Raw genomic sequence first — 72,089 nt, forward strand, 5'->3', positions numbered from 1 at the left:
TTTTCTCAATCCTCTCCATTCACTCACAAAATATGTGTGAGTTTAAAAATTTTAGGCACTCTTATCAGGTATATCTTGGGCCATATACTTTAATAACTGATTTTATCACAATATTAATCATTCAAAAAGATTTCATAAATCATATTTTTATAGTGATCAGAATATTAAAATTAAATTTTTTTTTTCAAATAAAAATTTAAACATCCTTAGATAAATTAATATATTTTCTAATTTAAACCTTTCAAACATGTAATGTAATGATATTTTTGCAAAAATTATTAAGATACAAATAATAAATATAGTTTTATTTTAAAATAATATTTTTAATTTTTTTAAAGTTTTTTTATAAAAAATTTGTTCTCCCACCAATCAGAATATGACATTGTCCCTAATGTCAAAATAACTATTAATAAAGAGTACATAATGAAAGAGATATCACCTGGAATTTTATTGAAGATAACAAACTGAAACAAACGCAAACCAATCCACGACTTTTGAATCAATGATCCAACTTTCTTTTCTTACTGCTTGATTGCGACCAATTGATTTTCGTTATCATCGAATCAGGCTTATAAAAAAATCTTCCAAATCATCAATTAATTGGTTAGCAGTCGAAGCAGAGATGAGCATCCTTCGTGAATTTTCTGAAATGAAATTCTGTTCCACAGCTTTATCAAGAAATGTCAACAAACTATCATAATAATTATTGATATTCAACAAACCCACAGGTTTATTATGGATATTAAGTTGTGCCCAAGAAACAGTGTGAAATATTTCTTCTAATGTACCAAAACCACCTGGTAGATCGATAAAAGCATCAGAATTTTCAATCATTTTGGTGATTCTTTCATACATAAAAGAAACTTTTAATTCTTCCCCAATCGTAACACCTTTAATATTTCCTTCAGCTAAAGCTGTATAAATAATACCCAAAACCTGACTACCTCCAAGATGAGCAGATGTTGAAACAGATCTCATTAACCCTATATTACCTCCCCCATATACCAAGTGAATTTTTCTCTCAGCCAATATCTTTCCAAGATTATTCGCTGCTTCTACAAACACTTCATTTTTTCCAGAACTCGACCCACAAAATACAAAAATATTTTTCAATGTTTGTGCAGAGGATCCATCCATATTTTTACTTTCTTTTTGGTCTGCGAAAATAGAGAGATTTTATAGGGGTAATATGTTATCATGACAAAACTATGAGTCACAGCTGTAAGCAGAATAAACAGTAAAAACAATAATGGCACACATGCATATAAACAGTAGCGTGATTGTGGCTCACAATTTTCCTCTGGTTTAACGTCTAGAAACGGCTTCAACGCCTTCTATGAGTCGAGGATATGCTTCCCATCCAATTTTCTTATAAATTGACAAATATGGTCTTTTTTAGTCGGATTTCCAAGACTCACGCTCATCTTGGAATTGTTTCCATAAACGGAGAAGTTCAATATGCACATGTCCACTAGAATGCGTCTCAAGAGTCAATAAGATGTTAACTAAAGACTCCTTACTCAGCCCATTCTTAATGAAATCAATTTTATCTTCTCTGTTATTGAAAACATATCCCAAAGATATGCATCGTTTGTCACAAGTCCATCTTGCACACTTATGACAAACCCCAAACCTTTTGGCCCTTCGTTTTCTCGCATAAGTGCTTTTTCCTAATCCAGGAAAATACCGAATGAGCAGTGATTGTGGAACTTCTCCTCCTAATCGGACCTTAGCTTCTATTACAAGACGAATATCTTCTGGAATTTCTTTTTGCATTAGCAATCTCAATCTTTCGCACCTACCTACATAAATTTTTCTTAGAACATTTTCAGAAACAGAAGGAAAATATTTACAAATTTTCGAGAGAATTTCATCCATTTTGAAAAGAAAAGAAACGATTTTTTTTTAAAATTTTTGTGTCAGCAATTGTGGGAAACTGATTTAACCGACTATGAGAGTTACGGAGTACCGTTATTCGCCATTTAACCGGGAAAATAAAAAGATTAAGGAAACCTGAAATAAAAACAAACATAATTAAATGAAACATAAAAATTTAAGGATCGGAAAGGGAAATAAACTATTCTTGAAAGATTTCATTTTCTAAAAATGATTTAAGCATTTGTCTATTTACTTTAAAAACATCACCATTTTAGGATTTTCAATATCCACAGCTCCATAAGGATACACATGCTTTACAACATATGGGACTGTCCATCTTGATCGTAATTTTCCTGGGAATATGTGAAGTCGAGAATTATAAAGCAAAACTTTTTTACCAATCTCAAAAGATTTTCTAAGAATTTTTTTATCGTGAAATGATTTGATTTTTGCTTTATAAATCCTTGAATTCTCATATGCATCATTTCTAAGTTAATCAAGTTCATTAAATTGCAATTTACGCAATTTGTTGCAATTAGGGGTGTTCATCGGTCGGTTCGGTTTTAATTTATCTAATTTCGGTTCCGGTTTTCCGGTTTTCGGTTTTTGAATTATGTAATCCGAAACCGAACCGACCGATCAATTGTAATTCGGTTCGGTTTCGGTTTGGTAATATAATGGACCGATTTATACGGTTCGGTTTAATTAATAATATATCATAAAGTGAAAAAAACATAAATTTTTTCAAACATTTAATTTAGATGCTTATAATAAAGTTCGAGCAATGGTTTTTCTCTCTTTTCGACTCTCTTCCTTGCAGCTTTCCTAGCCTTCATGGCAGCTGCTTCCTCTTCAGATACAGCTTGAGGCTTTTCAGCTGCCCTTTTTCTCTTAATAATAGCCTGATGAACTCTCGTACTCCCAATCTGTTATTCACACATAATTAAAAAAAGGTTAGTACAGAGACATTGTTTGTTCAAGTAAAATGGCAATACATCCAAGGGAAAATATACACAAACTCAGTTATGAACTAACACCGACATATATTCAAAATTCAAATCATAGCAATAAAGTAAAAAAATATGAAGGAAAAAAGCTACTGAAGATAATGCTTGATGATGGTGTCGCAATTTTGAAGGAAGAAAGGGAGGTGATCCAAGTAGTTGATGCCAGATTGCTTGCTGAATATTAAATCAATGCAACATCTTAAAAAAAAAACGCCCAAATGTTAATCATCCCACTAATTATTAAATCAACAATCAAATATGAAAGTGTATAAATCATAAATTCCTAATCTTAATACAAAAATTTAATATAAATTAATTTATCATACCTGATTGATAGATTCAATTATATGTCAGTCATACAAGGAACACCTCTTCCCAAGTTGGCCAAATCTGGAAAAACAATTATTTTTATCATCTAAAAAATACAATATTTGTCACATTAATATTAAAAAATTTGTAACTTTTACCATCTTCAAATTTCTCGAGCTTATCCAAGTCTTCTTCTACTGTAATATGTAAAGATTCATTACGAATCCAGTCTTGTGCACAAACAAGAGCTTGCACTAATTTAGGAGTTAACGAACTCCTAAATGGATCAAGCACACGACCTCCAGTACTAAATGCACTTTCTGACGCCACAGTAGAAATAGGAATTGCTAACACATCACGAGCCATTTCAGCAAGAAAAGGAAATCTAGGCTTGTTAACTTTCCACCAAAGCAAGATATCAAAATTTTCATTTCCAGGCTCTTCTTCTTCACCAAGATATTTGTCCAACTCTGACTTAGCACCCATAATTCCACACATGGCTCTGTGCCTCAAGTATTCTTGTTGAATTAAGGTTTTTTTATGTGCGCTTCCAGAACTTGACATGTCATTGTCAATTGTTTTACTAGCTGAAGCCGATGATTTAGATTGAGATTCTTTTGAAGTTCTTATTCGATACTCATCATATAAAGATATCACATAGAGCTTTAGATCATCTCTCATTTTTCTTCCTTTCTCTTCTCCATACATACTCAAAAGAACAAAAGCAACATACTCAAATTTGAAACGAGGATCTAACACACAAGCAACAAAAATCATCTTATTCATCTTTTCTGGAGCGCCCCAATACTTTTCAAATTTAGCTTTCATCTTCTCCACCATACAACTCAAATCAGTATCATCACTATCCACTAACATTTTCAAAATGCAAGCAACTTCACCAATTTCATGAAAGTGAACATTTGAAGTAACATATGATGACCCCGATACTCTTAAGGTAAGTTCGTAAAAAGTTTCAAGAAACTTTACCATGTGTCTTATTTTCTTCCAGTCATCATTAACAAAATCACCCACAATATTCACATCTTCACAAGTGTGATTAAGAAGATTATCCAACAATCCAGGATCAAGAAAACCATATCTCACAAAGGCATTCTCAAATTCTTGTGCTGTATTCAACATCAAATAGGTCGAATTCCACCTAGTAGGGACATCCAAATACAATGATTTTTTACTCTCTATTTTTTCAATTTCTAAACAATCTTTGAATCGTTTCATCCTTGCAGGAGATTGCCTAATGTATCTCAAAGCTTGCCTCACACGTTTCACAGAATCACCAACTTTTTTCAATCCATCTTGAACAATAAGATTGATTATGTGAGCAACACATCTAACATGAAGGTGACTACCATCCATGAAATTAGTTCCCCATTTGCTTAATTGTTTTGAAAGTTCTTTCACTGCCGTATCATTTGAACTAGCATTATCAACTGTAACAGTGAACACTTTGTCCAAACCCCAATCAATCAAACACTTAGTGATTGCAATTGCCATATCATCACCTTTATGACTACTAATTGGACAAAAATTCAAGATCTTCTTGTGCAGTTTCCAATTTTTATCAATAAAATGAGCTGTGAGACACATATAATTGATTCGCTGTATTGAAGTCCATGTATCTGTTGTGAGACAAACTCTTTGATGTGTGTCTTTGAACAACAACTTAAGTTTTTTCTTTTCTTCCAAGAAAAGTTCAAAGCAATCTCTCTTTATTGTAGCACGGGAAGGAATTCGAAATAGAGGTTGTATTAAATTAATAAAATGCTTGAACCCTTCTCTTTCAACAAGACTAAAAGGTTGTTCGTCCATAATTATCATCTGAGCTAATGATTTTCTACATGCTTCTTGATCAAATCTCCAAATATTAACTGAATTTTCACCATCTTTTGAATTTTCTTGAAATCTTAATTTGGCTTGTTTAGTCCCAGCATTATGAGGATTTTGCGTACACGTTCTCAGATGATTATTTAAAGAAGATGTTCCATTGGCATTTGAATCAGCAGCATAGTTTGAACTACAATAAAGACACCTTGCTCTTTTATTCCCATCACAATCAACATACCTTTCAAAATGTTCCCACACTATTGATCTAGGCTTTACGGTTTTTCTCTTCTTTGAATCTTCAGTGGTTTTTGCAGAAGAATCAATAGGTTGCTCGTTATTTGAATTTCTACTTTCACCGAGTGTACCATCAATTTCAGCCATCTAATAATACAATAAACATAATATGAAGATTAAAATAAGAACAAATGAAAAAAATCCAACAAAGGTAAAATTTTAGAAAATAAGGATAAACAACAGCATACATGCTAAATTTATACAGAAAGTAACCTTATTTAATTAACAAGCTGTCCATTATTCAAATTCAAAACTACACCCAAAAAATTACAAAATCACATATACGCAAAAAAAGAAGTTATATAGATGAACAAGAATTATCATTCACATATGCAAACCGCATACAACACTGCATATTAGCCAAATTCATACACCAGATCCAATTAAAATCCCAACGAAACTCCGGAAAAAGTTGGAAACAATTTTCCCGAAAACCAATTCATCAAATGCAAAACAAATGTTCATCTGGTGTTAAATCCCTCTTAGATAAATGAACATTTAACATCAAGAGGATTAAAAACTATGGAAGATACAATGATTTTCAATATAGCACAATTTTTGAGCCCCACAAGCTTCTGGAAATTAACACCTGGCTGTGACGCCTTCAATTTGTGCACCCACACATACAAATCGGTTGAAACTCAAATTCCATTAAGTAAATAGACAAATTACAAAAATAGTAACTGATAATTGAATTTGTTTTCCCATCGGCCCTCACTCTCTCGTTCCTGAGCTATTAATAAAAATGGGTTAAGAAACTTCATCCCAAGTTCGAAACTACATGCCCACCGAAAAAAAACAGCTAAACTACAAATCTTGACATACACACAGGAGGGCTCAAACCCAGAACGTACAACCAACACACACAAGGAAGATCATCCACTTCACCATCCCAAAAAAAAAAGAAACATAAAAATTCGAGAAATCGTAAAAAGTACCTGAAAACTGAAAATCAACGAACAACGAACAACACAGTCAAGACTCAAGAGAAGAGGAAGAAAGCGCTGATTTTCTGTGAGGGAGAAACCGCTCCTTTTGTGCTAGGGCCGGCTAAGTTTTTTAAATGTTAGATATGGAAATAAATTATATTATAAATAATAAAAGTTTTGGACTAAAATCTATAAAAGCTGGAAACACTAGGGACTAAATAATAATATAACATAAAATGCGGCCGGTTCGGTTATTTCGATTTTCAATACATAAAAACCGAAACCGAACCGGAAAACCGAATATTTCAAAAAATAAATCCAAAACCGAACCAAAAAATCGAAAAACCGATCCAAAAAAACCGAATTACAAAATTCGGTCGGTTTTTTCGGTTATATCCGAATAATGAACACCCCTATTTGCAATCATCCATGCTTGAATTAAAAGTTTTGATCGCACAGTAAGCTTTATGTTCCAATTCCACAGGCAAACTACAATGTTTTCCGTAAACCAACCTATCGGGAGACATATTCAATGATGTTTTAAAAGCTGTTCGATATGCCCAAAGTGTATCATTAAGTGGCAGAGACCAATCTTTTATATTTGAGTTAACAGTTTTTTCCAAAATTTTCTTTATCTCCCTATTAGCTATTTCAACTTGTCCATTTGTTTGAGGATGATAAGGAATAGTACTTTGTGAGTAATATCATATTTTTTCATTAATGAAGCAAATGATTTATTAACAAAGTGAGTTCCCCCATCACTTATCATGGCTCGAGGAATTCCAAATCTACTAAAATTATTTTCTTTCAAAAATTTGATGACTGATTTTACGATCATTTGTTCGACATGGAATTGCATCTATTCATTTGGAAACATAATCAACTGCAACTAAAATATACAAGTATCCAAACGACGGTGGAAAAGGTCCCATAAAATCAATTCCCCAACAGTCAAAGATTTCAATTTCAATGATAGGATTCAAAGGCATCATGTTTCGTTTTTAAATCGCACACAATTTTTGACAATTTTCACAGATCTTGCAGATTTCGTGGGTGTCTTTAAACAAAGTGGGCCAATAAAATCCACACCGCAAGATTTTTGAAGCCGTTTTCTTTGAAGAAAAATGTCCTCCGCATGCTTCTGAATGAAAAAATTTAATGACACTACTTACCTCATTGTCGGGTATGCAACGTCGAAAAATTTGATCTGGACAATACTTGTACAGATACGGATCATCCCAATAAAAGTTTTTTACCTCATACAAAAATTTTCTTTTATCTTGGGAACTCCATTGCGGTGGCATTTTTCCTGCCACAAGAAAATTTACTATGTTAGCAAACCAAGATATAGTAGTAACTGAAAATAGATGTTCATCAGGAAAAATATCGTTAATTGGTCTCATTTCACAAGATGATCCTGTTACTAGTCTCGATAAATGATCGGCTAAGAAATTCTCGGTTCCTTTTTTATCTTTGATCACAATGTCAAATTCTTGGAGCAACAAAATCCATCGTATCAGTCGTGGCTTTGCATCTTGTTTGGTCAACAAATATCTAATAGCAGAATGATCAGTAAACACAATAGTCGTTGATCCAATCAAATAAGAACGAAATTTATCTAATGCAAATATTACAACAAGTATTTCTTTTTCAGTTGTGGAGTAATTCATTTGAGTATTGTTTAAAGTTCTACTTGCATAATATATCACGTAAGGCTTATCATTTCTTCTTTGACCCAGTACTGCACCGACTGCATAATCACTCGCGTCGCACATGATTTCAAATGGTAAAGACCAATCAGGATGTTGCATGATAGGAGGTGATGTTAAATGTCGAACGATTTTATCTAACCTCTTAACAAAAGACACTGCATTTGAGTGGACTCAAGAATGTCAAAATCATTTTGACATTCTTGAGTCCACTCAAATGCAGTGTCTTTTGTTAAGAGGTTACAAATGGGTTTAGAGATTGAACTAAAGTCCTTTATAAACCTCCTATAAAATCCAGCATGTCCCAAAAATGAGCGAATTTCTTTCATGGTTTTTGGAGGGGGTAAATTGGCAATGACATCAACTTTGGCTTTATCAACTTCAATTCCATGAGATGAAACGACATGTCCCAAAACAATACCAGAAGTAATCATGTAATGACATTTTTTCCAATTTAAAATAAGACCTTTTTCCTCGCATCTTTTTAAAACTTTTTCCAAATTTTCAAGACAATTATCAAATGTATTCCCAAAAACAGTTAAATCATCCATGAAAATCTCCAAACAATTTTCAACCATGTCGTTAAAAATGCTTAGCATACATCTTTGAAATGTTGCTGGGGCATTGCATAATCTAAATGGCATCCTTCTAAATGCAAATATTCCAAAAGAATATGTGAATGTAGTTTTATCTTGATCTTCGAGTGAAATGAGAATTTTATAATAGCCTGAATATCCATCAAGAAAACAGTAGTATGGATGACCTGCTACTCTTTCTAAAATTTTATCCGAAAATGGTAATGGAAAATGATCTTTTCTAGTGACGTAATTTAATTTTCTATAATCAACACACATCCGCCAACTACATGGGACTCGACTTGTTAACAATTCACCTTTTTCATTTTTTATCACCGTGATGACAGATTTTTTTGGAACTACTTGTGTTGGGCTTACCCACTTACTATCAGAAATAGGGTAGATAATCCCAACATCAAGTAGTTTGAGAACTTCAGTTTTCACAACATCTTTCATGTGTGGATTTAATCTCCTTTGTGGTTGTTGAGATGTTTTTGCATTTTTTTCTAAGTGAATTTTGTGAGTGCAAATTAGTGGATTAATGCCCTTGAGATCTTTTAGTGTTCAACCAATGCATTTTTATGTCTTTTAAGCATATAAACTAATTTACCTTCTTGATCACTTGCTAGTTTGGAAGAAATTACCACCGGATATGTTTCATCTTCTCCAAGAAATTCATACTTCAATTCTTCTGGCAAGGGTTTTAACTCCAATATGGGTGGTTCATCTTTGCTCTTTATATTTTGCCTCAAATTCTTTCTCTGATCCTGGTAACGAGTGATACCTGATAAAATCATCAAGATCAATTTCAATATTTTCTTTAATAGTTTCAATTGAACAAATATCTAATTGATCACGAGTACTCCCTTCTTGAATGTTTTTTTCCACAAGAGTTTCAATAAGATTTTCATCTTCACTTTCATCTCCTTTGTCATGTGATTGCTTACAAAGATTAAAAACATTAAGCTCCAAGGTCATGTTACCAAATGACAACTTCATTATTCCATTCCTGCAATTTATAAGAGCATTAAAAGTTGTTAAAAATGGACGACCCAGAATTACAGGAATTGCATTACAAGCTTCGATAGGTTGTGTATCTAAAACTATGAAATCGACAGGATATACAAAGTTATCAACTTGGACCAACATGTCTTCTACCATACCTCTTGGCACTTTTACAGATCTATCGGCAAGTAAAAATGTTACCGAAGTAGATTTTAACTCGCCTAGATTGAGTTCTTGATAAACTGAATATGGAAGTAAATTCACACTAGCTCCAAGATCAAGCAAGGCTTTCTTAATCTTTCGTTCTCCAATAATACATGAAATAGTAGGACAACCAGGGTATTTGTATTTCAAAGTATTATTATTTTGAATGATTGCACTTACTTATTCGGATAAAAATGCTTTCTTTTTCACATTCAATTTCTTTTCACAGTGCACAAGTCTTTCAAAAATTTGGCATATGATGGTACCTGTTTTATTGCATCTAATAAAGGAATATTAACTTTTACTTGTTTAAAAATATCATATATATCAGAATTAAAATTTGATTTTTTTGTATTTTTCAATGCATGAGGGAATGGTGGTGACATTGTCTGCTGAACCTCCTCTTCGCAAGTTATGGGTTCCACTTCCTTACCCTTTGGAGTTGATTTATCATCATCTTCACAAGGTTCAAGAATGGATTTTTCCACAACCTTACCACTTCGAAGGGTAATATTAGATTTTACCTGATCCATCGGTTGAGTTCCAGAAGTTCCAGTTTGTGAATGATGATCCTTGGGATTAGGCTGTGGTTGTGAAGGAAATTTACCTTTTTCATGAACATTATGTACAGATGCAAATTTAGCAAGAGTATCTTTCAAATCTGTCATGGTTTGAGCAGTTTGAGTATTGATAGACTCTTGCTTTTTAATGAAAGAATTCAATATATCTTCCAAGTTTCTTTTAGGTGGAGGAACATAAGGTGCATAATTTTGAAAATTTTGTTGATTTTGGAAATGTGGTTGTGAAAATTGTGTAGCATTATCATTCCTCCAAGACTTCCTAAGAATTTTTCTACCTGTCCTGCAAAGAATCCTTGATATCTCTGAAGACTAGGATTTTCTCTTATGATCCTTTGGACCATGTTATGAGATATTGTTGTCTGGCTAAAGAAACCAGAAAAATCTGCATGTGTTTCTTGTCGAAACACCTCGTCTTCAGTCAGATTCCGATTCAGTTCCATTAGATTCTTCCCGACTCAAGACTTCTTCTTCCTCATATATACTTTCTTCTGAGACGATATCCTCAAATCGGTATACTTGAATAAGATCTTGGTAATAAACTGTTTCTTCAATATCCGGAGTTGGATCGAAGCGTTTAATACCTCCTATCTCATTTTCTAGGACAATTGGTTGAGATATGACCTCTTGCTCCACATGTTCAACAATTACAATCTTTAAAACTTTCATTAGCTCGAGTATGAGCTCTCCTAAAAATTTTTTTTGTAGGTGTTTTTCCTGTGCTTCGAGATGTACTCGATGCTTGGGATGATATCCTACTTCTTGATGATCCACTTCTTTGCCCAAATTTATAAGATCTAGCCTTCTGTCTAGACCATACTGTTCTTGGTTTCCAAGAACTTCTTCCACTTTTAGCATAAGGATGAGTTCTAAAACTTTTCCTCTTATGCTTTTGTGGTTTACTTCCAATAATTGTTGGAAGATCGTTTTCCTTACAACACAAAGGAGTTCTTTTGTTGATATCCCTTAGGCGTTTGTAATTCTTTTGTAAGGCTGTCATATGACACCATTCTGCCAATTTTCTTTGAGAAAAGAGGCTCTTCTTGCCAGCGTATCTGGATTGCCAGAGACATATTCTTTTATAAGCATTTCTCTCCAAGGACTCGGCATTTTAGCGAAGAAAAGCTGCATCGCTATGTTTTCTTCAACCCCTGAATTCTATCTATATTTAGTGAATAACATAATATATTCATCTACTAAACATATGTCATGTAATTCAAGGCTATACATAGCTTGAGTATATTTCTTCATCTTCTCTGTATCTTGATTGTTAAAATAGTCTACCCTTATAAATTGTGCTTTAAATAGGGTAGCCATTTTTCCAGCTATTTCACTAAGAGATTCTCCAGCTAAGACTGATTCTTTGGTTTCCAATGAATTCATGTCCCAAGCAATTTTAACTTATCCCATTAGACTCATTTCTAAAAGTTTAATGAATCCTTCTCTGTTGAGATCAAGTGTTCCTGCAGCGATTCTCATAGCAGATGTCCAGTCATCTATGAGATCTTCTCTGTTTTTGAAATCTAATACATCAAGGTTAAGCATAACCCCATAAAGATGTATAGTTTCTAAAACAGTTTTCCCATAGGGTGTTTGGTGCAAGGAAATTTGATTCCTCCTTGTCTTTGTTCCCGCTGGGTGTGATTCTCCACCAGTATGGAAATCGGGTTTAGATTCTCTCATATTTATATTCTGAGATCCTATACTTTCCCTTGGTGGTTCCTGAGAAGATGACCAGGTTATAGAAGGTAGTTCACCTCCCGTTGTGTTCATCTTTAGATCTACGACTTTGAGATTTGCAAAAAATTCTGCAAGCTCTTGTAGATCCTTTAGACCAATCTTTGCTAAAGTTGTCATCAGATTAATTTCTTTTCTGAGACATATTTAATTAGATTGATCATTTTTTATTCTTCAGTCAAACGTTTTGACACTACTTTGGCCTTGTCTTGTTGATGTAACAATGGTTCAGTTCCAAAAGATGGTGGTAACCTTCCTTCTGAAGTTCTCTTACTAGAACTTGAATGTTGTTCTAGGATTTGAATTCTTATTCGAATATCCTTCAATATTCCAAGAATTTCTTCCTGATTTTCAAGGATTTTCTCCACATTTTGTGGTACATAATACAACATATTGACATAATTTTGTACCGTCTTTTGAATTTCTCTAAGATCTCCCGAGAGTTTAGAAGAATCCGGTACTATTTCTAAGAACCTGTTATTTTGAATCATAAGTTTACCGTAAGATTCTGATAAGTTCCTTCTTGATATCTAACCTTGGTTAGATCTTCATGTTTCAAATATTTCAGAGTTCTGGAATAACTCCTGTAAATACTTAATCTCGAACCTAAGTTCGGATTAATGTTAATTGAGAAAATTCTACTCCTCAAACATTTAACTACATCATAATAATAAAATTTTATGTTTGAAATAATTTAACTTGGCTCTGATAACATTTTAGGCCCAGAAAATCAATCACTTAATATGTAAGGGTATTTTTATCAACTTTAAACTTTTTAGGGAGTTTGAACAAAGTTTTTGAGGTGTAGGGAGTTAGGATAAAGTTGAGTTTGGGTTTGAGGATTTAAAACCAATTTTCCCATAAACGGGGGAAAAGGAGACATTATATCAAAATCTATTAGTATGTCTATATTTAAAAAAGTAACATTTTGGCGCATAATATTATTTTTTGTAAGTGACTCAAATAAGAAATTTAACTCACAAAATTGACTCGTAAAATCGTCTTACCAATTTTTTTTTGTATTTTATTATATTTTTTTTTGGGGAGCATTTCTTTATTATATTGTTAATTACGTGCTGAAGGTAAAGAATCAATGCCATAAATATGAAATGACGTGTCATATGTACATGAATTATTCTTGCTATTTTTTATGTACGTGCATTATTCATGCTATATTTTTACTTTCCCATTTTTTTAAAGCCAAGAAAATTAATTTAAACTTGTATATGGATTATCGTTGTGGTGTAATAATTGCTCTTATAGAGATAATGATTGACACATTGACACGTACTATTTGAGCTGTTATATGATTTAAAAAACTTAAATTATACCATTGCCATCAACTACAACTTTTAGTAATGAGACAAACACTCGATCTTATAATTGATATCATAGTCATTGTCTTGATTCTCATATATTGTAATGAGTGCAATTGTTGAGAAAATATTGTTAGAGTACAATAATTACTCTTGCCGGGAGACCGAATGACATATGAAACTTGAACTGCTAAGCAATTTTAAAAAAAAAGAGTTACACTTTGATGATTGAACAAAATTGCTGGTCCAACAGATAATTATAGAGCCTAACTGAACTGAATTCTAAGAGAAAAATTGAATTTCAATAAGAATAAGTTTTCTAAGAAACCTAACTGATTACAAAATCAGACTGATGAAGCATAAGAAGGATACTGTTAGTTAAACCGATTCAAGGTTGACTAATGAAGCCCAATCGACAGTCTATCTAGTTGAACAGTCAGTCCAAATCCATACATTCCCTAAATAATCAGTATAATTAGTGATTAAGAATCAAAGGCTAACTGAAATACCAGATAAAGCTTTCCATAAAAATAGTAATTGAATCTTAATAGAATGTCAGGTTTCAGCGCACTACCAGAACATTTCAGAAAGGACGATGACATGACAACGACACCTGTATTTGGAAACATAGATATTATTTTGAAAACATCACAGTTGCAGATTAAGCTATAAATAGATAGATTGAATATGCATCATCTATATCTGAATTATTGAAAACCAATTGATCTTCTATGAAGAAGCTTTCTATGAGCCAAACTAAAATCGTCAGCACACGTTGATAAATCATTATCTGATCATTTTGAAGATCAAATTTGTGCTTAGAATTTCTATGTAAAATATATGTAATTAGAGTAAGAAGTCTTACTGCTCAAAGTTTTTAGATTGGAATTTACTAAGAGTTTCAGTTAGGCAATGTTAAGTCACACTGAAGTGGATAATTTCAAATTGCTTGAAATTACCAAAATCTTTTAACAAACCATTCACGAGGAAGAAAAGGTGACGTAGAAGTATTGAAATCTCTGAACATCCAGAAACAACTTTGTGATCATTTATTTTTCATTCCACCTACATTACTACTATTCAGCGAACCCCAATTGATTTTATTGATAAGCCATTTGTTCAACCAATTTCAGTAAGACTACTTTCCCACAATTCATATATGATTGACTTACTAAGAACCTAACTGACAAGAACAAAATTTCAGTGGTGCTAACCCAACCAAAAATTTTTTTGAAATAAATTTATTCATCCCGCTCCTAACAAGTGGTATCAGAGTGGTTTATTCTTGTCTTTGAACACAATATTCTAAATGACATCATTCAACAAGATCTAAAAGTTCTCTAAATATTATTTTGATGACTGAAAGATCAAGACGCAAGCTCATATAATTGCTCAAGGCGATGATATGTAATATGGTCTCATAGAGAGACCAATGAGGATCATGAAAGCAAACACAGTCATTGCCATTTCTGATGGTGCTTCTCAGATGATTGAAAAACATAAGATGAAATGGACTAGTGAGGACAAGAAAAATTCATATCTGGACAATGATGCAAATGACATATTATACAAAACTTTGGATAAAAATACTTTCAGCAAGATCAAAATGTGTCACATTACCAAATATATCTGGGATAAACTAATACAATTATACGAAGATAATGATCAAATAAAGGAGAATAAATTGTCTGTGGCAATTCAAAAATTTGATAGTATCAAGATGAAAGAAGGAAACTCCATGTCGAACTTCGATGAAAGAGTGAACAATATTATTATTGAAATGGCTGTTCTTGGCAAAGAATATGACAATAGAAAAATAACCTTGAAAATTATGAGGGCTCTTCCAAGAGAATGAGATGTCAAAACAATGGCTATGCGAGAACTAAAAGACCTTAACAAGCTTGAAATCCACGATCTATTTACATATCTCAAAGGATATAAATTCTAATTGAAAACAAGAACTGATGGTGAATCTTCAACCAAACTGACAAAGGCTCTGACTACTGCAACTACTGAACAAAGTGCCTCAAAAGAGAAATCAGCTGAGCAATTGAGCAGTAATGCAATGTCACTGTTTTTAAAGAAATTTGAGAAGTTCTTAAGAAAGAATAAAGGTAACTTTCAAAGCCCAAACAGACGCAATCATCACAAGAAAGAGTCCATCAGTGAAGACAACACATGACAAAAAGAAAAATCCCAAGAATGACATGGTGAAAAAGAAAAAAATCAGAAGGTGCTTGTTGTTGAAGACAACAAAGCCAAGTGGGCTGACTCTGATACTGACTCATCAGAGTTAGAATACTAGTGAAATTGATAAAGTGGTGGTAAAGTACCTGACGGCTGATGCTGAGATGGAATCTACCTACGATGAGGTATTTGACTTTAGCAAATGATTTTAACGAAATGATCTCATCATTGCACTCAATGACATAGTAAATAGAGTATAAGAGATTTTCTCAATTACTCGAGGAAATGAAAGCAAAGCAAGCAGTCCCAATTGACAATGATGATGAGCCTAATTGGAACAGTGTGGTGAAATCTTAGGTCTTAAGGCAGAAACTGAAAAAATGAAAACAAAGAATTAAACAGTATTAAATGAACATCAACAACTTAGTTTTGAGAATAATAAACTAGATTAACTGATTAGAATTTGGAATAAGTCGTCAATAATTTTTGAGAAAATGCAAGAGCTGCAGAAACAATCAACAGACAAAACTAGTATCGGCTTTAGCGGTAATGATAGCAATTCTACTGACCACAGTAATCAATCGAAGCTGAACATGTGCAAAGTGAAGTATATTATAATGTCTAGTATGATATATGAACATTAGAAGCTAACTGATAAAGTTTGAGAAACCTATCAAACTAATGAACAAAGACAAAAAGTTTGGTACTGTGTATATACTAGAGATATCAATTGTCAAGCCCAACAGGTCCGATCACAAATTCAGTTAGGTAAGATGCAGCTCAAGAATTACTAAACCCCATCGATACTACATCTGCAAGCTTGTTTAAAAGAGATACAAGCTAACTTGATGGTAGAAAGACTAGAAAACATTCCATTTCACACACACCAAACACTGCACACACATGTTTCTGCACAATCCATTCCAGAAAAAACATTGAGGTCAGGCTATAAATCTTATCTAAGTGTGGGTTCCCAAGGGACTGATCCAGTTTGGACCCATATAAGATTGGGTACCAGTTGATTAATTTTTTTATGCAGAACAATGAACGAGAAGAACTGAAAAATTCAGTTCGTTACCTGGACAATGGATGTTCAAGGCACATGACTTGTCAAGCCAAACTGCCAAACTTAACCAAATGTGAAGGATCCAAGATTACTTTTGGAGACAATACTAAGGGTAAAACCTTGGGAAAGGGTAAGATTACCCATGAAAATGTGATATTAATGATGTTTTACTGGTTGAAAATCTTTGCTATAATTTGATTATCATTAGTGAACTTTGTGATAATGACTATTTAGTTGAATTTGAAAAAAACAATTGCTCAATCAAAGATGCTAATAATCAAATATTGTTAATTGGAATTTGAAGTAGTCTCACCAACCTATTTTGCTGCTATTAATAACGATAAACAATTGCTATGACATAAAAGACTTAATCATCTCAATTTCAGGTCTATTAATATTTTGCGTAAATTGAACCTAGCTGATGGTTTACCTAGCATTGAATTTGTTAAAAATCATGTGTGCTCAGAATGTCATTTAGGTACTTAGAACTTTTGCATATGGACTTTTTTGGGCCAATACTTGTAATCAGTTTATGAGGAATGAGATAAACACGCGTGATTGTTGATGATTTTTCCCGATTTAATTCGGTGATATTTTTTAGTGGTAAAAATCATAATAGTACCCAACTGATTAAATTTCTTAAGTTGTTCAAAATGATAAATCTACCTAAGCAATAATGATTAAAAGTGATCAAGATACTGAGTTCGCTAACAAAAATTTGGATGAGTATTTATCAAATCAAGGAATTCAGCATGAATACTCTATAGAGAGAACATCTCAACATAAGGTAATTGCTTAAAGAAGGAACAACACTCTGTAGGAAACTGCACGGATTATGCTTGATGATTCTGATGTGTCACAAAAATTTTGGGCAGAAGCTATTTTATATACATAACATATATATGATCAAAAAAGGGCTGGTAAGACTCCATATGAAATATTGAATGGAAGTTACCCTAACTTATCATATTTTCATGCTTTTGGCTATAAATGTCACATTCATAATAATGAAAAACTCATATTTCTGCTTTTGATGTTAAATATGATGTTGGAATATTTCATGGCTATTCAGCAATCAGTAAGACTTTCCGTGTAGTTAAATAGAAAATTTTTAATGTTGAAAAAATTGTTAATGTGGTTTTTGATGAAACTAAGTTGCAGGAGGAAGTATACATGGAACAACCTCCATGTTTTATTAATAGTATTTTACCTAATCATGTGTTTAAATTAGACAAGGTCTTATGTGGATTAAAACAAGCACCACATGCCGATTATAACAATCTTTCACAATTTTTATTTGATCATGGTTTACAATAGGCTCAGTGGATAAGATAACATTTATTAAAAATTATCATACTTTGTTAGTTCATATTTATGTTTATGATATTATATTTAGATCCATTAACTCAAAGCTCTGTGAAAAAATTTTCTAAACTAATGTAGGTTAAGATCGAGATGAGCATGATGGGTGAACTGAATTTCTTTCTGGGACTACAAGTTAAGCAATTGGATACTGGAATATTTTTCAGTCAGACGAAGTAAACCAAAGAACTACTTAAAAAAATCGGAATGGAGTCATGTTCAACAGCAGCAACCCTCATGAGCTCATCAGTTAAGCTTGATATAAATGAAGGGGAATATTAGTCAAGATAACATTGTATCAATATTTGAAATGTTCACTATTATACTTAACTGTCATTCGACCTGATATCATGTTTGCATTTTGTCGCCAATCAGTTAGCCATTGTTTAGAGTTTTGTTGAAGGATTGGATGATCGTTTTGCATCCTTTTGTCTCTATTGGAAAACTAATGAATTATCCTGAAGCAGTGGAATTAGCTAAGAAAGCTGAGGCTAGTTTGAGAAAAAGTGGTATCCATGTTCCTAATCAACACCGATAGTCTGGGAGACAACATTTCAATACATCTGATTTTGCATCACTTCACCCCAGAGGGAAGTAGTATCTGAGTTCCTACTGTTATTATCAATAAGTGTACTTTATGTGGATTTACATCAAGAGTATTATTTGATACCAAAGTATCTCAATCTTTCATTTATCATGCATTTGTTTTTTTGAACTATCTTTTCATCACTGGTATGAATTCCAATCTTTTGCTACTCCGATAGGCAAAATGATTATCACTGATAATGTGGTGCTTAATGCGGTGTTGTTTCATGATGATAATGTTTTGTATCTAAATCTCATAGTCCTACCTACGCATGATTTTAATTGTATTTGATTTTAATTGTATTGTTGGTATGAACGTTCTGACCGTTAATAGAGCTATTGTTGACTATTATCAAGGAATAATTTGTTTTTGACCGAATTTTGCTCCCAAGTTGAATTTCTATGACCGTGGTTCTCAAGCCAAAATTCCTTTGGTCTCTTCTATTGTCTGTTAGATTCGTGCCACGAAAGTTTTCTTGTTTATGTTGTTGATCGGTCAATAGATAAGGGACATATATTTGATATTCTTGTTGTTTGTGAATTTCCTAATGTGTTTCCTGAAGAAATTCTTGGTTTTCCACAAGAGCAAAAAGTCGAGTTTATTATCAAATTGACGCCAGGAACTGAACACATATCTCGAGAACCGTATCGTTTATGTAACATCTCGAAAATTTGAAGGTCCACGTGAACCACATGCATGCAAGTTATCAAATTTCTTATGTATTTTAATTAATTCATTTTAATTGCATTTAGTAAATATGGTAGGCATGTTTACATGTTTAAAATATGTTTTTCAATTAGAATGCATAAAACTGTGTTTTAAAGGTTGTTCAAAACGCGACCGAGGAACGGAGACCGGAGGCCATATGAAGGAAAATATTTTTATTAAATAATTATTTAATGTATGTTATATGTTATGTGGTATTTTCGAAAACGGCAAATTTTGGGGTGTTTTTACACGCCGAGTCGTATTTTAAACGGTATTCCACTTTCGAAGAAAATATGGAATTTTTGAGAACATCGCTATTAATTTCACAAATTTTCTAAACAAAATATTTTAAATATGAACTAATGGGTCTAATGGGCCTATTATACTAGATTAATGGGCCTAGGCTTATACTACGAGTTTTATTTAAAATAAAAGCCAAAACCCTCCCCAAAATCCATGATAATCACACACCCCTAATCCCCTAAACAATTAGGACTCTTCATCAGCAGCGAACACATACACACACACGAGATTTTGGAAGGGGAAACACACAACTTTTGGGAAGAAAATTCAGCAAGGTCCTCCTCTCCGCCATCGTTTCTTGAATCGCAAAAACATTTTCGTGCGTAATATACGCAAAGGCACGCCTTAATTCTCCTTTTTCTCATCTATCACACCATAATATATATTTGATGCATGTTTGCATGAAAAGCATGTTGGGTTTGTAATTATTTTCATTTTTATGCCAAGCTATGATTAGAGCATGTGTTTTAAAACCTAAATTTTAGAATCGGTTGATTAGTTGAGATGTGTTTAGAAAGGGGGGGGGGGTTGAATAAATACTCACGATTTTTGAATCTTTTCGAATAAAGTGTCAGGTTTGTGACAAACTGAAATTAGGAATCTTGTCAGTCAATGAAAATCAGTTTAATTGATAACATTTGCGAAAATAAACTGACTGAAAGATAGAATAAATAACCGAAGTAAGAACACATAAAGAGTGATGGATGTTCGGAGATTTTAGTTACTTCTACGTCACACCTTCTATCACAAGGATATATGCACTAAAAGACTTTGATCGATACAAAACTTGTACAAACCCACTTCAATTTGGACTTAACAATGCCAAATCTGAAACTCTTAGTTTACAAAATATCTCACAGTTCTTCGACTGAATTTAGCACAACTGATCTAGTTAAAGATCAAATAAACAACAAAACATTTTGTGCTTATGAGCACGAAAAGTAGCCTCAAATGCTACAAATATATCTGATAAGTGTGAGCTTTTTGATTCTTGAGTAAGAGCGATAATTTCAGCAGGGTAACAACAAGCTTAATGAAATAGTAGGTCGATGATCTTTTCAACCGCTTCCCTTCTGCTATTTATAGGCTTCCATTCAACGGTAATATTAAATGAAATTTGAATCTTTTTATCCGTTGGTTTGCCATGTCAACATTCTTCTGACATTCGTACACTGTAGCTGTATTGTTGCATTCCCACTATCTTTTGCAGTCTGCTTTGTACTATTGTCGGTTGAATGTCCTTTTCAACAACTGATGACGTGTACGGCTGAATGATCAGCTGATAAGCAATCGCTGGTAAGCTCACAACTGAATATATCAACTGATCAGTTTCCAACTGATCAGTCAGTTGTCTTTGTAAATTCAGTTCAGCTGGTTTCAGTTGCCTTTGATAAACTGCGCATTAATCTTCAGTTAGGCAACTGTCAGTTGATTGATCTTGTCAGGCAACCGAAATCAAGTTTCCAACATTAAAACTCTTCCTAATGATGCATAAAGGGGCTGCCATCATAGGGCTATGGGAAGGGATGAATTTTAGAAGGATTAAGGGCTTAGACAAGGTTGTATAAGGGCTGCACCAGCAGGGGCAAAGGCTAGAGCAAAAATCGAGTTTATAAGGGCTAGGGTTTCGGCTATGGCTTCCTAGGTGCATGCAGCTGTTGGCTGATGTTAGGTCACGTCCAAGGGTCTTAAGAGGTCTAATCCATGGTCCTAGGTAGGTCACACGAGGGCTGGTACGAAGGCAAGGGGGATGCGGCATGATGGAAGTCGCGCATGGCTTGTTAGCGCCCGGGTGAAGGGTTGGTCGCACATGGGGGGTTAGTGTCAGTCCAGAATCTTACCCAGGGTTTGGTTAGGGTCCTAAGAAGGTGGCCAAGGGTCTGGTCGTGTGGCTAAGGGGATGGGGTCAAAGCTAGCTTATAATCGAATCACACTAGAACTAGGACTCTGGTGCAAAAAACTACAGCAGCTTCCTAAGCATGATATAAGGTCTGGTTGGGCTTGAATTGGGTTGAAAATTGTTTATTTAGGTGTTATTAAGCCTTGGTTCAAGTTTGGTAAAGTTTACTTAAGTTTCGAGTCAATATGAGTCAAAATCGGGATGTATGTCTAAGTTTAAAAATGAATCAAGGAAATTATCGAAAACCTAAATTTTATGCCTAAGAAATATTTATGGGAGTGTTTTAAGGTATTAGGATAAGTTTGGGACGATTTGGGACGTCGTTACGAGGTCTAAGGATAAATACGAAAAATTATGCTCTTGGGGGTAAAACGGTCATTTTACACCAAAAATTGTTAGACAGTCTTGTCAGTGCCCTGAATGCTGTAATATATGTTAAAATGTTTATGTTAAATGTTTATGGAATTTTATGATGAAATATTAACGCTAAAAGATGTGTTGCATGCTTGGTTTAAAAGAAAAATGATTTATATATATATGCATGAATTTTTATAAGTGATAAAAATATGAAACGTTGGAGGAGTTGAAGTGATTGTAACTAGTACGATGATATGATTGGAGATAACGTGAGGGAAAAAGCCTAAGAGGGAGCACGTTTACAGGAGAAAGCCTCAAAAAGAGCCCGACGATCGTATTTCCATTGTCATGATATGATGATATGATAGGCCAAGACACAGTTGACGAGTGAGAGTGTCGCTGATGTCCCCGTCGCCCAGTACTGTGGTTACACGTAGATGGATCCATCGACCTTCAACTGATACGAAAGTCACAATTAACGATCCGAATTCAATAAAAGGGAAACGTATACGTATATGATGAAAAGGAAAATGTTTATGATGAAAGAAAATGTTTATGATGAAAGAAAAAAGGTTTATGTTTATGCATGTTCATGAAAAGCTATTTTAAGTAAAGTATTTTCACTGTTGTATGTAGATGTATATGTAGTACTTGTTATCGTGGTTAAGGTTTGCTGAGTCAATAGACTCACTAGGTGTGATCGATGCATGTGAACTTGATGTTAATGAAGGATTTGATGGTTGAACTAGCTGGACTGAATGTGCACACAACCCGAGGACCAGCGCTAGTTTTTCGCAAATAAAATAAGTTTATGATTTATGATTTCTTAAAGATTTTTTGATTTGTGATGTTTTTGAGAGGTTTTGAGAGGATGTTAGAGTTAAGTCATTTTTAAAATATTTGTAGATTATGTTGGTTGATGTTTTACGATTTTATGTTTTTAAATTACTTTCTTTTGGATTTTTAAATAATAATTGGTTGGTTTATTTTTAAATGATGCAAAAGTATTTTAAAATATATTTATATACATGTGTATGGGTTCTGCTGAATAGATGGATAAGAGAAAATAATTTCTAGTACTTTTTAAGAAAAACGAGTAGTGAACATTTCAGTTTAGCTCATGTGGAGTTGAAAAAACTGAAAGAACCATTACATGATTGTTGATTAGATGTTATATTCATCCAAGTTCTTCACCTTGGGGTGCACCTGTTTTGTTTTTCGAAAAGCTATCCACTTCCTAGGATTGATGACTTATTTGATCTTTGTTCCAGATTCCAGCAAGTACGAGTTAGACAAGAAGATGTTTTGAAAACAACTTTTTGCACAAGATACAACCACTTTGAATTTCTGGTTATGCCTTTTGGTTTGACTAATACTCCTGTTATATTCATGGACTTGATGAATCATGTGTTTAGAAAATATCTCAATCGATTTGTGATAGTTTTCATCGATTATATTCTTGTTTATTCTAAGTCCCAGGAAGAACATACAAAATGTAATGCCCGAAAATTAGTCCACGCAGACCGCATATATGAAAATTATTAAATTGCTAAATAAAAATTTTCTTAAATAAATGATGAAAATTATTAAATTTTATCTTTTTGAATCTTTAGAACCTTAATCGTCTCCAGGTTCTCCGTTTTGGCCAACCACCGAATTCGTTTGAAAACTTTAAATTATGAATTCAAGAAAAATTACACAATCAATCATTTAATCACTCAAAATATATCTTTCATGTATCCAAAATAATTTAATTAAAATATTTTAGCAATTTAATAATTTTCATACATGCGGTCTGCGTTGACTGATTTTCGGACGTTACAATCTACCCCCTTAAATTGAATTTCATACACGAAATTCGCTTATCATCGATAATCAAAAATTTTGAGACTCTTATTCTAGTATCCTAATAATCCACGCTTCCGCTGCGCCACTCTGATAAAAATAAGTTTTAGGCTGTTCTTATGTCTAATCAATCCTAATTAAATTTGCCTTCAAGATCCTCGTTTGCGAATCGCAACTTACAGAAACATATGGTGGCTTAGTCCTATTTTACTATAACCTCGAATTTCGACTTTTCTCACAATTCCCAATATTAGAAATGGATGACCAAGTTTATCGTATCTTACTTTCCTTATACTATACCCAAGATGTTTATCAACCTATTATATTTCAACATTAAAATCCCAAAAACATTATTTCTTAAATTTATTGAGTCAAGGTATGCTAAGGCCTTAAATCCCAATATTAGTATTTACGTAGTTCAACTTAAGAGATCTTAACATCAAAATTTACTAATCGACTTCTATCCTGAGTAATACCCTTAACAGTTAAAAATTATCTCAACCTCATCATAATATTAGTCTAAGATCCTTGAATCGAATCTTTAGCTTACGACACCAAACTAACGTAGCTTAATTATCTACAAGTACATCCCAAACACAAAATTGTTGCGGATCTTAAATTTCGCCCAAAATTTTCATATAAACACCCATCTCATAAACTTGTAATTCAAACTTATACAACCTTTATAGTCTTTAGACAACATAATTTCAACACACATATCCACTTAATCCCAAATTTCTTAACGACTTTAAAAAATTCCTGATTTTAAACCTAAACTTTTCATCTTTAAACTTAATTAATCGATTAACTTTACCTTAAATTGTCCTCCGTCTAAATTCTTAATTTGCCATAACATTATTCCACTAACGCTTAGATCTTCAACCTCAATATTGATTCATTCTACAAGACCCTTGATTACTATTCCTTCCAGTTGCAAAATTAATTCCTAATTTCCTCGAAAATTCATCATTTCACCCTACATAATTTTCGAAAATTGTGTTTCCATCCCCTAGGATCTCGAATTCTTACCATTTAGTCCCAATAGTTCCGACGATTTGTATCTTAGCCTCATGAATTTCAGAAATCATTGTTTCAACCCCTAGAATTCCAAAAATTACGAAGACAGCCCCTATCTACCTAAGATTTGCAAAGCATCCCCTATACTTTTTATAACTTGCAACTTAGTCCCTAAATTTTTGAAAATTCCAGATTTTACCCAAGAAATTTTGGTCATCACAAATTCAGTCCTGGACTTTTAACAATTTTGGATCATCCCTTGAAACCTCAGCCAAGCACAACAAGGCCCTTCAAGTTTCCGAATTTTGTAATTTGGCCACTAGGTTTTCGAAAAGTGCCATACGTGCCCTTAAATTCTCAACAATTGAAAAATAAATTCCTACTTTCCTCGAGGATTATCCAATTGGTCCTAAATTTCTATAATTAACCCATAAGTTATTAGCATTCTTAATTCTCTTCTATAGGTTTTCTCATAACATAAATTTCAATAATTTTAATCTTATTAACCCAAAATCAATTATCATAACCGATCTTACCTTTCCATCAAAACCTAAAATATCAAATTATACATTTTCATACTTCTAAAGATCATCGCATTCTTCGAATAATTATTCCTTATGTGTAATTCCCAAAAATTAACCTAACTAGTAACCACAAATCATCATTATTTTCTTAGAAAATCTACATGTCCCAAAAAATATTCATAATGTTCACGATTAACTTATGACCCAAAAAGTAAAACATCAGTACTAACATCCAAAAATCAATATAGTCCAATCATTTTCAACCTTTCCTAAGGCCCACTAACCAAATTCTTAAACATGTCCAATTTCACAAGAGCAGCATACATGTAAATCATATAATTTTTTTATTTCATATCGTAATATGCGTAAAAATTCTAAAGCATCTAATCTTTTACTTTAAAAAATCATGCAACGATGCATGTTTAATCATAAAAATCATTTATCATGCAAACTTAAAAATAAATGTCATTTAACTTCAAAAATTGTTTAAATATGTAGCTTAAATATAAACCATGTAAACATGCATGTGATAACATTAAAAACATTTAGACTTACATACTTGAAGCTTGATGACTGAGATTTTCGGAACTGACGGTGGCACAACCCTTTGCAGGAACGTTGCTCTGATACCAACTGAAACGTCCACTACTCGTTTTTCTTAAAAATACTAGAAATTTTGTTTTCCTATCTAATAATTTCGGCCGAATGCAATAATATATTAAAAATCCAACTATATTTAAAAATCCAAAGGAAATAATTCAAAACATAAAATCGTCAATCTTTTACCAAACCTAGCATAACAATATTTCAAAATAAAACTAACTCTATTATCCTCTCAGAATCACTCAAAAAGCATCATAAAATTCGTAAAAATCTTAATCATAAACTTAAACGTAAATGCGAAAAACTAGCGTTAGTCCTCGGGTTATGTGCATCTTCAGTCCAGTAAAATCAACCATCAAGTCCCTCAACAACAACAACATCATGCTCACCTGCATCAATCACACCTAGTGAGTCTAATGGCTCAGCAAAACATAATCTTGGTAACAAGTAATACATATACAATCACATGCAACAGTGAAAATATTTTTACTTAAAATAACATGTCATGAACATGCATAAACATAAACATTTTTCCTTTCATCATAAACATTTCTCTTTTCATCATATACGTATACGTTTTCCTTTTATTGAATTCGGATCGTTAATTGTGACTTTCGTATCAGCTGAAGGTCGATGGATCCATCTACGTGTAACCACAGTACTGGACGGCGGGGACATCAGCGAAACTCTTACCCATCAACTGAGCCTTGGTCTTACATATGATCATGTCATCATAATTATCATATCATCGTATTAGTCACAATTACTTCTCCCTCCTTCAAATTTTCGTATTTTCATCACTTCTAAAAATTCAAGCATATATATAAAAATCATTTTTTTAAAATCAAGCATGCAACATATATTTTAGCATTAACGTTTCATCATAAACATTTAAAATAAACATATTAACATATTTTACAGCATTCACGGCACTGCCAAGACATTTACTATTTTCCAGGTGTAAAATGAGCGTTTTACCCCTAGACGTAGAATTTCTCGATTTTGAATTTTTCTTACTTTCGTTGACTCTAGACAATCTCAAATAATTATTTAAGTTTAAATTAAATTTCTCATATTTTTATTTAGCTTAAATTCGTGGCTTTCTGTTTATTTCCTAATTATTATTTCGTAGAGCGTTTAATTCTCGAATTAATTCAAACTTCATTATTACATTCCCAAATTTTAAACATAGACTTTCTAATCCTAAATTACCCTCATTAACCATGAATCTAGCCTCGTGGACCATGGTTTGAACCCTTAGCCATTAAAACCCTAAAAACCAAACCCTTAACTTAACCCTTGAGCCAACTCTCGGTTTCATCGAGCCTATTCCCGAGCCACCTTGATCCAACCTCTTCCCAGACCACCTATGGACCCTACTGATGATTCATGACCCCTTGAACCAGCCCCTAGCCCGTTGCAACCTTCTGCACAAAGAAAAGAGCATGCGCGAGTTCCTTCATCTTTGCGCCTATGAACCTTCTCGCGCTAGGACTCCTCGCCCGAGCCTCCACTCAAGCCCAGACCCTCGTGGACCATTACTAGACCCTGTTAGACCTAGCCTGGACCCCTGGCCAAGCTACGTTTCCCCTGCACCCGCTGTTATCCCTCGGTTGGCTTGGGAAAAGTCCTAGCTTGTTTGGACTCTTCTCTAGCCGCCGTGCTTGAGTCCTAGCGTGGCTAGGACTCCTTATCACACCCAACCACGTCCAGGCCCAGCCCTAGTCAAGCCCTGGCTAGGCCATGAGGTGGTTCCCCCTTCAACTGAACCCTTATGAATCCACATGCAATAATTTCTTTCCCCCTTGATCCACGGTGATGTCCATCCTTTAAACCTTGACCTAGGGTCCCTAAGCTCTCTTAAACTCCTCCCTTTTGGTGTCCCTAAGATGACAGCCCCTTCATGCATTAATCTTTCAAGTTTTGAAGCATAACCATACCTGTATTTGGCACACACAAGCATAAAAACGAAAATATTCATAGAAAATCATGTTTTTAATGCAAACGATAATTAAACACATAATAGGGTATGATAGATGAGAAAAAAGAGATTTATGGCGTTTCTTTGCATTTTAAAACACTTGAAATACGAATACCGTAGCGGTGGAACGTCGGTGACGAACGGAGGACGATTTTTATTTTTTTTCCTACCCTTTTTCTTGTCAAAATCCCACCAAAAATCTACCTTGGGATGCGAGAGAGTCGGTGATCGTTGTTGGAAAGAAGAACGAGGAAGAAAAGCGAAGAACGAAGGAGAAAAAAATCAAAAACTCCTTTTGCCCAAGACTCCTACGGCCGCTGCACTTTTTCCATTCTTTTCAATTTTGTTTACGTGATTGTGTATGTGTTTTGTGGGGTGTGTGTGTAGGTGTTTAGGTGTGTATGTGTGTATTTACGTGTTTAGGTGTGTGTAAAACTCTTTTAAAAAGAATTTAAAAAGGTTTCCTAAACACTTAATTAATATGCTTAATTAATCCAAGCGTTTTAAATAATTAACTAGGCCCATTAAGAATAATAAAATCATTAGGCTTGAATTAAAAGGATTTAAAAATATCTATTTCCAAAAAAAATCCTTTATAAATTACATAAAATTCCTTACTCCCACTAGTTAATTTAAATTTGACCTTAAAAATACAATAATTTTTAAATAAAAATTTAGCTTTTTAAATCTTTAAAACCTTAATCGTCTCCAGTTCTTTGTTCCAGCCAACCACCGATATTCGTTTGAAAATTTTAAATTATGAATTCAAGCAAACTTACACAATTAATCATTTAGTCACTCAAAATATATCATTCATGCATCCAAAATATTTTAATTAAAATATTTTAACAATTTAATAATTTTCATACATGCGGTTTGCGTGGACTGATTTTTGGGCGTTACAAAAAACACTTGAGATTAATTCTACAAAAATTCTTCAGAGGAAGCAGTTGTATGCTAAGTTGTCCAATTGTAAATTCTGGTTGGAAAAAGTTGTCTTTCTAAGCCATTATATCTCTCAACATGGTGTTTCTATTGATCCAAATAAAGTGAAAGCAGTTTTGAACTGGGCAAGACTAATTAATGTGCCAGAGATCAAAAGTTTCATGGGTTTAGCTGGTTATTATCGTATATTTATTAAAACTTTCTTGAAGATTGCTAAACCTATCACTCAATTGACTCAGAAAAAATTAGAGATTCATTTGGTCTTTTGAATGTGAGCCAATTTTTGTTGAATTGAAGAAGAGGTTGACTTTTACACCAGTTCTCACCATTCCAAGTGATTTAGGAGGATTTGTTGTTTGCATTGATGTATCAAATCGAAGTATAGGTTGTGTTCATGCAACATGGCCAAGTTGCAGCTTTCTCGTCAGTTGAAACCACATGAGTCTAGATATCCTCTCCATGACTTGGAATTGGCTACTATCATATTTTTCCCTCAAGATTCTCCGAGTCAGATATGAATATGAAACAAAGGCGTTGGATGGATCTTTTGAAAGATTATATTTGTGAGATCCAATACCAGCCAGAGAAAGTGTACGTCATTGTTGATTATTTGAGTCATTGTTGTTCAAGAAATGCATGACAAAGTTCGTTGATTCGTCAAAGAATGAAAGCTGCCTAGGATCGTTAAGATAACTATTCAAATAAGCATCGACGACCTTTCGAATCCCAAGTTGGAGATTTCATATTTATGAAAATATCAACATTTATGGGTGCTTTTTGTTTTTGTATGAGAGGTATAGCGACAGTTATAAGCCAAACCGTCGCAATTTGAAATAGCGATGGTTTTAGCGAAACCGTCGCTAAATATGACAACAGCTTACACAAACTGTTGTTGTTTATCCAAAAAACACGCTAATGGACATCGGTTTTCTAAAACCGTTGTCGATTATCCAAAAAAACACGTTAATAGACAACTGTTCATAGATACGTTGTCATAAACTGTTTTGCTTAAAAAAACGCTCTACGACAACGGTTTTAACTAAAGCCGTTGTTAAAAAGTTTTTAACTGTTGTCATATGTGTGTTGTTGATTAATAAATTTCTTGTAGTGAATACTTGGCTAGTAAACAAGTTCAATTTATGAACATAGAAGTAAATAATAATTAAATATATTAGAGACCAAGTGAAATCGCATATCTAGATTCTTTCTCTAATTGATTTTTCAATGTTTTTGTGCACTCAAATTTATTTTATTTGTTGGTCAATAATCGAAATCTTTATTGAATCTTCTAAATAAAGTTTGACTATTCTAATTACGGTACTTAATATAAGTTTTAAATATACACTTTTTATGAGAACGATATCCGTATTTAATCACGTTCTAAAACTTGACATTGTACACTTGCGGTAAAAAATCTTGCAACAATACATTACAATACTTTTAGAAGTTTATGAACACATACATATATAAGGATAATTATAATAAATTAATTATATTAAAATTTTATAAATTTACACCAACTACAAATATTTTAACATACTTATTCTCTATTTTCATGTACAAATAATTATCTTGTTTATTTTTTGTTAGACATATTGTCAAAAACAAAATTGATATATGTTTTTATATAAAAATTTACTTAAAATGAATGAAATTATTTTAAGTTTCATTATTTATTGATATTGAAAATTATTGTTATGTATTTTTCAAAAAATATTATTTAATTAAATAAATATGTTGAACGGACTTGAATAATTGAAGTTTAATATCAATAAATTTAGTAATAACTTATTTATTATCTTTCGTAAATTAATCAATAAGTAAAAAAAATTATATTGATAGATAAAAATATTTTAAATAAATAAAATTATTCACGTTCAACTGTTAATCTATTGAGATTAAAAAAATCACAATCTTAGAGTTTTATGAAAAAGTCTTTAAATCTACAAGATTATGAGAAATTTTTTTTGAAATCTGTGGAGTTCTACAAAAGTGAATAAAATCTATGAAATATACAAAATTATATTATTTTAAAAATTTATTATGTAAGGTCCAAAATGCGGTAACGTAACTCAACTGCATACAAATCTAGGAAAAGTGAAAAATGACTAATTAAATTGTTTTAATTGCATGAATTAAATATGGTGTACATGATTACATGTTTAAAAAGGTAGTTTTATATTAGAATGCATAAAACTTAGTTTTAAAGGTTATTCGAGACGCGATCAAGGAACGGAGACCAGGGACCATATAAGGAAAAATATTTTTATAATGATTATTTTTAATTATTTAATATATGGTATATTTTAATATGTTTTTTCGAAAATGAGGTATTTTGATGTGTTTTTACGCGCCGAATCGTATTTTAAGCTAGCAATCAATTTTTGTCAAAAATAGGGCCATGTATTATATATCAAAATTAAGCTAACAAACCCTACCTACACACACACAAAACACACGCCTGCTCAAAAAATGATTATTATATGCTGCATGATTAGAAGCATAGATTTAAATGCATGTTGATTACGTTTAGAATTTGGAAAACGTATAGATATTATGCCTCCTAAACGTTCACCTAGTACCGATAGGAAAGCTGAGACTAATGAGATCGTCAAGGGAATGCACCCCTACCTCCTAATGGGGATGCTGCTACTCGTGTTCTAGACAGCATGACACGTTTCTTTGAGCAGCATGCTCTGTAGGCTCCGAGGCCACAACACGATATGTGTGATCAGTTCCGCATGCTGAGTCCGAAGGAATTTTCTGGCACCACCGACCCATTTGCTGTTGAGGGTTGGATTCGATTTCTTGAGGTGCATTTCCATTATCTGAATTTGGGAGATGCTAGCCGAGTTAGGTGCGCTACATATGAAACGTCTGCTTATTCGTTTTGCTTAAAAAGTACTAGAGAAATATATTTTTTTTCAAACCTCACATAGCATTCGGCCGAACCATAAAATATTTTTCACATCATTTTAAAATAAATCAACCAACTATAATTTGAAAACCAAAAGAAATAGTTTAGCAAAAAATTATCCAACATTTTATTAAACCTAAAAATAACATTTGAAAAGTATAGCTCATACTATAACCTCTCAAAAATCTCTCATAACATCGTAAAAATAACTTTAACATAACTTAAAATCATGAATCATAACTAGTGCGGAAAACTAGCGTCGATCCTCGGGTTATGTGCATCTTCAGTCCAGCCAAGTCAACCATCAAGACCTACATTAAAGTTATTATCATAATCACCTGCATCAATCACACCTTGTGAGTCTAAAGACTCAACACATCATATTTTTGATAACAAGTACTACTTATACAGATCACATACGACATTGAAAAATACTTGTACTTTAAAATATCGTTTTCATGAAGATGCATAAACTTAAAACATAACATTTTCGTAAACATTTTCATGATGCATAAAACTTTAAATAAAAAGGTTTTCATAATCTTATGCATAAACATTTCCATATACGTTTTCATATAAACATAAACATATTCATATCAACAAATCCATGTCATCATATTCATATTCATATCAACATATTCATAGTCGTGTCAACATATTCATATTCATATTAACATATCCATATTCATATCAACATATCCATATTCGTATCAACGTATCCATAGTCGTGTCAACATATTCATATTCATGTTCGTGTTTTGTTGAATTCAGATCGTGATTGTGACTCGTATTCTTGATCGTATTGGGCGATGGATCCATCTACATAAAACCACAGTACTGGACAGCGGAGACATCAGCAACACTCTCACCGGTCAACTGAGTCAATGGCCAACGTACTAACATATCAACGTATTCGTATTCGTATCAATGGAAACACGATCGTCGGGCTCCCAATGAGACCATAACCCTCACGATATTTCCAACATATTTAGTCACAATCCCTTCACGTCCTTCAACATTGCGTATTTTCATCACTTAATAAAAACATGCATATAACAACTTTTTTATTTAAAACCAAGCATGCAACATGTCTTTTAAATGTCTACGTTAAATCATAAAATCCATTAACATTTTAAAAATCATAATTTAACATATTAAAAATCATAAACATCCATGAACATTTTAAAATAAACATTTTAACATATTAAAAATCCGCAAACATTTAAAATAAACGTTTTAACATATAAAATCATAAAAAACCATAAACGTTTCAAAATAAACATTTTAACATCATAAACGTTTAAAATAAATATTTAAATCATAAACATTTAAAATAAACGTTTTAACATATTAAATCATAAAACATTTAAACATATTAACATCTTAAAAATCCATAAACATTTAAAATTGACATATTAACATCTTAAAAATCCATAAACATTTAAAATTGACATATTAACATATAAAAATTCCACAAACATTCATAACCATTGAAAATAATCATATTAGCACATAAAACAGCATTCAGGACACTGCCATGACGTTTACTAATTTCTAGGTGTAAAAAGACTATTTTACCCCTAGATGTAAAATTTCACGTTTTTGACTTTTTCTTAATTTCATTTACTCTAACATGTCCCAAATAATTGTTTAAGCCTAAATTAAAATTCCCATAATTTTATTTAGCTTAAATACTAGACTTTTTAATTAATTCGTAATTAGTCGTTTTGAAGGCGTTTTAATCCCGAAAAAAATCCCAAAACTTTAATATAAAATTCCTAAATTTAAAAATTAGTCTTTTTATATTATTTTAGCCCTTGTGAACCACGACTCAACCCCCGTGAGTCGTGTTTCGATTAATTTACGAAATCGTTTTTAAACTTAGACGTACCTCCCGGTTTTGACTCGTAAAGACTCGAAACTTAACCAAATTTTACCAAACTTGAACCAACGCTTAACAACACCTAATTAAACCATATTATACCCAAATCAAGCCCATTAAGTCCCTTGAACACGCCTAGGAAGCTACTGAATTTTTCTGCACCAAGAGTCCTAGTCCTAATTATATGATTCCAACCTAGGCTAATTTCGACTCCAGCCCTTAACCACCATGTCCAGCCTCTACCCAATCATCCTAGGACCTGGAACAAACCCATGAAATGCTGCTGGACCGAACCTACCAGCCCCAAACACGCCTAGCTCTTCAACCGTACCCTAGGACTCTAAAACATATAATTTTCGTTCATAATGGTGTCCTATATTTTCCAGCCTTTAAACATACACCTAGGGACCCTTAAACATGTGGAAAAACATCCCTTCAATTACCTCTACCATGGCAGCCCCTTTGTGCATCATTATGAAGAGTTTTAAATAAAAAAAAACTCTAGTTTTATGCATAATAAGCCATAAAAACGAAAATACAAGGTAGTGTTTAATATTTTTCATGCAAACATGCATCAAACATATAATATGGTGTGATAGATGAGAAAAAGGAAGATTAAGGCGTGCCTTTGCGTTTAAAACGCTCGAAATACGAATACCGTAGCGGTGAAAGTCGGAGACGAACGGATGACGATTTTTATTTTTTTCCAACCCTTTTTCGCCTAAAACCCCACCGAATACCTACCTAGGAATTTTCCTTAGGGTGCAAGGAAGTCGTGTGTGCGTTGTTGGAAAGAAGAACGAAGAAAAACAAAGGAGGAAAATTTGAAGAAGCTAACGAGAAGACAAGCTGTTCGTGACCTCCTGTACGTGATTGTGTGCGTACATTTTGTAGGTGTTTAGGTGTGTGAGTGTTTAGGTTTTAAATTTAAAAGATACAAAGAGGATGCTTTTTCCTTTAATAAAGTAATGAGCTTGATAAATTAGGTAGGAAAAAAAAAGACTATTGGAATAATTAGTGGGCTTAATTACTACTAGTTTTTAATTATTAAATTATGCCCACAAAATTATAAAAATAATAGGCTTCAAATTAAAATATTTTCAAAAAAAATCTCTTATAAAATATATAATTCACTTGCTCCAACCATTTAATTAAAATTTGATCTAAAATATTCCATAGTTCATAAATTATTTAAAATAATTATTTTTTTAACTAAAAAAAATTTATCTTTTAAATCTTTAACATCTTAATCGTCTCCGGTCATCCGTTCCGGCCAATTACCGTTATTCGCCTAAAAATCTTAAAATCATGAAATCAAACAAAATTACATAATTAATCATTTAGTCACTCAAAATATATCATTCATGCATCTAAAATCATTTAATTAAAATATTTTAGCAATTTAATAATTTTCATACATGCGGTCTACGTGGACTGATTTCCGGACGTTACAACATATATGCTACAAGTTGACGCTTCTTTTTGGTGGGAAGGAGCTGAACATGGAATTAATCTAGCCACCGTCACTTGGGTGCAATTCAAGAAAATCTTCTACAAGAAGTATTTTACTGCTGACGTTCGTGGACGCTTGAAGAGGGAGTTCATGACTCTCCGCCATGGAGACACGACTGTGGCTGAGTTTGTGAGGAGATTTGATAGGGGTTGTCACTTTGTACACCTTATTGCTAGGGATGCTGCTGAGAAACTAAGGAAATTCTTGGATGGTCTTCGACCTACTATACGTCATGATGTGATGTTGATGCAACCGACGGATTATGTAGCTGCCACTGTTTGTGCATTCTAAGCTGAGCAAGCCCGAAAGATATTGATCTTGAGATGCAGTGCAAGAGGCAGCAGCACCAGCAGAATTCTCAGCCGAATAAGAGATAGTTCACGGGACCTCCTAAAGCTCAGGGGCAGCAAAAGCCCCAAGGACAATGGAAGAAGCTTGGACAATAAAAACCGACACAGTCTGGAGCACCAAAACCTGAAGAGAGGCTTAATGCAATCGCTTACACTATGGCAAGTGTATGTGGGGATCATATAAGTGCTTCATATGAAAGGAAGATGGACATAAGGCCGCTGATTTCCCGAAGAAAAAAGGACCAACTGTGGGAAACTCTTATGTGATGCATGCTGAAGAAGCTGAGGAGGAGCCAGACAATACTCTAATCACTGGTAACCTAGTTATTTAACGTTTTATTATTGCTTTTATTTCATGAAATATTAAATTGGTTATGAGAATTGATTGGGATAATGAAGAACTTAGAAGAAATTAGAATGCATGCTCTATTATAGTTGGATTTAAGAGACGACATGGAAAAACTATAGAAATTGTGCATGAAGTATAAACCTTAATAATATAAAGAATTTTGATGCTTGAAATTGGAAAATCGAAAACCTTGGACAATTATTGCATAAATTCGAAAACCTAGGGCCTAAAGTGCAAACCGATAATATAAGGGCTAAATTGCATAGGGCCAAGACTTCTAGGGTCAATCCGATGAATTGATGAAAGAAAAATATTTAAAGTTTATGTTCATGAAAAGCTATATTGATTAATAGAATTTTACTATAGCTTGTAAATGTATATGTATTACTTGTTATCATGATTAAGGTTTGCTGAATCAATAGACTCACTAGGTGTGATCGATGCAGGGGAGCATGATTGTGATGAATGACTTGATGGTTGAACTAGCTGAACTGATGGTGCACACAACCCAAAGACTGTCACTAGTTTTCCTCAATTATGTTTATGATTTAAGTTTACTTTAAAGATTTCATAACTTATAATGCTTTTGAGAGATTAAGATGGTTATACTTTATTTTGAAAAATGTTAAGTTTAGGTTTGGTTGACATTTACGATATCATGTTTTGAATTGTGCAAATATTAGGTTGGTTGCTTTATTTTTAAATGGTACGAAACATTTACATATATGAGTATGTGTTCAGCCGGAAGTTTAGGAAAGCAAAAAAAATTCTAGTATATTTCGAAGGAAAAAATGAGCAGTGGACGTTTCATATTAAATATATACAATGAAAATCCCTAAATTCTCACTAAATAATTTTGTCAAATTTATTTATTATTTTTATTAATCTTTCACATGTGGCTCTTAGGCAGTGTTTGGTTGCCTTGATTAGGTGGGTTTATTTTTTTTTAACCCACCTAATCACTCGTTTGGTACGTTTTTTATTTAACCAAGTCAATCCCTCCTATGAATGATTAGGTTATATTAGGTAGGTTAAAATAATACCTCATCACCCCCTAGGATTATTTATCTCACTCTTAATCCATCCTATTTTTCCAATTTTACCTTTCTCCTAAATCCAAACTCACCACCACTTCCTTCCACCGACCGCCCACCGCCAACCCCTGCCGTCGGCCGACCGCCGCCGACAACCTCCGCCGGCCGACCGCCGCCGCCGCTTCCGACCGACCGTCGCCGCTTCCGGCCGACCTCCCTCGCCGCTTCCAACCGACTGCTTCCAGCCGCCCGCCGATGCTTCCGACCGACCGGACGCCACCACCGGCCGACCGTCGCCGCCGCCCACCGTCGACGCACAAGTGGAAGGGCAATTTTGTCAATTCATCAAAAAATTATTAATTATCACATTCTTATCCATCATACCAAACATAATATTATTTTATCATTATATATTATATTTCTATTTCAATCATTCTTTTTATCATTTCTCTCTTAATCATTTCATTATTTTATCCTCCAAACCAAACGCAACCTTATATTCTTATTCACCTTAAACTAATAGGACCGAGAGGAGCGATTTGGAATTGTCAAGCTTCAACGAGATAATATTTTAAAGTTCAGGGGTCCTTTGGTAAATATCTGGAAGCTTCGATGAGTTCTATCGGATACTTCATTCTAGATTTTAGATCAACTGCTTTCGTCACGAAACATCATCTTCAAGCTCTCAAATTTCTCTGCAATTCAGAGATCAAACAGAAGGTGCGTTGACCAAATTATTTGTATTATTGTTCATGGAAGGGATTCTTGATCTGTTTTTGTTTTAACCTGTGTTTCTAATTAGGCTTTTTGTTAATTGGATTGTTTTTCAGCTACCCTTTTGTGATTTTTTCTCGTGATTCATTCCTTGTCAATTGCAGGAAGAATTCTGTTTAGATTTAGATTTTTTTTTTGGCAAAATCGCTGTATTTTTTCGGTTCTTGATTTTATTTGTTCTGTTGGTTCTTATTTCTTGATAATGAAGCTGTCGTTACCGGAAATTATACTTGTTCATTTTATTTATTTGCTTCGTCTTGTTTATTCATTTTCGTGGATGAAAAATTATACAGTATTTTACGGCGCCTACCTTTGTTTTGAGGGTTTATACGTATTCAATGTAGGAGATATATTGATTTTTAACTACTTTTTATATTTTAAAAGTTTAGAGGTATTCAATTAAAACTTTTGCATACTGATATTCAAAATAGACTTTCATAGAGTTTTAAAAAGTCAAGTGGTATTCAACATTGACCTTTAAAAACTCTATAAAAGTCTAGAGGTATTTAAATTTTCAATAGACTTTTAATAACTTCATGGAATTCATTAACATACAAACATTAAAGCCTACGGTACAACTATAAATTGTCAAAAATTGTATTAGGTTCAACCCAAATATTTGGATGGATTTTTAAAACTTCTAACTCATATACAAGCTATTTATTTCTCTCTGTCGCTTGACATCACCTCTCTTCTTATCTTATCTTCTCTCCTCTCATCTATTTCTATCACTCTCTAAAATTTTCGAAAAGTGTCTCTATATATATTTTCATCTTTCCTTTCAAATTTTTCATTTTTGGCTGATTGTTCATTTAATAATTTTTTATTTTAATATCATAGGAAATTTTGAATTCTAGAACTGATTTTGTGATTTTTAATTTATGATATATACAAATTAATGTAATATTCAATAATAATAAAAAATGATCCAAAAAATGCCGCTTAATCTTAATAATTGAATAGACTCGCAACAACCATGATTTTTTAAATTTTTTTTAGCATTTTCAATTAATATGTAAGCTGTGATATTTTTATACAAAATTGTATCCACACAATGATAAATAATATTATTTTCACATGTATATTATCAATTCAAAAACAAGGTTACAGATTAATCAATTGATGTATTTTTAAAAATTTACAAACATGCATACAAATCCACATATATACACTTATAAAGATTAAATGATTTAACTTTTAAATAAGTAAATTTATTTACTAATATAAATATTGAAAAACTATTTCAAACTGAATATGTTATATATGTTAATTAATTATTGGTTCAAAGAAATTAATAAAAAATAATATGTTATAATTAAGTAAAAAATTTATAAAATTCTATAAAAAAATTCACAAAAATATTTAAAAATCGTGCAAAAAAATTTACATTAATCCATATAAATCTGTGAGATTCTGTAAAAGTCAATAAAAATCTATCAAATCCATAAAAGTCTATCATTTGAAAAAGTCATTAAAAATCATCAAAACTATGAATTGAATACATCCCACTAATTCCCGTGGAACCAACAACGAAATTAAAAATGAGGAATACATGTCGCATTGGGTATACATAATTTTCCTTTAATGTTCGAAGTTGAATAGCTACTTCTCTTTCTGTTGATTTGCAGACCAAGATCTCGTCATTTTAATAATGTACTTTATGAAACTAGAAAGCATTCAAGTGGGAATGAAAAGCCATATTCAGGATTTAGAAGCTTCTGGATGCCCTTTGCATGTTACCTTTTCGAAAATTTTCCTGGAAAAACTGTATTGGCAGCATTCCTTATGATTAACATAAAACCGTCTGGCACAATGGCCTGAAAGCCGGGAACTGCGAAATTGGGTTGTCTTAGATCAAACACCATTTAGCCATGCAAGATATCCATTCATCAAGTAATCATTTTTCGGGGAGACGTCATAGTAAGACTTCATGGTATCTAAAAACATAAAAATGATGTGTTTTATTTGTCTAGGAGTTCATAAAGTGTGTCATGTAACTGAGAAACAAATTTGTTAGAGCATTATCCTAGCCAATGATTCTCATTTTTTAGATGTAAATTAATATCTTACCCTATGTTTGAAACTGATAAAGAAATCCTCTAGTGTTAGAACAGATGGGAATCTTAACAAGGCTGCTTCTTGGTAATCAGAGATTATAATTTTTCTGAAATTTTAAAGTTATTAAACATTTGTGTTTTCAGGTTTATCTACAGAAATGAGTCGAAGTGGTTATATTGTAGAAGTATCAAGTCTGTCTCCTAAAGTCACGGAAAAGGATGTCTATGATTTCTTTGCTTTCTGTGGTGCAATCGAGCATGTGGAGATTGTCAGGTACCCTCCAGATTTTAAAGTCACATATCACTGTATACTTTTTATACTTGATTCTTGTGTGTGTCTACTTGACATATTCATGGATTTTCCATCAATTCTTCTGTTCGAGTTATCTTTTACTCGATGGTTCTTGTGCCCAATTTAAAAGCTGCGGATTTTGGCCAACGAAAGTTATGCCTGGGATCCTCCTTCTAAAACACTCTCTCACACATGCCTGAACTTAAGGTCTACTTTTACCAGAGGGACAGAAAAGCAATTTTTTTCTATGTTCACATAGTTGCAGGTCCATGTAGTTTAAAGTATGTTGTCTACAAGGTGCATGTCTTTGTGTTTTTGTATTAGTTTTCTATGAACTCACTAAAAAATGTCTACTGAAAGGAAGTTAAAACCGTGTAGCGTATTTACTAACTAGACCGCAGTGGAACCCTTGAGTGTTATGATCTTGAATTTAATCATTGCAGGTCCATATAATTTATAACACTGTGTGTACATATGTTCTAAGAACTCACGACAAAAGTAAACTGAAAGGGAGTTTAATTTACTAATAAGAGTACACTGGAATATTTTGCATGTTTTGATATTCAAATTTAATCATTCATCAATTTGAATGAAACCACCTGCCTTAAGATATCCCTCGCTGACAAGAGTGAGCCTAATTGTAACAACTCTCACTTACTACTTAAAATATGCGGAAAATAAGATTTTCTATCTTATTAAATCAATAACTCTTAACTTTTAAACTCAATAAAAACCTACACATCATTTTCGAAAATTTCAAACAAATAAACCTAAAATTCGAAACTAAAAAAAATATAAACAATTCAAATTCTGAATATATTGAGGCGTAAAAAAATTATCCACGTCGACATCCATAAAATATTTTAAAACACCCAAAGAAATAATTTGTTTCTCAACCAAAATGCAATAGAATAAATTAGAGTAAAGCTTATAAACCTGCAAGGTCATCGGGCGTGCATTGTCTACGGTCCGAGCCTGCTCACTGGTTATCACCTCCAGTCTCTTCAACAACGACATCTGTATCAATCAAGTCTAGCGAGTCTAAAGACTTATCATGCATAAACCGTGAATAATGAATACTACATAATAAAAATTCATGCAATGTAAACATACTTGATACGTAAATTACATAATCATAAATAAATATGACATGACTTTCCTGCATAAATGTTTTCATAAAACATGCTTCGCTTGACATAACATAAACTTAAACATTTTGCGTGGAGTTCTTATCCGTACGACTACCGAATTAGATAAACGACTTACCGAACGACTCGGGACTTGACTCACCCTTTACCAACATTCTAACCTACTGTTCAGACCCTTAGGACCACCTCTGGAACAGCCCAAACCATTCCACACAAGCCATGCAACTCGAGACTCGTTCTATGCTCTATTTGGCCTAATTTTGACACGTTCGGGTTCTTTACGGCTCCAAACAAACAACGGCTCAAACAAGCCCTTAACCAAGCCCTATACCCTAACCAAGACACTGCGTCAGCCTTTACCAACTCAGGTCACAAGCAAAAGCCATAGACCATGCAAACCGTGAAAAGCGCCTATCACGGGTTCCATGCGCGCAGCTGTCACTTCGCACTTCCAGCAACTTTCCTACCCGACAAGACCATAATCGACCGAGACCAGGCTCACCTTAACACCCTAAGACAAGGTCCAGAACCTAGGCAAGAGCCCCCAACCCATCCCTCGCCCAGAACCACTTGGCTGAACCCAAACAGCGGCAATCGCGCGCGCTGCGGCAGCAGCTGCGCTCCATGCTTCCTATGCGCAACTACCCACTTCCGACCTTACAAGGACTAATAAACAATACCTAGACACATCCTAATTCATGCCCATACCCAGCAGCATTAGTCCGACGATCCACACGAAGTCTACGCATCAAAAATTCATGGAAACTTGAATAAACTTGTGCAGAAAATTTCAGCATGTGTATAAACGATTTTAATTCAAATCTTTCGTGAAGGGAAACGTTTTTCATCCATATTTATAATCAAATAACAGCATATAACAAGATTGATGCATAAAAAAGGTTTAGAACATGCATTTGCGTTTAAAAGCCTGAATAAACGAATACTGGAGCGAGAGAACGTAGAGGATGCACCGAGGGCGATTGCTAGACGTTTTTCTTGCCAAAAATTTGTGAAAATTCACCAAAGTATTGTAGAAAGATGTTAAGAAGTGGAGGAGGCTACTTGGAGACCAAACCCTAGCTTTTTCACATTTTTGTGTGTGTTCGCGTGTGTGTGTTTGTGTGTGGTTTTATTTTTATTTTTTTAAAAAAAAAACTTTGCAAATTAATTAAATACTAATTAAACAATTTATTAAGTCTTAAAATAATTTAATAAAATATTAAAAATCATGCTCAAGAATAAAATCTGTTATTTAAGGAAATTTGCTAATATCATGCTTAAAAATATTTTAATTCATCTAATAATTTAAATTTGACTTTAAATTGGTAAAATTCGTAAATCATTTATTATAAATATTTCTTGCTTAAAATAAAAATATAACATTTAATTTTTGCACCTTAATCGTCTCCGGCCTCCTATCCCCGGTCAAGCATCGAATATTCGCCTGAAAATAATAAACTTGAGAAACACAATAAAATCTCAAGAAAATAAACATATAAATATGTAAACTAAACTAAACATGTTGAATACATCATTCATCCATTTAAATCATTTAAATTAATTAACTTATTAAATTATGTATGCGGTCTACGTGTACTTGTTTTTGAGTTCCATAAATTTTCTCAGCTTGCCTTTAAATTGGACTGATGGATCCGTGGTTGAAGAGACATACATTAAATGGACTATGTTCTGTATCCCTTTGCAATAATGCTTTTGAAATTTTCGACCAAAGACTCTTGTCATTTACTCTTTGCTCTATTCATTAGTTTCCTTTCGAAGTGTAATAATTGCTTAATTCGATATGATTTATATTGTTAATGTAATCAACAGAGCTGGTGAACGTGTAAGTACAGCCTATGTAACATTTAGAAATCCCCACGCTCTGGAAACTGCTGTCCTGCTCAGTGTAAGTTCTGCTGATATTAGTTGAATCTCGTGACTGAGGGTTTAATAAATAAGTGCAGTCTCAGAGTTAATGTGTCTGATGACATCATGATTGTACATGCTAGATTTTGCTTTAGTTCTGAGTTGGAAGTATAATACTTTTGTTCTCAAGTATTAGAAGAGATTAAAGTGTAATGATCCATTAAAAAAAAGTGTAAATGATGCTGCAGTTCCAAAAAACACAAATGCAGGTGTGATTATGGTCTTTTTCTATCTTTTTTTTAATATTTGTTTCGTAAAGTTTAACCAATTAAAAGTTGACCATTCAACACCCTTCTTCCTGGGACAGCTTTACTATAATGTGGCTATGGTCCTTTCTCATCCATGATAAATCATAATTTCACCCACGTTTTCCTTTTGGCACCCTTGAGTCACTATTCCTCGCAAAAAATAATATTGAACTTTTTAAACTTTATTGTAGTTTTTGGTATGTTCCTATTTCATATTTCTTTAAAACTTACCTATTTATAGTTTCAAGGAAAAAATAATCGAAAGAGACTGTATCTGAGCCCCCCTGAACAGGATCAATGAATCCTGAATCTAAAACATTTTTCATGCGGTCCGTCGCTGTTGATGTGTTACATTTACCGTTTTTAAATCTGAACCTATTTTGCAATGTTTCAACGCTTCTTTCATGTTCTATGAATTTGATAAATTCCATCTGATTGGTCGAGTGCTATGTAGCTTTCAGGTTTTTGTCAAAGAATTCTTTTTTGCTTGCCCAAACATATTATTTAACAACATCGAGGAATGCTATGATTGGCATGGTTGTATAGGGAATATGTTTGGTTGTTAGTGATATGAATTTTCTGTTTGCCGAATGTCATACATGAAAAATATCATGTCTACAATCATTTTAGGGATCAACAATGACATCTAATTTTGCTCATTTCTTGGTGCTTTTGTGTAGTTGTTTGAATCTGTCATATGCTTTGTTGTTAGTGATTTGAGGGTCCTTGGAGTCCTACCGACTGATGTTGAATGTTGATTTTAGGGAGCAACTATTGTGGATCAACCAGTATGCATAGCCCGGTGGGGAAATTACGAAGACGACAATAATCTCTGGAACCGTACTTCATGGAAAATTGAAGATGATAGCAGTGTGGGTGTCTTTCTTTTGTTATATCTAGACAATCATTCCTTTTCGGGATTGGTAACCCATTACTTATACTTATTTTGGCAGCATTCTCAAGAATACAAGATTGTTCCCTCTGCTGGTGAAGCTGTGACTCTGGCTCAGGATGTAGTCAAAACAATGGTAGCTAAAGGATACATACTCGGAAAAGATGCATTTGGCAAAGCGAAAGCCTTTGACGAATCTCACCAAGTATCCGCCACGGCAATGGCCAAAGTTGCTGAATTAAGTGAAAGAATTGGATTGACTGACAAGTTATTTGCTGGGGTTGAAGCAGCGAGATCAGTGAACCAAAGATACCATGTTTCAGATACTACGAAAACAGCCGTTTCTGCTACTGGAAGAACTGTAGTTTCTGCAGCAAATGCTGTGGTCAATAGTAGTTACTTCTCCAAGGGAGCTCTTTGGGTATCAGGTGCTCTGAACAGAGCTGCTCAGGCCGCTGCTGATTTAGGTAATCGCGGTGTTAATAAATAAATAATGTGACCTAATCAAATAATCTTAATAGTGTTTTTTTAGTTATTATTGATTTGATTTTCCTCGTGACACCTGTTTGGTTTTTTATGCAGTACTTTTTGATAGATATGTGACTGAAAGTACTAAATTGTTGTATGTATTAATGTATATTCAAGGCACATGTTTAAAGGTAGGGATGTATGATTGAAATTCATGATATTAATGGTTGTTGTATTTGTTAGAGTAAATGTCCAGCAATTCAACTTGATTTTTATGTAAAAACTATCTTTTCTTTAATATTATTTTATGGTTTAATCCAATTCTGATATTTACTTTATTGTTCCATTTCAGTATATTTACAATGTCGTCGCGAAATTTTCTATCTGTTATACTCGATCAAAACAAGTTAATCGGACCAAATTACCTGGATTCACTGAGAAATGTTAATAAATTTAAATTTTGAGAAAACATAATATGTGCTAACAAAAGATCTTCCGAAAATGGTTGTTGTCAATGTCTTTGCGAATTGTCTAAGCTTGATAAATGGTGGGATCATGATTTGCAAGCTAAGAAATGCATGTTGGGTTTTATGTCAAACGAGTTACAAAGACGGTTTGAGGAAGTTGTAAATGTTGCTGACACTTACGATAACCTACAAAAGTTATATGATGAACAAACACGTTCACTATGAGATGTTATTGTCAAAGATCTCATGACGTCACGCCTGCGAGAAGGGATCTCGGTCCATGAACATGGTGTGAGGATGATTGGGCTCATTGAGAAACTAGTGAGCATAAACCTTATTATTACAAATGAATTGTTCACAAACATTCTACTACTGTCATTACCACCATCGTTTGATGAGTTTGTGGTGAATTTCAATATGAACAAGATGGAGGGACGGCCTTGAAGAGCTGCTTAACATGGTTACTAGCTATGAAGCCACCATTAAAAGGAAAGCCTGTTTTCCTAGTGGGTTTTCATCTAGGACGAAGAAAGCCCCAAAAGTAAAGAGAAATAAATGTTCAGCTCATTCCAAGAAAAACAAACCAAGTAAGGTGCACTCTCTAAACACTTCTAAAAGGATCATAAAGCCCGATAATGTAGAAGATGTTTGCTTCCACTGCAAAAAGTCTAAACATTGGAAGCTCAATTGCAAGGAATATCTAATGCAGAAGAGTTCTGGCAAGAGTATGTTTTATATTGAAGTAAATGTCTCAATTAATTCAACTTATTTGATATTAATTACTGGATGTGGATCTCATCTATGCAATGATTGCAGGCGATGACAAGAAATAAAAGGTTAAAGAATGACGAGATCTTCCTAAGGATGGGTAATAGAGCAAGAGTTGCTGCAAGGACAGTAGGAGACATTTACTTAGTATTAAACAATAATTTTAAGTTACTTTTAAAAGACGTTTTATATGTTTCTAACTCAGTTAAAATCATTGTTTTCATTTCTATGCTTGATAAATATGGATTTTCTTGTTTATTTACCAAATGTGTTTTATAAGAATGAATGTTTAATTGGAACATGCAAATTACAAAATGATCTCTATAACTTAAAAAAATAAAAGATATTTCAATTAACGATGACCAAGTAAACACGATATCAACAATAAACAAAAGAAAACAAGATAGTCTAAATGAAGCACACTTGTGGCCGACTAGGCTAGGTCATATTTCCCAAAATATGATACACAAGCTAGTGAGAAAATACATGTTTGACATGCCAGAGATTAACTCTCTTGAAACATGTGAGTTCCGCCTGAAAGGAAGAATGACGAAAGCTCCATTCTTAGGAAAACCTAGGGAAAGTCAACGTGTACATAATCTATTGGATTTGATCTATACAGCTATATGTGGCCCGCTAAGTGTTAGCACGAAATATGGTCAATCCTACTTCATTAACTTTACTGATGACTTCTCGAGGTATGACTATATGTATTTAATGAAATACAAGTCTGAAGTCACTGAAAAGTTCAAAGAATTCATAACTGAAATAGAGAAAGTATTAGGAAAGAATATTAAAATACCTCGAAGTGATCGAGATAGAGAATACTTAAGTAGTGAATTTCAAGACTAACTTAAAGAAAATAAGATTCTCTCACAGTGGCCCACCTGTCACACCCCAGTTTAATGGTTTGTCATAACGACGTAATCGAACATTGATAGATATAGTTCGATCTATGATGAGATCCACTGAATTATCGTCATCTCTTTGGGGATTTGAACTTGAAACTGCTGCAATGCTGTTGAACTGAGTCCATAAAAAAGTAGCGAATAAAACTCCATATGAGATATGAATGGGAAAGTCACCAAAATATTCTTTCTTAAGAATATGAGGATGTCATGCTTATGTGAAGCAAGAAGTGGGGGACAAATTAGATAATAGACCCAATTTGTGCTATTTTGTGAGATATCCAAAGAATTCTATTGAATATTATTCTATGATCTCAATGAAACAAATTTGTTCGTTTCAAGAAATGTCAATTTCTTGGAGAAGTTTATATGGGATAGAAATGACGGATTGATAGAACTCAAAGAGATTCGGAAACCACCAATTTATGAAATAATCTCATACCACACAGTGAATTAAAAAAACACAAGCTTCTTAAGAGATCCGAAAGGATCTCCAGACCACCTAAGAGGATGAATCTAATTTTTTTAAGAAGACCAAGATGAGTCCATTCCTGGATTTGATCCAAGAAGCTTCAAAAAAGAATTTTCTGATGCTGATTCATCTAAATGGCTTGAAGCCATGCAGTCCAAGATGGACTCCATGTATTCGAACCAAGTATGGACTTTAGTATATCCGCATAAGGTAATTGTTCCCAGAGGAAGCAAATGGATTTACAAAAAGAAAATTTGGGGTGGATGGGAAGGTAATCACCTTCAAAGCAATATTGATAGAAAAATGATATACTCAAAGATAATATATCGACTATGAAGAAACTTTTTCTCCAGTCGCAATATTCAAGTCTATTAGGATATTGTTGACAATAACAACATGTTGGAACTTTTTAAGTTTGCAATCTTGATTTTAATGCTAACAAAACTTGTTAATTGTGTTACTAATAATCTACCTTAGTGTGCAGCATCTAGGATCACTCACGAGCTGTTTACATCGCAAACTGAAGACCTAACTGATCGCACAAACTGAATCAGTCTAACTGTTACGTCAATTGAGAAGTCCAGCTGATTGTCCAGTTGATAGGTTGTTCAGCAGGAGAACCTCAGAAGCTTGGCCAGCCGAAGGAGTGTTCAACTGATGAAGAAACGCAGCTGATCAGTCCAACTGAACAAGAGTGAAATCAGTTCAACTGACGAGTCAACTGATTTCACCAGCCCAACTGAAGATCAGTTCAACTGACCAGTTCGAATCATCAGTCAGAATCTTTCAGTTATGGATGAAGACAAACTCTTTCAGTGGAGTCCAGTTGTACGTGAAGGTACAAAGCCATTGTCCAGCCAAAGGACAATAATGGACGTTGCATCAGAACATTAAAGACAAAAACGTTTCAGAAAGGCAGTCGAAAAGTCGAAACACAAAGTCCAAGAAACGAATTCAAGATGCAACAGATACGATAAATGAGACTCGCTGTACGTTCAGTCTTCTCGCCTATATAAAGAGAAGATCAGTGAAGACTCAAATAGATATACAGAAATATACACCACAAGAAGAAGCTGGAGAACAAGAACGAGATTCAATACGCAAAGCTTCTTCAAGAGAGAAAAGAAAGGGAACGCACATTGCACATCTGCTTTCAGAAGCATTCAGCCCAGAGGGACACTTTAACGTGTTATCTGCTTAGTTTAGAAGTCATTTTCCCTCAGTGTGTTAGAACATCCTTGTTCAGTTCTTACACACAAATTCTCTCAACCACTCAAATACAATCTTGCACAAAGACGTTAAACCTGTGTATGTAGTCTTTGAAACATAGACGTTAATGAAGTGTTGGCTGAAGGTGCGGCCTTCAGTCGTAGCTAGGAGTTCAGTTTAGGCAGTAGTGTAAGTCTTAGCTGAGTGGGTTTGTACAAAGAGTTGTATAAATCAAAGTCTTCTAGTGGATCCTACCCGATGCGGTAGAAGGGGTGACATAGGAGCAGTTGAAGTCTCCAAACATGCCATAAACATATCTTGTGTATTTAACTGATGAAATACTGTTTTTCAAACTGTTTGGATCAGTTAGAGTATCCATCAGTTCAGTTGTCACCATAACTGAACTGATGAATGCAAAAACTAATATACACTTTTTCACTTATTCAGTTTACATAAGTTAAAATGTTTTCTAATATAACAGTTTTCTTCACGAATGATTACTTTGAGTTTCTTCCGCTTGGTTTTTAGCCAAATTCGATTTAATTCATCGGTGTTAATATTCTTAGAACACGAGCTATTGCAGCTCATTGGAGAATATTTTGTTTGAAGCATTCGAAAGAATGCTCAGCAAACGATCCTTCACAACATCATATCACTATGAAATATAACAAATTAATGTGAAAACAATGTTCCTTAATAGTGAAATTATTGAAGAGATTTACATGTCTCAACATGAAGGATTCATATCAGTAGAAAATGAACATAAAATATGCAAACTTTAGAGATTCGTCTATGGACTCAAACAGACAACAAGGAGCTGAAACCTCATATTTGATAATACTATCAAAGAGTTTGATTTTGTAAATATCCCGAGGAACCGTATGTATACAAAAAGGTTAGTTGAAGTGCAGTGACATTCCTAGTACTTTATATTGATGACATACTACTAATTGAGAATGATGCAGGGATGTTGCAGTCAATTAAATTATGGTTAGCTAGTAAATTCTCCATGAAGGATGATTGAAACATCCCTTATATTATGAAAACATATCTATAGGGATAGATCGAAGAGGAATCTAAGGTTCATCCAATTCACTTATATCTATAATATACTGAGGAGATTCTCTATGGAGGAGTCCAAGAGATGATATCTCCTAATTTATCATGATGTGACTCTATCTAAGTCTATATGTCATAAGACTGATGATGAGATAGAAATCATGAGTCGCATCCCATGTGTGTCTGCTATATGTAGTATAATGTATGATATGATATTTACTCGATCAGATATTGCCTTTGTACTGAATGTTGCGAGTAGATATTAGGCGATCCCGGTCCATTGCATTGGCAAGCGTGAATGAAATTCTTAAGTATTTAAGAAGAATTAATAATTTGTTTTTGGTTTACGGAGGCGGAAAATTAAAATTTGAACGCTATAGTGATTCTAGCTTCCAATCAGATGTGGATGATTCGAAATCAACTTCTGGATTTGTATTTAAGCTCAATGATTGTGTTTTCTTTGAGAAGAGTTCCAAGCAAGACACCACAACAGATTCAACCATTGAGGCCAAATACATAGCTGCATCAGCTGTAGCAAAAGAGGCTACTTGGATGAGGAATTTCGCTCAAAAGTTGGACGTGATTCCTCAAACAGTTGATCCAGTACTGGTCTACTCCGACAACATCAGTGCCATTGCACAAGCAAAGGAACTGAGATCTCATCAATGATCCAGTCATATACTAAGGAAGTTCTACATAATCGAAGAGATCGTAGAAAGAGGAGAGATATCAATGGAAAGAGTCGCCTCTGCAGATAATGTTGTTAATCCACCGACGAAGCCCCTTCGAGGACCAATGTTGAGAAGCATCGTGAAGCAATGAGTCTGAAATTTATGGGTAATTGGCTATAGGGCAAGTGAGATATTGTTAGAATAGATGCCTAGCGAGCCAACTTGTGGTTTGGGATTAATTAACTCTTATGCAAAAAAAATCTTTATTTTAATAATATTTTATGATTTTATCTAATTTTGACATTTACTTAATCTGTATACTTATGCAAGCTGCATAGATAATGCTACTGAATAGACAAAAGGTACCATCAGGTATGTCTCACAACGTAAGATCATGAAACTCATTAGGAAGTGTACCGCGTATTCTAAACAGATTCCTAGCAGAATGAGCCGCCTAAAATAAGGACAAATGTCCGTTTGAGCTTGAGACTAGCTTATGTGATGTAAACTCCATGTTTCATTTTTAAGGGCATGAAGATGTCCGTTAATATAGATGAGGGGTTATTTAATAATGCACTGAACAACCTTCTCTCGAACTTTCCAAGTGGTTATCACTTACCGAGTGGAAAGTCCACGGTTATGGTTGTACATCATTAGTCATTTGACCCAGGACAATATGGAGATTATGCATACTAGCACTGTACTTTGACTCGTTTACTGACTCTATTGAGGGTCATCAGCTGGCGAGGTTTGGTGTAGTTTTGAAATATGTAGGAGCCAATGCATTGTAGTCGGAGATTCACTGTTTGTCTACAACTGAAGATATCCTATGAGGTTTGATGAGTTAATAGTGTAAGGAGTCTCTGGCCAGAACAAGACATGTTGATGCGATTCTTCGACAACGAAAAGCAAACGCGCTCAAAAACGGAGTCACGCCCTCGATTCGATGAAACAAAGATACAGTTGTGTTGTCCCGATCTTTTTGAACAAGTAAGTTTGTAATATTCACCTCTAAATTACAAAGAATTTAGCAACAAATATTAACGAAGATAACAATCGAAAAAATTCAAACGAACCTTCAAAGAACTCGTATTTGAAAATCTGAGTGAAGAACAATCGACAAACGCCACAAAGTGTTAAACTTTGATAAGTTTGATTTGAGAAACACACGAATGTGTATACAAAGCCAATATTTAAAATAGAGAGAAAAAAACTCACAAATATGATTAAACTCAATAATCTAATCTAAAGTGTGTAAAATTTCGTCATATATGTTTACAAATAATAAAAGATTTCAAAATCTAATTACCTAAACAACTGGGACTCTAAACTAGGAAAGAATCAAATCTTCATGCAGGAGACGCACTGGGACGATAAAGTTTGGCCACCCTAGCGTGAAGGCTTCTGGACAAGGCGCGCTAGGGGCGGTAATCTTTGGCCGCCCTAGCGCGAGGCTCTCTGGACTTCACCTTCTGGACAATGGTTTTGGCGATGGGGCGGTAATGTTTGACCGTCCTAGCGCGGGGCTCTCGTGTAGCGCCCTTACCCGAGCCACTACTAAACAGACTAATAAACATGCAACATTAAAGCTTAATAACAACAATTAAACAGCAAAAACCAAATACTTAATCATCTTACAACCCAAACCAAAACAAAACAATAACAGCAGTCTTAAACATTAATACAACCATAACGAAACCATAACTCTGAACGAGAAAACGATAAACCACAGAAAATCTCCACTGGATCACCACCGAAACCCAACTGCTCTAGCCACTGCCCTGGTCGTCCGAATCGTCCAACCTAAGACCTGCCCCGTGGAATGGGGTGCCCAAGATGAAAACAAGGACATGAGCGACAATCGCCCAATACGAGAATGTACGAGTATACAAACTGATATGATACATGCAAAATGCAATATGCTCGGATATCAAGGATCAAGTCAAGAATCTCATGCTCAGTTTAGAGGCGCTTGAGTGTGTAGTCTCTGATCTTCCCTAGGCATGTTTTGGCTCCCACACTCATCATCAAGACGTGGACCTGCAATGTCCAGGTCATCAGAGCCCGCGGGTCCCAGTCGGACACTGTAGCTCTCGATGTCCCATCGTCCACAATACATAATAGGGCTGAGCGGCCCCAACAAAAGAGGTATATCTCAAAAGATATCAGGCTCAACATGATGTGTCATGCATAATATGCCAAAGCAGTAAAACATGTATCATGCAACAGATAAATATGCAGCATATAAGTGTGTATACTACGCTTGGATATCTCAGTCAGTACATCACGTACCTCACTAAAACAATCTGACAGAAAGCTCTGAACCTAGACAATACCAACATAATGAAATCACTATCAAACCAGAACAAACATGCTACAAGTTCTCCCTAATGATCCTTAAATCACTATTTAAGGCTTTAGGATTATACATGCGTCCGTCGTCAGCCCGCTGATGATGTCTCGATCTCAGATCACCGACCCCTCCTCGAGTCGACACTAGCTCCGAAACTTCCCGACACCAAAGTGCCCTAGAACTGGCTAGAAAACCTAAGATAACTAGAACTCTCTCTGAAGAATGCGGTGTAGGAAACAAAAGAATCGGCTTCCATTTATAGGCTGCATCCGCACTATTTCAGAAATCCGAATCAATCTTATCTGCCACGTGTCAGAATCTCATTGGTCTAGTTGAATTTCTCGAGATAATGAAATCTGAAGTAGATCGGGTTATCCATTTAAAATTCAGTGGATACCAACAGCTTAAATCCCGATTTATCAATTCCTTAATAATACTTAATTAACAACTCATTAATTATCTCTTAATTAATACTTAATTCAAAACAAGGATTCGGGTCATTACATCTCGGGTCCCGAGCCTTGATTTGGATTCATCTTCATAATTTAGCACTTGAATAACATTGAAATATCTTCCAACTTCATTGCTATGCATGCCGTATTCTTTGAAGCTTCGAATCGCAAGATTTAGCACGTCATGCCCGGCCAGATTCATATCACATGTGCCTTAGGAAAATTTGTTTTCCTACTTACACATACCATGTCACTGATATTACCCAAAGATACATCAAATCGTTATCGAATTCATTTGCAACTGTCAATATACCAATGATTGGAGATTCGATCGGGATATATGAGTTGAAGGGACTGTACTATTGTTCAATAACTGTAACTTAAGGTTCATGCATACACTATCAGTGATAGCTAGAGGATCACGGGGAGATGCTACCAAACTCTTTTACCATTATCCGATGAGTGCGATCAGACTTGAGTTCTGACATTCTTGATCAAGTGATTGATGAAAAGAATTGGACATATTAGGGTAATCCGTGATAAGAATAAATGTTATTATGAATTACAATGTAGTTGTGAACCCACGACAAGATGTATTCCTAAATCATTGAGAGTCACACAAGTATTGAATTTTATGTTCCCTTAGATATAGTCAAATTCAAGTAGTTGAATTTGGCGATTGTAGTTTGATGGAGATTAAATAATTGCTTATAAAAGAGTTTATAAATGGATTTTATATGATGAAAGTTGTGTAAATTAGCTTAATTGTAAACTTAAGTGAGGAAAGTGAAACGACCTTTTTTAGTGATTAAGTTCACAAAATTAGCAGCTGTCAACAATGGAATAAAGAAATTTTGTCATTCGAAATTTTCAATTTTTAGTATATGAACAAAATTTGTACCTGGATACATGAGCGTGATCTGATATTCGATCGAGGTTATAATGAGTTTACAATTATTTATTTAGTATATTTAGAATCTACTAATTAAATAATATTGTTAGTAGTAATGACTACTATATATACATGATTCTGATGAAATATTCTAAAGGGATCTAAAATTGATTAATTAATTAAAAATTAATTGATTATTTAATTTTATATATATGTCTATACATACCTACATTTATATAAATAAATAAATATACACATATATTTATATATTCATTATCAAGAGTTTATTTAACATGATCTATAATACATGAGAATTTTAATTAATTAAAAAAAGAATTCTAATGGGATTAAGATTATGAATCATAGTAGCATTGAGTTATTGTATTTTTTTATTAATATGTTATCAAATGTTTGATAACTAGTAACATAACCATACAAAAAATACACAAAATCATCGGCTCTCCTAGAGAAATATTTCGGTCACAATTTCACCATCGCGCGCTGCCCTGACGTCACCACAACGTCCCTGAATTTGTAAAATTTCAGAGGTTCAATATCGAAACTTTCTTTTAGTTCTCTAGTGCGATGAGGAATCCAATATCTGATCATGGACCTTATTTGACGATCGAAGGAGGAAGATCCGTTTGTGGGGATTTACAATAATGACCAACTCCGCTAGTTCCTGACTGGTTTGATGTACAATGTTAAACATGCAAATGTAAACTGATCTAAATACCCTATGAATGTTTTTCATCATACGAAGCCCAAGAAACGTTTTGAATGTCAAAACAAAAATTTTAAATTTCTGTTGCGCATTGAGTGTGAGAAAACGATACTTCAACGATATTAAGATATCTTAGGGATGACAGTAAATTGTGTTTAAACTTGGAAAAATATTAAACGCATCCTGTTCTGTTGGGTCCTGAGATTTAGTGGAAGTGTCCCGAAGCCGCATTGTTATTATATATCTATATATATAATATATAAATATAAATATATATATATATATATATATATATATGCAGTACATTAAATTTTTTATTGTGTATTGAATAAAATCTAAATATTATAAAAAAAAATTTGAGTCCAATCTTGATCGGACCGGTCGAGTTCACGGGGCAAGCGAGCAATTTGCAGATTTTATTAAATCTACCTCAAATACACTTCATTGTTGTCCCTATCTTGTTGGAATGGTCAAAACTCGGGTTTCATCAAGAATGTGGATTTATAGATCGAATATATTTCGAAATTACTAACATTTATTTTTCAGATTGAAGAAATAAGTGATATAATCACGGAAGCATCGAAGCATAGTGTTCAATCGAATCAATGTTGGGTAATCAGTTTTCTCGTGTCTAAAACGTAGCTGAAAGTTTAAAATTTTATGAAATTCAAATAAGGCTTTTGGACACTCGTATGGTTTAAACAGATAAAACCATTCATAGGGTCTTTATTAACATAAATTTAATATATTAATCACTTAGCACCAACTATTTCGAGATTAGCGGAGATAGTTATTGTAGTGTTCCATACGAACAATCTTCTTGAAATTTTCAATCTCCAATCGAGTCCACGACTAAAATATTTCTTCATCTTCTAAATCACATTAGAAATTAAGAAGAGATTTATCGTTTGAGATCAAAAACCAAAAGACGGCTCAAATCCTAAACTCCTTTTGAGGTGGACGAATTTTTGAGAGAAAAATTGAGTGTAATTTTTGAAAATTGTATTAAGTAGAGGTTAGGGTTTGTGGCCTCCTTACTAAATCTTGAACTCTTAACCTAGTTTCCTTAATTATAGGTTTATGGCTCCTTAATTAAACTTAATGAGCTTAGTTAATTAATTTGACTAGTCCAACTAATTTAATTAATTAATACATTAAATTCCAATAAGAACTTTAATTATCAACATGTTGGACTTGTACTCCTACAAGTCCATCATATATACTTCCCACTACGTTTAATTTAATATTTAATAAACTCAATCTTTGAGTTTAATATTTTAAATTCTCAATTTTCATAAATTCAACACCTTGAATTTATTATATCATAATTTTATATAAATTCATCTCCTTGAATTCATTGTCTCAGTGGAAACAAATGATCGAGTACTTGTGTGACCTTCAATAGTCCAGTGATACAGCTAGCTATGGGTTCACAACTTTTTATGATTCATGACATTTTCCTTTATTCGTGTTTACTCTAATTTTCTCATTCCATGCACCAACATTTGATCATAAAAATTTCAGAAATCAATTTCTGATTAAACCTATCGAATCATGGTAAGTACGTCTAGTAGCATCGCTCCATGATTCCCTAGGTATCACTGATAGTGCGTGCAAGAGCCAATCGGTTATGATTAACGTACAGTACGGTCACTTCATCTCATATATCCCGATTGAATTTGTAACCATTGGTTCATTGAGGGTTGCATATTAGATTCGATAGCTATGTGATAAAGTCATGATATATTCATAGTTTCATCTCATTCACAACTAGAAAACCCTTGTCCTTAACACTCTGGCTAGAGATTTTATGCACTACTATTTCGTTAGATCACATAAGATATCCACACTCGTAGGTGAGCGGTGAATCCCCGACTATAATGCACTGAATCCTACACATGTCCCAATTGCTCCCAACCTCGCCACCTTGTGACCCTCACGGAGTTGGTAAACGAGTCAAAGCATAATCTTAGTATGTAGAGCCTTAGCGTTGTCTCTGGTCGTAAGGACTAAGATGTACAATCACAACCATCGACTTTTCATCTCGATGAATGATAACCACTTGGAAAATCTAAGGGATGGTTGTTCGGTACAATCATCTTATAATTACTCATCTGCATGATTGGATATCTATATGCCCTTATCATGAAACACGGTACAAAACATCACAGATGCTAGTCTCAAGCTCAACCGACCTTTATCCTTATTTTAGATGGCTGAATCGACTAAAAACTAACTTAGAATATATAGTATTTACAAATGAGTTTCAAGATCGAACTACGATTCATTTGTATTAAAGTATAATCAAGGTAGCATGAGTATACAGATAAAGTAAAACAAAACTATGAAATGTAAATTAGCTTAAAATAAAGACTATTTATTACAACCGAGTCAGTAAATTCTTTAGTCAACCGTTGGATTACAGGACATCCACTCTAACAATCAACACTGGCAACACACCATCAACGCGACCCCTGTAAAACATGATAGAAGATGAGCGGGCTCACGTGCCTGTCCGAGTCGGACCCGATAGATTAAGGTCCGAAAAATCCCAAACCTTAACCATAATCGTCTTTTTAAAGAATAATAATTATTATTTGTCACTCAATAAACATTTGAAAAATAAAAAAATAATAATAATGTCAACTACTCGGCGGGCTCGACCAGTCCGACGGACCCAGTGGGTCCACGATTTTTGAATGCTTGAATCGTAACTGGCCTTTACCGGCTCGCCTAAGGCTAGTTACAATCACAGTTCCAAGCTAAACTCTTTGACCTGATTAACCGCTCGTTGAGCACGGAGTGAGTCCAAGTCCAACCCTAACCGTGGCCAGATCTAGCTCACACTCGTCCCACTCTGCAAAACAGATTCCCAAGGTTTTAACAATCGATCTTGATCTATTGGCCACAACCTTGTTCGCACCACAGAGAAAATTTGCAAAATAACTTTGGTCACCTATTTATTTAAGAAAATGACCTCCTCAAATGTATTTCGAATACACTTGACAAGGTCATTTTTTAAATAAATAGTTGACCAAAGTTAAAAAAACAAAATACCTTATCCACCCACAGATTTCTTTATGATTATCTCTACAATTTCAAGCTCAGAAACTGATATGGTGGAATAACCGAAGAAGCCATTACTGTTGATGCTACTGACCTCGTAGACTTTGCTGTCGGAAAAGTCTATAACATGCTCAGGTCGATTTTGAATCGCTACCATCCCATGATGCTAACCACTCGCATGAGGCCTCGTTTCTCGATTCCCAACACTCAGGAGTTTCCCGCCTGGCTCACTTCAAGCCTCAGCCGTTTCGGACCGTGCGGCATCACTGACAGGCCACGCGACTAGTTTTTCTTGTACGCGAGTTCAGCCGCTACGATGCACATTATGGGCGTGCGGCCCAAATTGTTTACAGATATTCGAAAAAATAAAAATAAAACAAAACAGGAAGCTTATGTAGTATTTTTGTATTAATGAGATCTTATAATGCAATTATTATACTATTTGTTGAGATCTCCTGACAATTACGATAAATATATTGTAACGTTCAAAAAGTCAATTCACGTAAACCACATGCATTCAAATGATTTAAATTGCTTAAATTGTTTTATTTAATTGATTTTCAATACTTACTTGATATATATTATATGATTGAAGGTCTAATTGCATGATTAGATTGCATGATTTCATGAGAATTGATGATTTTATCCAAATATTCGATAATCGGATGGGGAAAAGAGACTGGAGACGACCGAGATAAAATGTTTTCAATAAATATTTTTAAGGCTTTTTAATATGATAAAACATGATTAAAATTTTCTAAAAATTGTAGAGTCCAAATTATTTTACGAGACAAGCTTGCTTTTATTTGGGAAGCCGGTTTTTGGCAAACGAAGGAATTTTAAAGGACCAAAATTATATTTTTTAAAATTAAATTTTGTAAACTTTTACAATTAAATAGGTGTTATTAGGCCTAAATTACCTAAGATTAGTATGTCTTATTGCTCCTAAACACCAAGGCCCAAAACCTAAGTCCATTAGCATGCAAATTTCAACATCTATAAAATAGAAACCTAGGGCTTATGGCATCCCATTCAGCCATCCATCACACACACAACACACAAAATATTTTCGAAAATTTGGAGGGGAAAAATCAAGTAGTTTTCGTCGTCCGTTCGTCTCCCTTCGCAACTCACGCCAACGATCGCATATTCGAGCTTTCTGAAACGCAAAGGCACACTTCTAAACTCTTTAAATGCACCATTCAAATCATAATATGCATGTTTTACATAGTTTAGCATGAAAAATATTTGAATACAAATCACTTAATGTTTTGATGATTATTTTCAAAGTTTTGATAATTTTACGCTTGTTTAAAAACGTTATGAATTCTAAGAACACGCTACCTTTAGGAAGTGTCTAGGGATGGGAAAAAGGGACGTTTAGGTACTTGATGAAGGCTGGACATGAACAAGAAAGGGCCGTGCATGGTGAAGGGTAGAGTCCTAGGGTTTTCTAGGGTTTCTCTTGAGTGAAGGCCACGACCATGAGGGAGACGTACCAGGGCTGGTCCAGGTCTGGGTGCACTGCCTCAGAGACGTGGTAGAAAGAGTCCTAGCATGGCTGGACTTTAGGTTCCACAAGGAAACACGAGGCACTAGGGCTCTCGGTTTGGAGGAGGCACACGGTTGTTGTATCTTTATGGGAGGCATGTGGCTCGGTTGGGGCTAGCTAGGCTGGTCCAGTATGGTCTAGGGAATATGTCTAGGGGTCAAGACAGGGCCTGGTGCAGCCAGGGTTCAAGGTGGATCGAGTAGATTGGGGCCGCGACTTGGAGAAGGGAAGATAGGGCTCGTGGGATTGGCAGGGGCTTGGGTTGGCTCGGTGCTGGTCTAGGCTAGGTCGGTTAGGGTCCAGGAGGGTCTGGGAATAGTTTGGTATAAGGTGGCTTGAGGGTGGCTCGAGTCGCGTGAGGTGAGGGCTTGTCTTAGGGTTTAGGGTTCGGTTTTGTGGCTTGGATAAAAGCCGTTCGAATCATGGTCCTCGGGGGTCGATTCATGGTTCACAATGGTATTTTAGGTATGAAAAGTATATGCTTAAAGTTTGGGAAGAAAATATTAAGTTTTGAATTAATTCGGAATTTAAACGCTTCACGATTTTTTAATTAAAGAATTAAATCAAAAATCCTGAGTTACGATAAATAAAAATATTAAAGTCAAATGTAAGCTTAAGTAATTATTTGGGATAGTCTCGAGTCAATAAAAGTGAGAGAAAGTCAAAATCGAGGATTTTTTAGTCTAGGAGTAAAACAGTCAATTTATACTTGGGTAGAACAAAAAGGTTTGACAGTGTCCCGATGAATCATAATAATGCTAAATGATATTTTAAAACGTTTATGATGAAAATATGAGATTTTATAATATATGATAAAGTTGTGAAATTTTTACCGTTAAAATGATATTTTACGAATTTGGAAAGGACGCGATATTTTATGATTGAAAAGAAAAGAAAAATATTTTGAAAGATGTAAATTGACTGTGACAAAAAAGATATGATATATGATTATTGAGAATATCATGAGGGAGAAGGCCCTAGAGGGAGCCTTTTTACGGGAGGCCCTAAAGGGAGCCCAACGATCGTATTTTCATTTACGTCGGTGCCTAGTTCTTGTCTGATGCGATTCTTCGACCACGAAAAACAAACACGCTAAAAAACAGAGTCACGCCTTCAATTTGATGAAACAAAAAAACGGTTGTGTTGTCCCGATCTTTTGAATCAAGTAATTGTGTAATATTCACCTCTAAATTACGAAGAATTTAGCAACAAATATTAACAAGATAAACAATTGAAATTCAACTAAACCTTCAAAAAACTCATCTTTGACAATCAGAGTGAAGAACAATCGACAAACGCCAAAAAGTTTTACACTTTGATAAATTTGATTTGAAAAACACACAAAGGTGTATACAAAACCAATCTTTGAAATTTGAGAGAAAACTCACAAAATATGATAATACTCAATGTCTAATTCATTTACAATGACCAATTTTCGTCAATATATTGTTTACAAATAGATACTAATTATGACTCTAACTAGGAAACTAGGGATTTTTCTTGCAGGCGGAACGCTGGGGCGGTAAATGATGGAAAGCTTTATTATTTGACAATTTATGATGTTTACAAATTTATGCTAGCTTATTTTGAATAAAAGTCTGATCTTTAATGCATGTGATTGTATATGTATTATTTGTTACTCATGTTTAGAACATGCTGAGTCATTAGACTCACTAGGTTTGGATATTGCAGGTGAGGATGAGATTGAGGGAGGCGCTGACGCTCGAGTGAATCGAGTCCGGTAGTACACTCCCGAGGGGACATTATTTTCTGCATTAGCTTGATAGTCAAAGTTTTAAAGATTTTGTTAATGATTTAATTAGAGATTTTTATTCTTTATTTTAATGTTGATCATGTTAATGGTTGACGTATGATTTTTGTTAATTGATGAATTAAGGATTTTATGCACTTTAAATTTTTAGATGTTAAATTATTTTTAGATGATGGAATGTTAAGTCATTTTAAATATGAATTTTGAATTTTATATTCAAAATAAAATTAATAGGATTTTAAGGTTTAAAAGTAGTTGACGTTTCATATATAGAATAATTAAATATGAGAATTATATTATAAAAACAAAATACACAATAAGTACATTAAGTCATAATTTTCTCTTTCTAAAAAAAAGTCATTTTTTTCTCTATTTTTATTTATTTTAACCAATCTTAGTTACATTAAACTTGGGAAAATTACATTTTTTTGTCACGTACTTTATTTTTTTTAAAAAAAATTGATATTATATATTACCAAATTTTAATCTTAGTAATATATCTTTAATTTTTAAACTTTTTTATTTTGAGGTCTGATATCGACATTACATTAATTTCACATCTGAAAATGATTAAAATCGTATAAAAACAAAGATAGTAGATTAAGACGAAAATCTAAAAAGACAAACATAAATAACAAAAATTATAATTTTTTAAGTGTATTTTTCATGTTCCCCAAAAGATTTACAAAAATATTCCCATGTCATGCCGCAATTAAATTTTTCTTGAAACAAGCTATAACAGGAACATTAAATGTCACAAAGAGCTATATCCATAATCCACGAAAGAAAACATCTTCGACCCAAGAAGATGGTGAAGAATGATAAAGTACATAATGTGTAATACATTGAGCCACCAAATTTGAATTGTGGCTCACCCCCAAACTATTAAACACTCCCAGCTTTCACGCCCCGTTACCGAAAAATGAAACATCCACGTTGTTCAATAATCACATAATCACCAAACAAGTCTTATAGTATAATATAAATCAAAACCAATTTATTTCATAAATACAATTGTTTTTACAACGTAAAAATCCAAAAACATAGTAAAACTTGTGGAATCGTCTTACACTTAAATTAAAACTTGAAAATAAAATTTTCGAAGCAATCTTATGTGGTCGTCTCTATCACCAGACCCAAAAATTTCTCTTCTTTATAGTCACCAACTTGTTTTCCACACTTATCTGAGGAGAGGAGAGTAAGTGATGAGTATTTTGAGAAACACAAAGTGGAGGTTGTTCGAGATACATAACAACATACATATATAATTTCGAAATCTTTTCATAATATCTCATAACTTGAATCATAATGCATATTCATATTTCGTAATCTTGAATTTATAACATAAATCATAGTAAACACTAAAATTCATCTCATTTCCATGATTTACATATATTAGTCTCCTCTATGTTAATCTTCTAAAGAGTGATGTCATCTTCTATGTGTTAGTTCTCTAAAGAATAAGGTCATATAACGATTATAATCCCACCGTATAAGGGTCATAGTTTTGAAAATCCTTTCTCATATCCATCGAATTCTAACAGTTCTTGAACATAGAATTTGGCCAATCTTGAAGGGAAATATATCATGAAGAAGGAATCATGCTCGAACGAACTTCCAAAAACAGAAAGAAAATTCATCTACGAACTATACTTTTAGAGCATAAGTCCATGTCTAAGAGCAAGTGTGCCAAATTATATACAAAAGCTCACTTACGAAAATATATAAATTACAAAAGCTCACTTACCTTAGTATTGCTTGAAAAACGATGAATGAATAAGCTGTAATTTTTTTCCTAAAAATCAGTCACTTTGCACAAGTGTTTGCAACTTGTTGAGTAGTTAGAGCAAGCTTAAACTTGGATAGTACGTACACAAATAAGTGAACTAAATTGTGCATTGAAACGTCTACATTTCTTAATGTTTAAAAAATAATGGAAATTTTTTTAAAAAAAAAACCTAACATGAAACGGCCGACCACTCACATGTACTTAAAAATATTTTCATAAAATATTTTGCACCGTTTTAAATGTAAAGCATCAACCAACTAATATTTGAAAATCCAAAGGAAATAGTCAAAACATGAAATCGTCAAATGTTTTACCAAACCTAAAAAGCAATAAACGTGAAAAGTATCATCCTCTCAAAACCCACTCAAAAACATAAATAAATGGTCTTAAAAATATTTTAACGTAAATCGTATTCATAAATCGTAAGTGCGGAAAAAGTAGAAGCGCTGATCCTCGAGTTATGTGCACCTTCAGTCCAGTCAGGTCAACCATCAAGACTTCCCTCAAACTCACCTGCATCCATCACATCTAGTGAATCTAAAGACTCAACACACCATAATCTTTATAAAAAATAATACGTATAAAATCACAAGCAACATTGAAAATACTTTTACGTAAAAATAACATCTTCATGACATGCATAACATAAACCTCAACCTCTTTCCTTTACCTCAAACATAACGTGTATCCTTTTATCATGATCATAAACATATTTCCTTTTTATTGAATACAGATCGTTAATTGTGACTTTCCTCAATCCTCAAAAAGTCGATGGATCCATCTATATATAACCACAATACTGGGCGGCGGGGACATCAGCGACATATACTCGTCAACTGAGCCTTGGCCTATCCTCAATCATATCCTCATTAGTCACAATTACTTCATTTCCTTCAACGTTTCATATTTTCATCACTTTATAAAATCATGCTCAACATATCTTTTTTTTCCTTTTGAAACCAAGCATACAACATATCTTTTAAATTTCAACATTAAATCATAAAAATCCATGGACATTTAAAAATCATAATTTAACATGTAAAAATTCATAAACATTTGAAATAATCATATTATCATATAAAATAGCATTCAGAGCACTGCCATGACGTTTACTAATTCCCGAGTGTAAAATAACAGTTTTACCCCTAGACGTAAAATTCCACGTTTTTGACTTTTTCATGATTTCATTGACTCTAACATGTCCCAAATAATTATTTAAGCCTGTTAATATTCCCATAATTTTACTTGGCTTAAATACTAGACTTTTTAATTAATCGTTTTGAAAGCGTTTTAATCCCTAAAAATCCCAAACCTTAGAATAAAATTCCTAAATTTAAAACTTAGCCTTTTTATATTATTTTAGCCCTTATGAACCATGACTCGACCCCCGTGAGACGTGTTTCGATTATTTTTAACTTTTAAAAAACCTAACTTGACCTATGTTTGAACCCCTCGAGCCATGGTGCGAAATTCTCGAGCCACCCTCGAGCCATGGTGAACCAAACCCTGAACAACCCCCTAAGGCACCCTACTGGACCCTTGGAACCCTTAGGAACCTTCCCAAAGCAAAACCCAAAGCCCCCCAACAAACCAACAGCTTGGCCGAGAACTCCCCACAAGCATGGGCTCCATGTTGCTGCTGCTGCTAGGAGCTAGTCAACGAGCCCAGCCCCTGAACCAACCTCTAGTGCCTCTCCTTAGGACCCTAAAGACTCGCCCTAGCCCAGCCCCTGAGCCCCGGACCGAGCCCACCTCCCTGCACAAGCTGTGCGATTTGCGCGCTGCACAAGGGCTTCTCGGGTAGGAGTCCTAGTTGTGTAGGACACCTCCCAGCCCCCACGACTCGAGCCCCAACCTGGTTAAGACTCACCCCTCGACTGAACCACGTCCCTGGCTAGCCCTGACCACAATCCAAGACCAAGCCAGCCTCTTATACATGAAACCCGATCACCCAAACCCCATGACAGCAAAATCAACTCCATCTTTTGTTTGCTTGTTTCCTTCGGTTAAGTAGTGTTCATGGTGTGGTTCTAGGACTCTAAATCATGTAAAAACTTGGCTTGATCATTTCCTAATCATGGCAGCCTCTATAATGACGTAAAACATGAAGTTGGAACATGAAAACATGAGATTATCACATGAATAAACAATATTAGGAAACTTTTCATACAAGCATCATGCTTTCCATATAAACATAATTTAAAATATTAGTACGATGTGATAGACAAGAAAAGGAGATGTATGGCGTGCATTTGCGTTTTAAACGCACGATTATCCGTTGACGACTAAGAACGATGACAAGGAGGGCCTAGGCTTGATAACCTGTCGAAGCTTTGAACTTTTATCTTCAAAAAGATGTGTTTGTGTGTGTGTATCGTGTGATTCTAGAGAGAATTGGTGTGTGCCGTAATTCTGAATTGGGCGTGACTTGTGTATAGGGTTTGGGGTGATTTTTAACATATTATATAGTAATTACACCCTTAATTAAACTTAGGCCTATTAAGCATACACCTTAGGCCCATTAGTGCTTAATTAGAGTTTAATTAAAATATTAAAATAGTTTTGTTAAAATAGTTTGTGAATTTATTAGCCGGGTAGCCAAAAAATTCGTATTTTTTGTTGAAAAACCAACACCGATAAAATTTTACGTCCCGTCGTATAAAATCATCTCAAAACCCCTTATTTTCAAAATATGAAAAAGCATCACTCATATTTTAAATAATTAAAATTAATTATTTAATAAAAACATTTTACATTTTTTTCAGCCATCGGTTTCCGTTCCTCGATCGCAACTTGATTAACCCTTGAAAATACAGTTTTATGCATAATGATAATGAAATCCTATTTAACATAATAACATGCATGTCACATAATAAATTAAGCAATTAAAATCATTTATTTAGTCCTTTTTCATATTTCCTAGATTTGCAATGCAGATGAGTTACGTCGTCTTAATTTTGGACCTTACATGTATGGTGAATATTGGGTCTTGAATTCGTTTGGATTAGTTTATGAAAGAAAAACAATATGTATGTTATTGTCTTATAATCTGAGCAGTTTTCTTGCGAATTCTATATATATAGAAATCGAACCCTCAGATGTGGCTGAATTTTGGATATAATGTTCAAACATAAGTTATTATATTCTGAATGATGTAAATTGGATTCGGAGCAATGATGCGATGAATTTGGACATAAATTTTCTTTGAAAAATCTCCAAAAATGCTGCAGAACCTTGAGGATGTTATTCTGGAATTTAAGGTGTTTGGGATGTGCCAATTTTCGAGAATGTCATAGGTGTGCAATTATAGGTGGAGTTGACATTTAGATAAAAATATCATCTTCCATTTCTATTTTGAACAAAGACCGTGTTGGTCCCACGTACGATAATTTGATATAATAAATAATAAATTTGACACAGAGATTTACGTGAAAAACCCTTAAAAATTATTAGGATAAAAATCTTGGGCAAGATGAAAAGAATTCCACTGTAATATTTTTATGGTGTACAACTCACTCAATGTGTTTCCGAGAACACACACTCTCTTAATAGAAAAGAACAAAACACCTCACAAATATTATAGAACTATGCACTCAATGGTTATAAGATGAGAGAAAACTCGAAGCAGAGCGTGTAGGAAATTTCCTTCTATTTACAAACCCTGACCTTTCCTCACAATTATTTCAAGCTTGTCTGTCCAATTTTTCCAATTTTCCGACCCCATCATTAAATGACATTTGCCGACATTTCTTCCACTTGGAGAATTGATTTAGAATCAAACATATCTCCAAACATCTTTTCAATCTTGTCATTTCCTGCTGGTTACGTTTCTTCTAGGCCACTTGAGGATCTTTGCCACTCAAACTTTTTAATGTTCACTGGTTTGGTAAAAAAATCAGCTATTTTATCCTTTGTATGAATCTTCAGCATATCAACACTTCCTTCTTCTACTACTTCCTGTACAAAGTGAAATTGGGCTCTAATGTATTTCGTCATGGAATGAAAGGCTGGATTCCTTACGATGGGCAAGGCAATCTGGCTGCCACAAAACAAAGGAACATTTTCTTGTTTGTGCATGATCTGCTCCAATAACCTTTTAATTCATATTGCCTCCTTACATACTTGAGTAGCTGTCATGTATTCTGTCTCTGTTGTAGATAATGCCACAACTATTTGCAGTTTTGAAACCTAGCTTACTGTTCTCTCTGCAAGTGTAAACACATAACTAGTAGTAGATTTTCTCTTATCAGGATCACCTGCATAATCTGAATTGACATAGCCCCTGAGTGTAAAATCTGATCCTCCATAATATAGTGCAGCATTTGAGGTACCCTTAATGTATCTAAGGATCCTTTTAACTGTGCTCCAATGCTATCGTTCAGGATTCGCCATATACCGACTAACTGCTCCCATTGCTTGATCAATGTCCAGTCTTGTACAGATCATGGCGAATATCAAACTTCTCGCTGTTGATGCATACGGTACTCGAGACATCTCCATCCTCTCTGCTTCACTGCTAGGATACATCTCGGAGGATAACTTGACGTTAACAGGAAGAGTGGTCGATATTGGCTTACTATCTTGTATGTTGAAGCGTTGCAAGACCTTCTTCAAATAATTTTATGGGAAAGCCAAATCATTCTGTTGCTTCTGTGTAACGCCCCGAAAATATTCCACATAAACTACATGCATGCAATTATTAAATTCTTTGTATTTTAATTAATTGTTTTAATTGCATAAATTAATTATGTTGTGCATATTTACATGTTTAAAATATATTTTTCTACATGGTTGCATTAAAATGTATTTTTAAAGGTTATTCGAGTTGCGATCGAGGAACGGAGACCGAGCTGAAAAATAGAAAATGTATTTATTGGTTAATTGTTTTTAATTATTTAAAATAAGGGTGATTCTTTTTCTTATTTTAGAAAATAAGGAGTTTTGAGGTGATTTTATACGCCGGGACGTAATTTTTATCGGTGTTGGTTTTTCAACAAAAATACGAACTTGTGGGCAACCCGGCTAATAAATTCACAAACTTACTTAAACAAAACTATTTTTAATATATTAATTAAGCACTAATAGCTCTAATTTGTATGCTTATTAGACCTAAGCATTGTTAGTAAAATAATTAAGTATTTAAAGTGCAATTTCCCCCAAACCCCCCGCCCCCATAAACTCACGCCCAACTTTCAGAAATTTTCTCCCAAAGCACTCCTAATACACGAAAACACACACACAATAATTTGAAGAAAAAATCGAAAGAAGCTTCAAGGGTTTCAAGCCAAGGTCACGTCGTCACATTTCTACGCAGTCGTCAATGCATATTCGTGTGTTAAATGCGCAAAGGCACGCATATTTCTTTCCTTCAACATCTATCACACCATAATAATCATCTAAACTTATTTTGAAGGAAAAACATGGCACTCAAGTTGAATTTTCGTAACTACATGCATATGTGTTCTAAACTTGTGATTTTTTATTTCCAATTCATATATGCATGACGTATAAGAGGCTGCCATGAGTTAGTAATTGATCAAGCTTGTTTTCACGTGAGTTTGGAGTCCTAAAACATGCACACAATGCCGCACATCAGAACCGAATCGAGTTGAAACCACTTTCTGCCATAAGTTATCGTGAGGGTTCGGTTATGGTTATGGAGGCTCGGCTTGGTCTTGGCTTGAAGCCGGGGCTAGCCAAGGTCGTGGGTGAGTCAAGGTTAGGGTCTTAGCCATGCTAGGACCCAAGTTAAGTTGGCTGGGAGGAGTCCTAGCAAGCTAGGACTCCCACCCGAGAGCCAAGGAGTGGCGCACAGAACTTGCGCAGACTTCCAGGGGCTAAGTGGCTCGGTCTGTGGTTCAGGGGCTAGGCTAGGGTTAGTCCTTAGGGTCCTAGGAAGGTGCTTGAGAGGTTGGTTCAGGGGCTGGGCTCATTGGTCAGGTCCTAGGCGCACAACATGGAGTCCATGCAATTGAGGAGTTCTCGGCCAGCTGGTAGGCTTGGGTGGGGGCTTTGGTTTTGGGTTTGGGCTACTTCCTAAGGGTGTTAAGGGTCAAGTAGGGTCTGGACAAGGGTTGGCTCGGGTTTGGCTCATGGTGGTTTGAGCTGGGCTCGAGAGAAATCGAAGATGACTCGGGGGTTCGTAGTTTGGGTCAAGTTAGGGTTTCTAGTGGTTAAATGATTCGAAACATGGCTTACGGGGGTCGAGTCATAGTTCACAAGGGCTAAAATAATATAAAAAGTCTAAGTTTTAAATTTAGAAATTTTATATTAAAGTTTGGAATTTTTCGGGATTAAAACGCCTTCAAAACGACTAATTACGAATTAATTGAAAAGTCTAGTATTTAAGCTAAATAAAATTATTGGAATTTTAATTTAGGCTTAAATAATTATTTGGGACATGTTAGAGTCAATGAAATTAAGAAAAATTCAAAAACGTGAAATTTTACGTCTAGGGGTAAAACGATCATTTTACACCCGAAAATTAGTAAACGTCATGACAGTGCTGTAAATGCTGTTTTATATGCTAATATGATTATTTTAAATGTTTATGAATTTTTATATGTAAAATTATGATTTTTAAATGTTCATGAATTTTTATGGCTTAATTTGGACCTTTAAAATATATGTTGCATGCTTGATTTAAAAGAAAAACGATATTATATGCATGTTTTTATTAAGTGATAGAAATACAACATGTTGAAAGACGTGAAAGGATTGTGACTAATACGAGGATATGTTGGAGATATCGTGAGGGTTATGGTCCCAGTGGGAAGCCCGACGATCGTATTTCCTTGGATACGGATACGAGTACGTTAATATGTTAATACGTGGCTAAGGCCCAGTTGACCCGTGAGAGTACTGCTGGTGTCCCGCCGCCCAGTATTGTGGTTTTATAGATGGATCCATCGCCCAATACGAATATGAATATGAGTCACAATCACGATCTGAATTCAACAAACACAAATACGTTAATATGAATATGAATATGTTGATATGTAAATGTTTATGTTTAAAGTTTATACATTATTACGAAAATGTTATTTTAAAGTACAAGTATTTTTCATTGTTGTATGTGATATGTATATATATTACTCGTTATCAAGAATATGATGTGTTGAGTCTTTAGACTCACTAGGTGTGATTGATGCAGGTGATATTGATAATTATGATATTGGAGATATTGATGGGTGAATTTGCTGCATTGTCGATGCACATAACCCGAGGACCAGCGCTTATACTTTCCGCATTTAAGTTTATGGTTTACATTAAAGATTTTACGACTATTTATTTATGTTTTTGAGAGATTTTGAGAGGTTTAGTATGGGCTATACTTTTCATATTTATTGCTTTTTAGGTTTGGTAAAACGTTGTCGATTTTACGATTTAAAATATTTCCTTTGATTTTGAAATGTTAGTTGATTGTTTATTTTTAAAATGGTACATGGTATTTTCAAAGTATTTACATATATGTAAGGAAAAAAATTCCTTGTACTTTTTAAGCAAAACGAATAAGCAGACGTTTTAGTTGGTATCAGAGCAATGGTTCTGTAAAGGGTTGTGCCACCATCAGTGTCGGAAAGCTCAGTCCTTAAGCCTCAAATTGTAAGTTTACATGCTTTATATGATTTATATATTGTTACCTGCATGACTACATGAATTATATGTTTACGTCACATGTTTAATAGCATTATGAGGATATATGTTTTATATGCTTTAGAATTTTTATACGTGATACAATATGAAATAAAAAATTATTTGATTTCAACGCATGTTGGCTTTGTGGTGGAATTGGACTATGTTGATTTTGGGTTTTATTATTGACGTTCTACTTTTTGGGCCATAAGTTAATCGTGAATATTATGAATGTCTTTGGAACACGTATATCCTTTAAGAAAATATTTATGATTCTTGGTTACTAATTGAATTAATTTTGGGGAATTACTCATAAGTAATAATGATTCGAAGACTGCAATGATCTTTGGAAGTAAGAAAATGTATAAGTTAGGATTTCAAGTTTTGATTAAAGGTAAGATTGATTATGAGAATTGATTTTGGGTAAATAAGTTTAAAATTATCGAAATTTATGTTATGGGAAATCCGTAGAAGGGAATTAAGAATACCAAGAACTTATGAGTTAATCGTAGGATTTTCGAAATTCAAGACCAATTGGATAATTTTTGAGGAAGTTAAGAATTGATTTTGCAATTGTTAAGGAATTTGGGGATTAGTTTAACAATAATGTGAGAATTGAATGGGTTAAATGATAAGAATTTTTGATGATTTAGACTTTTAAGAATATTGGAACCTTGGGATATATTGGTTATAATGTTATAAGGAAGGTTAATCAAGGGTTTTGTAGGATAAAACGATATTAAGCTTGAAAATCTAAGAGTTAGAGAATGCATTTGGGATTTTAAGGTTGAAATATGATAAGTTGATGAATATTTTAGATATAAAATAATGAAAGTAATATACGATAGTATGGTCATCCATCTTTTAATATTGAGAATTGTAAGAAAAGTTGAAATTCGAGGTTGTAATAATATAGCATTAAGTCATTATGAGACTTTTTAAGTTGCAATTCGAAAATGAGGATTTAGAAGGTAAATTTAATTGGGATCAATGAGACGTAAGGACATTCTAGAACTTAAGTTTTATCAGAGTAACGCAGCGAAAACGTGGATTTTTGGGATACTATAACTAAGTCTAAACTTTGGGTTATTAAGGATAAGCGAAATTCGAGGACGAAATTCAATTTAAGGGGGGAAGATTGTAGCGCCACGAAAATTTGAAGGTCCACGTAAACCACATGCATGAAATTATTAAATTTCTTTGTATTTTAATTAATTGTTTTAATTGCATAAATTAATTATGTTGTGCATATTTACATGTTTAAAATATATTTTCCACATGATTGCATTAAAATGTATTTTTAAAGGTTATTCGAGTTGCGATCGAGGAATAGAGACCGAAGGCTAAAAAATAGAAAATATTTTTATTGGTTAATTGTTTTTAATTATTTAAAATAAGGGTGATGCTTTTTCTTATTTTTGAAAATAAGGAGTTTTGAGGTGATTTTATACGTCGAGACGTAATTTTTATCGATGTTGGTTTTTCAATAAAAATACAAACTTGTGGGTAACCCGGCTAATAAATTCACAAACTTACTTAAACAAAACTATTTTTAAAATATTAATTAAGCACTAATGGACCTAATTTGTATGCTTATTAGGCCTAAGTCTTGTTAGTAAAATAATTAAGTATTTAAAGTGCAATTTCCCCCAAACCCTCCCCATAAACTCACGCCCAACTTTCA

General features: G+C 33.8%; 3 protein-coding genes and 1 long non-coding RNA gene across 4 annotated transcripts; 3 read left to right on the forward strand and 1 right to left on the reverse strand.

Annotated features, from left to right (window-relative positions):
• Positions 1 to 2,556: 2,556 nt before the first annotated feature.
• LOC142556439 (uncharacterized) lies at positions 2,557 to 6,590 on the reverse strand. The gene is made up of 3 exons (XR_012822612.1): positions 6,269 to 6,590; positions 5,275 to 5,417; positions 2,557 to 2,804 (listed from the first exon to the last, which is right to left on the reverse strand). It is a non-coding gene; the product is annotated as an uncharacterized LOC142556439 (long non-coding RNA).
• Positions 6,591 to 14,815: 8,225 nt separating this feature from the next.
• Positions 14,816 to 15,238, forward strand: LOC142556873 (uncharacterized). Its single transcript, XM_075668371.1, has one exon. The coding sequence runs from the start codon at positions 14,816 to 14,818 to the stop codon at positions 15,236 to 15,238; it is 423 nt and encodes a 140-aa protein (XP_075524486.1).
• Positions 15,239 to 37,381: 22,143 nt separating this feature from the next.
• On the forward strand, positions 37,382 to 44,841 carry LOC142556787 (binding partner of ACD11 1-like). The gene is made up of 5 exons (XM_075668280.1): positions 37,382 to 37,532; positions 39,788 to 39,917; positions 42,914 to 42,989; positions 44,022 to 44,129; positions 44,211 to 44,841. Exons 2-5 carry the CDS (start codon positions 39,802 to 39,804, stop codon positions 44,637 to 44,639), a joined length of 729 nt encoding a protein of 242 aa, XP_075524395.1. The 5' UTR covers positions 37,382 to 37,532; positions 39,788 to 39,801; the 3' UTR covers positions 44,640 to 44,841.
• Positions 44,842 to 49,746: 4,905 nt separating this feature from the next.
• On the forward strand, positions 49,747 to 50,169 carry LOC142556874 (secreted RxLR effector protein 161-like). Its single transcript, XM_075668372.1, has one exon. It carries the CDS (start codon positions 49,747 to 49,749, stop codon positions 50,167 to 50,169), a length of 423 nt encoding a protein of 140 aa, XP_075524487.1.
• Positions 50,170 to 72,089: the final 21,920 nt, after the last annotated feature.

The sequence above is a fragment of the Primulina tabacum genome, chromosome 9 (assembly GCF_025594145.1).
Source record: "Primulina tabacum isolate GXHZ01 chromosome 9, ASM2559414v2, whole genome shotgun sequence".
Classification (NCBI taxonomy): domain Eukaryota; kingdom Viridiplantae; phylum Streptophyta; class Magnoliopsida; order Lamiales; family Gesneriaceae; genus Primulina; species Primulina tabacum.

Excerpts from the sequence above, each read along its gene's own strand:
- LOC142556874 (XM_075668372.1), top strand. The coding sequence starts at position 49,747 with ATGTTGCGAGTAGATATTAGGCGATCCCGGTCCATTGCATTGGCAAGC.
- LOC142556873 (XM_075668371.1), top strand. The coding sequence starts at position 14,816 with ATGAGGATCATGAAAGCAAACACAGTCATTGCCATTTCTGATGGTGCT.
- LOC142556787 (XM_075668280.1), top strand. The coding sequence starts at position 39,802 with ATGAGTCGAAGTGGTTATATTGTAGAAGTATCAAGTCTGTCTCCTAAA. Across the intron at positions 42,990-44,021 it reads AAACTGCTGTCCTGCTCAGT|GGAGCAACTATTGTGGATCA; the intron begins GTAAGTTCTGCT and ends TGTTGATTTTAG. Across the intron at positions 44,130-44,210 it reads AAATTGAAGATGATAGCAGT|CATTCTCAAGAATACAAGAT; the intron begins GTGGGTGTCTTT and ends TTATTTTGGCAG.